The sequence below is a fragment of the Mytilus californianus genome, unplaced genomic scaffold (genome assembly GCF_021869535.1).
Source record: "Mytilus californianus isolate M0D057914Y unplaced genomic scaffold, xbMytCali1.0.p SCAF_9, whole genome shotgun sequence".
Taxonomy (NCBI): domain Eukaryota; kingdom Metazoa; phylum Mollusca; class Bivalvia; order Mytilida; family Mytilidae; genus Mytilus; species Mytilus californianus.
The window spans coordinates 14,390,473-14,448,887 of NW_026262745.1; the positions used below are offsets into that span (position 1 = coordinate 14,390,473).

General features: G+C 32.8%; 2 protein-coding genes and 1 long non-coding RNA gene across 3 annotated transcripts; 1 reads left to right on the top strand and 2 right to left on the bottom strand.

The window, feature by feature from the left end:
• Nucleotides 1-3,849: 3,849 nt before the first annotated feature.
• On the bottom strand, nt 3,850-49,989 carry LOC127715790 (aminopeptidase N-like). Its single transcript, XM_052221932.1, has 20 exons — nt 49,910-49,989; nt 49,264-49,431; nt 47,855-47,972; nt 46,463-46,583; nt 44,811-44,965; nt 34,853-34,966; nt 33,912-34,046; nt 33,462-33,527; nt 31,515-31,580; nt 30,041-30,201; nt 29,283-29,374; nt 25,674-25,816; nt 20,719-20,774; nt 19,199-19,346; nt 10,164-10,243; nt 9,830-9,940; nt 7,801-7,965; nt 6,728-6,874; nt 4,907-4,988; nt 3,850-4,461 (listed from the first exon to the last, which is right to left on the bottom strand). The coding sequence occupies exons 1-20, from the start codon at nt 49,987-49,989 to the stop codon at nt 4,312-4,314; spliced, it is 2,358 nt and encodes a 785-aa protein (XP_052077892.1). The 3' UTR covers nt 3,850-4,311.
• LOC127714644 (uncharacterized) lies at nt 13,095-15,153 on the bottom strand. The gene is made up of 2 exons (XR_007987841.1): nt 14,857-15,153; nt 13,095-14,275 (listed from the first exon to the last, which is right to left on the bottom strand). It is a non-coding gene; the product is annotated as an uncharacterized LOC127714644 (long non-coding RNA).
• Nucleotides 35,923-44,017, top strand: LOC127714642 (DNA topoisomerase 3-alpha-like). The gene is made up of 5 exons (XM_052220704.1): nt 35,923-36,223; nt 36,872-36,995; nt 38,188-38,305; nt 41,199-41,335; nt 43,433-44,017. The coding sequence occupies exons 1-5, from the start codon at nt 36,010-36,012 to the stop codon at nt 43,719-43,721; spliced, it is 882 nt and encodes a 293-aa protein (XP_052076664.1). The 5' UTR covers nt 35,923-36,009; the 3' UTR covers nt 43,722-44,017.
• Nucleotides 49,990-58,415: the final 8,426 nt, after the last annotated feature.

The window sequence follows — 58,415 nt, forward strand, 5'->3', positions numbered from 1 at the left end:
GTGGACTTTTATCATTATTTTCTTTTTATCTATGGTGTTGTATGTTTTTATTTATGGTTTTGGATTGTCCCCTCGGTATCTTCTCCCTCATTTAATGACTAAAACAACAATTTTACTGCTGTTTTAATATTAAAACCAAATGATAAAAACCATGGTGAACTCGTTTGATATATAAATTATGTTCGATTATGTTGTATACAACTCAGGTAGATCATTTGATAACCAATTTTTCAAGTATATTATTTAGGGATGAACATTTTGAGAGGACACAGATTAAACAAATATGTATTCCCCATAGGATAGGAAATCTTTATAACATAACATATTAAAGTCATATGAAACGAGTTTCTTGTAATTTTAATGTTATCGAAATTATTGAACCAATGCATGCATGCCTATATACTAAACTACGTCCTGTATGCACGTTTTTTTAATACTTATTACGAATCTATAACGTATTATCGACAAATAATATTTCATTCAGTGATTGTTGGTCGAAAGCTTATTAAATTTCGAGTTTGTTGCCAAAGTTTAACGGATCGTGACATTGATAAACAATCAACACAGAGCACTCGGAGCACGTGACATATAAGTGAATTGATAACCATGATATATATTTTTTTATGTTTTCCATGCGTTCCATTAGTTATTTAAACTTTTCCTTAACAGTTGTTAAATGATTTTTTGTATTAATTCTGTTCTTTAGGAATCAGTTATTAGTATTTACCTTCCAGTGCACTTTTCTTTACATTCATTCCTCACGGTTTTCCCTGTGCGGTGGCCGAAGTTCTAACTAGAGGTCGAAGTTAAGGTCAATGCATACGGGAACATATCGGCGAATTAGTGTACGGGAAGACAAAAATTCAAAAGCAGTACATTTATGAAGATTTTGATAATATAAAGGATTTTTTTTTACAAGAAAAATCACGTACACTTGTTTTATAGTAAAAGCCATCCAAGAATATAAAACATATTCAACTTTTTGTTATAATTTGAAGTTTCATATGACTCTAAGAAGGTTATAAGTATTATGTCATTTCGAAGAAATTCATTTCAATCTGATAAACGATTTACGTGGTATCTTTTTTTAGTTGTAAGTCGTCGAAATACTTATAACTTAGAAATAAGAATAGTAGCCATGACTATTAGTATTTCGGTAAATATTTGTCTTTCTAAAAAAAAGAAAACATGCGAGGAATGATTTTTCATAATTTCAAGGAATCAGGTCTCATTTTGAATTTGAGTTGAAGACCAACAAGAAAAATAATAAAACACACATTTCCTTTACGTGCTTTGACTAGATAAAGAGCTTCGAACACATTTAACATATCGATGATGTTCTTCTTTCCATTTGATTACATAGTGAAATGTCCATCTGTAGAAAATTGTAGTGTTCATAGAAATATTTTCATATACATCTATCATCAAATTAATCTTCAAAAGAGAACTTCACTATTTATCCTCCTTTCTATCAAATCCTTCTTAAATAAAAAAAAAAGAACGTTTGTTCTGCCTAGTGTCTAGTGTGACCTTTCTGACGAATTCTCGTACATCAATCATCACGCTAAAAAGCAATATATAAGAACTTTGATTGTATGACATATTCATTTGCAGTTTTAGTCGAGCAGAATTAAAAGAAATAAAATTTAAATATGAAATGATAATCGGTTTAATTTTTTTCTTCAATCAACAAAATCTTTTTCCTAATACAAAAACACTAGAATAAAGTCACCAATGTCAAACACTTTCAGTCATTCCTCCCCATGTTTGGAGGGTGCTATAAGAAACACATCTGGCAATAAGTTTTTGTTAGTACATTTCCTCTGATTCCTTGGCACCATGTATATGCATGGATATATTTGATGATTCGTTAAAAACTAAAGACATTTTCATACATGTGGTTAAATTTCCGGTACCATGTGGGATTAATTTCCCCGCTGTTAGCAAACAAAATGAAAACTTTGTAACATAAATATGGCTCATCCGAGTTAAACACATTTTTTCCATCATTATCTTATGACCCTCTGCACTTTAAAACAGCACGAATGTTAAATCGTAAATTCGTTGATATAGTACGAAATAAAATATCACTAAGTGATTTTTAGTCTACACATTATAACTGTTTTCATCATCTTTAGGCAAAGTTGGGATATTGACGAATGAAAATTTCTGTTCTTACCATAATACACACTTTTTAAGTGGCAGTCCCCTTCCCGTCCTTCATTTATTTAGAATCCTAGGCCGATACTACTGCTGGAGAACGTAGGCGAAGTAGTAAGCATTCCTTAGCTGACATTACATATTCCTGATGCGGTAATTTTTCTATACCTTTACAGATGATAGAATGGAAAATCACTCGAAGTACTTTTTCCCTCGGCAAAGATGACCTGAGCAACTTTTTACACATCCTTTTGGAATATTTTGTTTGAATACTCTTCAACTTAGTAGTTGAGTTAGTCTTAAAACTGTTTTGATTAAAGTGTCGCTTATAAGTTTTACAAGGATGAAAGGCCTGTCTGGCATACAACATGATAAGCCTAGTATCTTTGGTGACCCTTTTCGTCCAATATTTGCATGAACAATTTGCCCCAATTGAAAGTTAATTTTAATGAATTTAAATAAGAAGTAGAAAAATAAATTAAATTTCTCTGAATTGTCGATATATTATAATATTATTGTTCTTCTGTATAAGAATTTTGACGGAATTTAAATCAAATTAAGCCGCGTTGATAAGTAGACTATATATGATATATCATCGTTATCGATGACTTTCTGAAACTATGTAAATTAAAAATTCCCCTTTTTCATAATGGGTAATATAATCTATCTATCATAATAATTCATCAACGACTAATGTAAATATCATAATCAGCAGCTGTACTAACTGACCACCAGGACACTTTTACACTTTTACTTTGAAAAAAAATTCAGTTTATATAAATACATAAAAAGGAAAGGACATTTAATCGATGGAAAACTCCTTTTATTGAAATGTTCTTGGTTGATAAAAATCAAACGTTTCAATGAATTTTATTTGCCAAGTTTGATTAATATTGGCCATGTACTATTAGAATGAGGCGAAGGAGTTAAATAAAGGCAACAGTAGTATACCGCTGTTCGAAACTCATAAATCGATAGAGATAAAAACAAATCCGGGTTACAAACTAAAACTGAGGGAAACGCATCAAATATAAGAGGAGAACAACGACACAACAAAAACACAACATTAAAATGTAACACACACAGAAACGAACTATAATATAACAATGGCCAATTTCCTGGCTTGGTACAGGACATTTTAAGAAAAAAATGGTGGGTTGAACCTGGTTTTGTGGCAGGCCAAACCTCCCGCTTTTATGGCAAAGTCAAACACAACACCAAAACGACAACATCACATGACAGGACCACAATACAAATAAATGGGAGAACATATAGAACAAAGAAACACACGAATAATAGCTAATAAAAGGTACTGGGCTTAAAATTCAATACGCCAGACGTGCGTCTCGTCCACACAAGACCAACCAGTGACGCTCAGATGAAAAAAGTTTGAAAGCCAAAACAAGTACAAAGCTGAAGAGCACCGAGGATTAAAGCACTGTTATCATAGTAAAAGTTGAATATATAAAAAGGAATGTTATGATATTTTTTTTTTATATCATAGATAAAGGCAACAGTAGTATACCCTGTTCGAAATTCATAAATCGATTGAGAAAAAAAAATCCGGGTGACAAACTAAAAGTGAGGGAAACACATCAAATATAAGAGGAGAACTACGACACAACAGAAACACAACATTAAAATGTAACACACACAGAAACGAACTATAATATAACAATGGCCATTTTCCTGACTTGGTACAGGACATTTTAAGAAAAAAATGGTGGGTTGAACCTGGTTTTGTGGCTAGCCAAACCTCCCGCTTTTATGGAAATGTTAAATATAACATTAAAATGACAACATTGCATGACAGGACTACAATACAAATAAATGGGAGAACATATAGGACAGAGAAACATACGAATTATTGCTAACAAAAGGTTACATAACTTAGCCAATTTTAACATTAATACCTGGTAATGATTATTTTCAATGTTTAGCATAAGATATTAAGTAATTTACGCATGTAATCAAAGTAAAGTGTGTTTAAAAGATGTAATATGCTGACAAAATAAATTAGAAGCATCGAGAAAACAGGTACACAACAAATAATCTAAAAATATAGTATGAACAAATCCCAGAGTGAGTGCTTTCTTTTCTTACACAAAATGCACATTTTGATTCCATTTTCTAATAACACTGTCACAAGTTCTAATTAGGATAATTTGTCTTAAGCCAATTTGCCATATCGTTATAATTGTGATCGACCCAAGCTTTATTATTTATTATGGTTTCGATTCCTTGTTCAAATCCTGGTAATGAATTAGCTAACTTCAAGTGTTCTGTTTTCCACTTTTGTACCTATAAGAAGAGTTACTAATGTTAATGTCGCACATTTTCAGTTTTGGTATTACATGCATTATAAAAAAAAATTAAAGAGGTGTTTTAGAGAAGTGAAAAAAAAAATGCACAAAAAGACTAACTTTAACCTATATCGCTAATACTTGCAATTGTTTACCTAGAATGACCAAATTTGCGTTCTTTAAAATGGTATACACACTGTCAAATAATACTTTAACATAACCTATTAACGAAGATTAGTTAATTTTCTCATAGACGATCATTACCTGTCTCTTTTCATACCACAGCAAAATAAATGTTATAGGTAATCCAAATTTATTTATAACTAACACACATCTGAATCTGAATAAACAGCACAAATTAAGATACAACATTTCTACAGCTGTCAAACACAAAAGCAAACACGCTCAATTACTGTATTGTTAAATGCTATAACACAACATACCTCCTCTATATCATAATCTGTATACAATAACCTTGCCATTCCAAAAACAATTTGATTTAGTGCATAACTGTCGAGTCCAGAACTACAAGCAATACATATATCACATTACATACAATCATTTAAGTGAAGTCGTCTCGAATTGTGTTTTTATTATTGTAAAGAACTAGTAACTCTTGGTTTGGCATACATTATTTAGTTAAAAAAATGATACTTATAATGTATTGTGAGAAGAACATCGTTCTGACAAATTAATGCAACGGTCTTCAATTAACAGACAACTGATAGACAATTCACAATTTAAACAAGCTAAAATCAAAGCGACAAAATCTAAAGAAAAATACACGAATGCGACTAAATAATAGAAACGAAACACATATACATACAAGAGAAAAATACTTATATGGACAGCAACCATTGAACTGAAAGATTCGCAACAACAATTTACCTTTTAAACAATATCACAGGCTTCGACAGTCTAGAGATATCATCTTCAAATGTAAACCCTGTCTAGTTGTGCAGCGGTAACGATTAATAAATGTCTAATTTGATTGACCATCAAAAGACTATAAATCACTAAAACATTTATGCCTATTTTCCTTTTGGACCCACTCGCATGATAATCAATGTCAAATTCAAGAAGGCCAATTGAGAAGAATGAGATGTACATTGTCTTTAAATTCCTAACTGTTGAACTGTTGAAAGACGTTGAATCTTATATATTGCAGAAGGTAGAAGAATTTGTTTTATTAAAAGACTACTCGTACATTATTCTGAGAAAATTATTGAAATACTTAATTTCGCAAATTTTAAAGAGTGACATCAGGAAGTTGTCAATAATCACAATGTATCATTATCTCAACAATGCAGAGAAATGCATACACCGTCAAAGATCCAACGTGTCCATAATAGTCCAGTTTACATAATCATCGGTTAACTTATGGTTTTAATTTTTTTCTAGACATGACTGGTGGAATCTGACGGCAATGTATAAATTGGAAGATGTGTGAACTTTATTACTGCACATGTTTTAACTAGTTAGGAACTTACTATAATTCCGACAATATTTAACTGAAACTCTAGTGTTCCAACCAGCAGTGATAAATCAATACGGTGTCTGTTTTGTTAAATTATCTATTTTTCAAAAGTAACGAAATATGTACTACCAAAGTAAAAATAAAACAACATTATAATTATGTATTCTAAAATACTGGCTACTTATATTTAAGAGATGATCGAGTTTCATCTTGAACTATAACTTCTGGCAGTTTTGGTCGGAAAAGAACTAAAAACTTAAACGGGTTTTATTAATAGAACAGAACCTACACCACATACGGAGAAGTCCTGAGTTCACCCCTGGATTCTGGTTAGACTCATCTTGTTTAATTTTCTGTAAAGAGTTTTGTGAACGTCTGTTTTGTCTTTTTTTTTTTTTGTCAAAGTGTTATCTTACTTACTTCGGATAATGGTTTGAATACACCAATGGTATATAATTCTTATAAAGAAAAAAAACATGATTATCTTTATTTTGATTATCTACTAGTATATCATACAGTCATAGAATATTATAGATTTACCTGCATACATAACTTGTATATTCACAATCTTATTTATCATTATACCTCATCAAATACCAAACATAATTATTCAATTTGTATTTTCAATAGCATTGTTTATATAACACAATACTCAGATACACAACGCACTCTCAGTTTTATCTCATAAAGATATATTACTCGCGTTGCAATCGAGAACAATTTAATATACTTTTTTGTAGAAGCAATAAGAGATATTAAAAAAAAATAGAATTAGCGATCTACTTACTCTTCGACAATATATTTCCAATTTGAACGAACAAACCGCCAAGTCATTTGAAGACCTAGAGGGTTTGAAGCTACTGCCAATATTGCAAAACGAGCATCCTGTGATCGAATTGTTGTGTCGCCTTTTCCTATGCTATAATCAAGATACCTATCAAGTGAAAAAGGATTCGTTTATTGGAAGAAAAGCAGATTGTAAAATTAACTGTACAAGTAAACTGACCTTTTTGCATACAGTATTAACTTCAAACTATTTTTATTATCAGCTAATAATCTAGCTCTGATTTAAAGGACTGCGCTATTTTCCTTCATATGTTTAAGATATTGCATTACATAACACATTTTTCGGCAAAATTAAAATTGATAGATGTCTATTTGTACATTATGCCGCTTAAGTGGTTGCTTAACATTTGAATTGGTTTGTTAAAATTAGAAAACTGTTAAAAATGGGGTAAAATACCTATATCTCCATAGTTTTCTTTGCTTTGAATACCATCCTACGTTTATAGCTCAAACGTACTTAAGTCACAATTTTTTACATAGATCCTCGTAGGTACTAATAAATGTGTTTTTGCGGGGCACGCTTTGGGTGGTACATGGATGATTAAAATATGCCTTTTGACGATTTTTGTTTTTTGGCCAAATACCTCTAAATCATTTCATCTTTGTATCGTCAGAATAACAAATTTATGAGCAACACGATGGGAGCCACAAGTGCGTACCCTTCCGTAACACCTGAGATCGCCTCGTTTCGTGTTGCTCAGTCTTCAGTTTTCTATGTTGTGTTTTGCATACTGTTGTTAGTTTTTTAGTCATTTTCCTTTTTTTGCCATGGCATTACCAGTTCGGTTTCGACTTTAGAGTTTGAATATCCCTTTGGTATCTCTCGCCTCTCTTTTATGGTTACAATACTTTTTTCGTAAGAATTAACCTCTTGGAATAAATCAGATAACACTAGATATCTGTCTTATACAATTCATCGATGCTTTAATCTAAGAGAGTACCAGATAAAATCGTAAAGCCTCATATTAATGATTAAGTTGATTGTGTAATGCACAACAATTTGATGCAATTTACCTATGTAAAACCCAGTTGTCTCTTGAACAGCTCAATGCATCTAAATAAGTTCTTTGGTCATTAGAGGAACTATTAGCATATCTACTGAAGAGGAAATCCCAGTCCGCCGAACTTCCATGTCTCAGAGCTGTACATAATACAGTTCTTCGTACATCTGGTGGAATGCTGAAAAAGCATAAACAATAATGCTTTGCTTATCCATTACAAAATAATTGGTATAGAGAAGTTATTGTCATCAAATACAAAGATGAATAAACTAATTCATTTTCATACGATCTGGGATATAACCAGCGAAAGTCCAACCATAGTATATGAAAATTATTAAAAGTTAAAACAACACTTGCATCTCAATTTGTCCACTATTAATAGCCCTTAGCAAGGAAATAAAATATACAAACAACTGTCATACAAGTGGGAGGTTAGGCTAGCTATAAAACCGGGTTTTACCCACTATAACGCCTGTACCAAGTCAGGAATATGACAGTTGTTTTCACTCGTTGCGTTGGTTGATAACGTTTGATTTTGTCAGTTTTTATAGACTTCCTTTATTGAATTTATCTAGTAGTTCGGTATTTTTGTTTCTTTTAGAAATAACAATAATGATAATCAAAGAGACAGGAACATACGTCACTCATACAACTAATGCTTGAACATATGTGATGTTCGTTGCTGTTTGTTTTTGTTTGTGCGTCTTTTTATCAGATAAGTCGGGTGTTTGTAGTGGGTGTGGTCAATTTGTAACTCCTGTAACCCTTTTAACGTATTGTCGCTTAGGTAATTTTCTGTTTATATCATATAATTGATAGTCTCTTAAATCTATTCAGAAATTTTCTGAACTCGAGACGATGTACATATAAAAATAAGAAGATGTGGTATGATTGCCAATGAGACAACTATCCACAAGAGACCAAATCACACAGAATTTAAAAACTAAAGGTCACTTAACGACCTTCAACAATGAGCAAAACCCATACCGTATAGTCAGCTATAAAAGGCTCCGAAATGAAAATGTAAAACAATTCAAACGAGAAAACTATCGGCCTAATTTGTGTACAAAATAATGAACGGAAAACAAATATTATACACAGCAACAAACGACAACCACTGAATTACAGGCTGTGTATAGGCATTTTTTTTGTCGGGGATCATATTTTGACCTTTTGATATATTTTTATTTTCTGTTTTGTTGGATATATATATATATGTATCTGTCTCATTGACGTTTATTCCACAACACCTTTAATTCATAGATTACGTTTTCTGCTCAACACAGAAACATGCAGGGTGTTCATGTTCATATTTAAAGTATGTTGGCCCATCGCTTTATATTAAGAGTTTTTTTTTAGTTTCTGCGTTGTTAATCTACAGATGCGAAAATTTCAATTTCAGAATCACATAAAAACTATATTATTTTTGCTGTTTTTTTTTTTTTTATTAAATAACTAAGATTTACACTAATTATTTGCTAATCAATAATATATCTTAATGTTAGTTTCACGGAAATTCGATGTTAAAATTAATTTTATCCATTAGAAGAAATTCAATCTCCTTTGTAATTTGCCAATTTTTTCTTTTTTAAATTTCAATAATTCAAATACAAACAACGTATTATTAGCAAAGCATTGTGAAAATGTCTTTAAAAAATTCTAAAAAAATAAATGAACAATATAGTTACTGCGAGCAAATCTCACAAAATGATACAACCTCAAACCCACAAAAAGTAACTCAAAGTCCATAATTTGCTTAGGGAAACATAAAGGCTAAAATAATTGGACCATAAAACAAAGTAGAAGTTGCACAATGACATTATATGGTAAAAAATTCTAAGAGTAGAAAAAGCCAATGGTAAGCCCAAAAATCATTCGAACGACGAAATGATATAGGATGATCAAAAGTACTTCTTGTTTTGTTGAGGGACATCGATATTGAGCGTCAACTTCATGCTTCGTGAGTAGGTGTGCGTAAAGTTATAATTAACGAAAAAAATCACTTTCATTCTAATAGAAACCCGATATGATCATAAACTTACATGTAGTCTTCTATTTTGTCTTTCCATGCATTAAATATCCTCGTAGCTTCATCTGCGCATGTTTTGATACCATATTTACATGCACGACTGGCTACAGAACTCTGAAGTAATCTGTAAACAAACGTGAAAAAATAGTTAACTTACAATTCCTTATAAGTCTCTACTTAAAATGAGCAAATCAGAAAATATAAAAATCATTCAATATCTTTATAATTTTCCAAACAGTTGTCTGAAGAAAATAACACTTCCTTACAGGAATGAATAAATTTACTATATTTGTAAAATTTAATGTTGCATTGATATCCAAAATAGAATAGAAATACTGACAGCTTACATTTTCTGAACTGACTGGTCTATAGATATATTAAGCTGGTATTCCATAAAAGTCTTGTTAACTTTGTCAATCATGAAGCGCTTTAAAAACAGAAGAACATAAGTATCAATAAATTTACTAAATACGTACATAAAAAGTTGCATTAATATTACTGAAATTATTTGGATCTGACTGGCCTACAGATATGTTAACCTGTTGTTATTTATATAATCATATTTATTTATCTATCTACAAGAAAAGATGAAGTGAAATGAAAACAAACCACGCACAAATGTCGCCTATAAGCATATCAAGCTTTGCTACCTAAGTCCCGATTAAAAAAAATCCAAAATAGCTTTAGGATCGCAAACAGTGAGTTCCATTGGTACGATTTTCAAAGATCTTCTCCTTAGAACTACCGAACCAATGGAAACAAAACTTTCCAGTTATGTTTCTACGAGTTCCATGCCGATCGGACAATCATTTTCGCCGTTCTTTAAAGAACAGATGAAGTAACATGAAAACAAAACGCGCAGACTTCATGAGAATGTATAATCAAAGCGCGAAAGCGCTGTAAAGGCAGTTAATTACAGGTTGTGTGTATTTTTAGTCCAGTTATATCATTATCTTGCATAGTACATTGTATTTATCAGAGGTGGCTTTCAGTATTTAAGATTTAGAGTTCTCTAATGATATTGAACAAGTTTTATGAATGTCATATTCTGAGCACTATATGAGGGCGATTGTTCTCACTTGTTTATGAACTAGTGCATTATGTCCAGTTTGTACCTTTTTTATCTATGTTTATAGTCAAATACTGTTTAAAATAGTTTGGCATTTTCTTTTTAGTAATAAGTAAATGTTATCAACTGTATTTTATTCAACTTTGCAAATGTGGTTTGTTACTGGTAAGTACAATGTATGGATGATAGTTGTTTCATTGGCAATCATAACACATCTCCTTATTTATATAATGATTTATATTTAACGACCTCAGGTACAAAAAAAAAATGTATGTAACTAAACTATGGTGGGAAACCTTTGACTTCTTTCTTTTATATAAACTTTTGATTTGGTACCATAGATCTATGTAGAATAAATGTACATTGCAACATGTCAACTCTTTCAATGACAAGACTTTTTTTAGAAACTATAACTCCAAGCAAAATTATATTTCCAAGTATAAAGTAATTTATGAATGAAACAAGAGTGCACACGCTGAAATGTCTCGCCTTCTTTACTAATCATTGATATTATGTTGATAGTCCTAAATATAAAGCTTTATTACAACTGTCACATAAACTTAACATTAACCAAGTAAACTAAACATTGACCAATGAACTAAGAAAATGAGGTCAAGATCAGATGAACCATGCTAGGCAGGCATGCATAGCTAACAATTCTTCCATACGACAAATATAGTTGACCTATTGCTTATAGTTTAAGAAAAACAGACCAAAACACAAAAACTTAAAACTGAGCAATGAACCTTGAAAATGAGGTCAAGGTAAAAAAAAACCTGCGTGACTGACAAATAGATCATAAAATATTTCCATACACATAATATAGTTGAACTATTGTATATAGTATTAGAAAAAAAGACCAAAACTCAAAAACTTAACTTTGACCACTGAACCATGAAAATGAGGTCAAGGTCAGATGACACCTGCTAGCTAGACATGTACACCTTACAATCATTCCATACACCAAATATAGTAGACCTATTGCATACAGTATAAGAAAAACAGACCAAAACACAAAAACTTAACTATAACCACTGAACCATGAAAATGAGGTCAATGTCAGATGACACCTGCCAGTTGGACATGTACACCTTACAGTCCTTCCATACACCGAATATACTAGACCTATTGCTTATAGTATCTGAAATATGGACTTGACCACCAAAACTTAACCTTGTTCACTGATCCATGAAATGAGGTGGAGGTCAAGTGAAAACTGTCTGACGGGCATGAGGACCTTGCAAGGTACGCACATACCAAATATAGTAATTCTATTACTTATAATAAGAGAGAATTTAACATTACAAAAAATCTGAACTTTTTTTTCAAGTAGTCACTGAACCATGAAAATGAGGTCAAGGACATTGGACATGTGACTGACGGAAACTTCGTAACATGAGGCATCCATATACAGAGTATGAAGCATCCAGACCTTCCACCTTCTAAAATATAAAGCGTTTAAGAAGTTAGCTAACGCCACCGCCGGATCACTATCCCTATGTCGAGCTTTCTGCGAAAAAAGTCGCAGGCTCGACAAAAAGGAGTTCTTAATTAGGAAATAAACTGATTCGCTGAGTGCAGCTGGATACACCCACAGAGGTCCAACCCTGAACAGTTGGGGCAAAAATGGACACAATATTCAAGCTTGATACAGGTCTGAATTTGGATTGTAATTAAATATTTGGCATATTATAGTTTCTGAATAAATGTAGTCAAAGAACTTGAAATCGGTTTTGTTATTTTGTATATAAATCATACTAGTAGTTTTCTCGTTTGTATTGTTTTACATTTGTCATTTCGGGGCCTTTTATAGCTCACTGTGCAGTATGTGCTTTGCTCATTGTTGAAGGCCGTACTGTGACCTATAGCTGTTAATTTCTGTGTCATTTGGTCTCTTGTGGAGAGTTGTCTCATTGGCAATACCACATCTTCTTTTTTATATTTACATCAACAGATATAAACAATTCACCAAAGTCAAGGTGAGACAACAAAACTTAGTTGTAAGATCTCTGAAATTTTTTACACGGTACAAGTTTTTCTCATTGTTGGAGATTGTACGGTGACAGTAACACCTGTAACTGCTTAACCCATTTCTTATGCACTTTGGTTCGATAAACTCACTGAATATCATACCACATCTCCTTATTTTTATATGCATTACAATTTACATGTGCATGTAATTGTAAATATATATATATCAGAACAAACCTCAATGCGTCACTTTTATTTATGCATCCTTTGGCACAATACAAGTTCTAAAATTACACAACATAAAACAACTAAATGTTATTTCAGATGAAAGTTTTGTTCAGTTCCATTCATAGGATTTATTAGAATTTTGTATGTTTTGCCAAGTCCAATAATTAGCTCTATGTGCACGTGTTAATTGGAGACTTTTCTATCCCGTATAAGAGTTTTGGAACTAATTCTGTTTCTTTTCTTGAAAAAAAAGGGCAAACAAATCTTGCACATTTAAACCTTTGTCTGCCATCACACTGTCACCTGGATCACATAATTGAACTATTCTACATCTTTCAACTATTTCACAGTCACTGGTACAACCAACATATGCATTAGAGACATAGTTGACTAAACCACCAGGTGTCGAACATACAAGTATTTTCAGTGTTTCTGTTTTTATATGATGAAAAGGTTGCCTGAGCTCTAGGAGCTTTAGGTTTTATCACGGGATATTCTGTGCTGTCAATAATAATCCAAGTTGTAGGAAACTTTACTTTGAAGTTGGTGGCGAAAAATACCTGACTGAACCACTAAATGGCCAAGTGTTAATAGCCTCACGCCACTGTTTAGACATAAAAACAATCCATGTTTACACAATATTCTTAACACTAGTTTCAATCCAGAATCTAGACAGTTCAAAGTTGGTTGTATAATGCCTCAATTTCATCAAAGTCATAAAAAAACTGATTTTCAAATGACACCCTATCAATTTGAAAATATATGTATCTCAAACAATGTGCTGCTGGACCAAGTGTGGTCAAAACAAATAAAAATTTAGTATACAACTCTAAACCGGTGTAAAAATGCATGGCTGTGTCACATGTCTTCATTTCAAAATTTTCTGCTGAAAATATAGGCATTGATGGTGTTGCGTAATTCCATCTGTGAAGCTCAACATTAGCTCGGCAGTTGGTGGTGGACAGTCATAAATCCTGTCTGCAGTATGAATGACTTCTTCAGGAAAACCAACTTTACAATCAAAACTTTCCTCTACATTTCTACTACAATATTCTTCAAGTTTAGTTCTTTTGTTTTCACAGGAAACTGCCCTGATTTTTCTTTTTGCGGACGATTCAGTCTCTTGCTTGGTCCAAGAAAATAGGCTGGGAATGGCAGTAGACTTAAGTCTCTGTATGGTGGGTTTGCGCCCTGAAAAAGGTTATAAAACATTAGTTTTTGATAATTAAATGAACTTCCATTAGCAATGCATACTTTGTACTACCTGGCAAAATATTAACTAGATTTATTCATTACAATCTGGATAAAACTATGTTAGCCTGATTCAATGTACATCAAAATGTATGTTATGTAAATCCAAAGGACAAACATTAAGAGACTTGTGCAACAAACGTACATTGTTTGTACCTAATTAACTATAATATAGATGAGAGCATGTCATTGTTTTGTTCCTGTTAACATTGTCATTGATATTTTTCAAGAAAGTCTATGAGGCATAGCTTATGCATTCCTGTCATTACTACATTAGCATAATTACTGCTAAAATAATTCTCAGTATGATATACCTTTTGTAAGAAATCGTTATAATTGTAGCAAGCACCAACAAATCTCAAACAGATCACATTGAATCGTAATCCAAAAAATTATGACGTCTTGAATTAACCACCCCCTTTTATTCTAAAACGATAATTGCGGTTGTAAACAGACTTTGGTTTATTCGCATGACGATTACATATATAACTATATATTTTAAGAAGAAAATAGAGTTTTACCATGAATAGTTTCCTGCACGTAGTCTTTTTCAGTAAAATGTGCCTTGCAAACAACAGCTGATTGAGATGGACTCCACGATTTCATCGTGTTCTGAAATCGTGTTCTCGTCCAATCTGCGTATGGGCCATGGCGTTGATCCAACTTTTCCTTCTTTTTAAGTCATTTGGAAATGCATGTCCTCCTCTTAAATGACATCCAGGTACACAACAACAAGTACTTGGCATCGTTAATTAAAAATGCAACTGTAATAGTTGCACAGTGCAGAAACCGGAAGTTTAAGAACAGGATCGGCTACCACGGCGCTACATTATATAACTGCGAAATAACAATAACGTTAGACGGGTTCACGTGCATAAACAGAAATGCGCTTTAAATTGTATAATATAATTCATGTTCAGTCGACCTTTAATTATTATATCAACGACTGAAATGATTTATAAACATCTAGATTGCAGATAACACTCGAAATTAACCCGACCTCTTTCCACACGGATTTCAAGTAATTCTAGTTTGTCAATCGGTTGACGTCTTATAATGCAAAATACAAATATATCAACATTTTTAAAACTAACAAAACACAATGATCGTTTCTCTATTTCCCAATGTAAATGAAATGAAACAAAAAAAATTTTATATCACAATAAGAAGAGGAGAGAATCAACATTTTCCGGATCTACTTGGAGCCTAATGACCCCCCACGTAGATAAGTTGGATATCGCGGAAAGAAAGATTAACACGGCAACCAGAAAGGCATTACAGCACTGCCTTTAAAAACCAAGTGTTCTAACTCAGTCCTCATGAAAAGTGAAATATAGGTCCAAGGAATCAAAATTGGGTCTATTGATTGAATATTAAAGATTTTCTTCTAAAGAACCAATAAGCAAATTCAAAATAATTTTGAGAGAGATATGTTCCTTCGAAGGTCTGTACTGTATCAAGTTTTGTTTGGTCTGCTGAAAGATTCTTTTATGTCTTCGTCGATGTATCCCTTTTTTCCTTCTAAGCATTGATGGATAATGTATTAGTGAAGAGAAAGATTCCTAACACATAAGGCCATTTATGTATGTTATCTATGGCTGCTTCGGTAGTGATTGATTTATATTGCTGCTTATATGGTGGGAACTAGTTTGTCTATATTCAGGCTACTTCCAAGAAGTGTCTTGTTTTTATTTCGAACAGCGGTATACTACTGTTGCCTTTATTTAATAAAAAAGCTGCGTGTGAATGTCAACATTTATAGGTCAAGTTATTTTGCTTTGTGATATCATGACCTTTGGCCTTAAGGTCAGAATTGTAAATTGTGTTCATTATAAACCTGCACTTAAATGAAATAAGACATCGTTCACTTAATCTGAAGATGAATGTGTCATCTTTAGACAAACAATGTAATGTGATTCTTCAACCCTTCACTGAGTCTGATATTTGACTTTAATTGGTATAAACATATAGTAGTCAACTTGACAATATGTTTCAGGAATAATGTTGATTATAAATGTTTGCTACCAAGAGGTAGACATTTTAAATATTTGGGGTCGTGGCAATGAAAGCAGCACATAAACCACAAGTGTACGAAAACCTTTTTCCAGAAGTTTTTCCAGCACATTGATGCAATTTTGAGGCTAAATGCATTGAAATATTTTACCAAATTGTACGCAATGTGCATTATGAAAGGTACTTAATTCAAATTTTGAATAACAAGAAGGGAGTCTAAAGGACAAAATAAAAATTATGAAAACCGAAGGTTTTTAGAAATCATTAAACAATAGATAACGTATTCTTTTAACAATTGGTCGACTTTCTTGGCCTTTCGTATATATATTATTTATACCTTTCTCTTACTCTCGGTAAATGGGAAAGCGGATTGGTTTTGATCTACTGAATGACCTTGACAGATTTATGCCAAATATTGTATTTAAAGTATATGTAATAAGTTTGCGGGCATATTTGTGTGCATATATACATTTCCGTATACTTTTATTACTTCAAATTTGTAAATAGTGTAACATATTAATGTATGTTTTGGCATTTTTCTTTCCACCTTTAAACCATTAAAATACAGTCATTTTATTATGTTTTCCTAACCGTAGACGTCGTTCTTCCTAAACATGAAAAGGATAGTTTAATTTGTATGGATACAACTTATTTTTGCAAATAAGAAAACCGAGGTTCTTGGTATTTGGTTTATTTTTTTTAAGTACAAAAATATGTTTGTTTTTTTACCCTATGTTTGATCTTTTTTGTATGTATTGATATTGATTTACATAAATATCGATATTCCACTTCAATATCCTTCTGTCAAAAAAATTGTGATTAGGTGAGCTAAGCTAAAATTAGTATTTATATTATCATTATAGTATCATTGAACCGCCCGTGTGGTCTCATGATAGTGTGTTTGGCACTAGTGCAGGGCTCCAGGCTCATAGCCAGGAATTTCGGAGGGGGGATTACATCGACTCGCGACAAACAAAATGTCAACTTAAATAGTCACAATTCAAACAGAACGTCGATTTTAATAGTGCTTAATTGTTTAAAAAAGGAGTTCGTATGTACCCCTCGAACCCCCTGGCTACGGGCCTGGGCCCAGAGGATTCGATTTCCAGCAAGATCACTGAACAAAAGACTTTCAGATAAAATGTGCTGTTTTTTGCTACGCACGTACTTTTTATGCATAAGAGCGCAATCGGGTCGGTTGGAGTCAGAGTTACGTGTCAAGGAAGTGACTGTTACCTTGTATAGTTACCTTGTACATTGAACATTCAACTGCCAGATCAATGTTACACGACAGATGCGCGTTTCGTCTACATAAGACTAATTAATGGCATTTCAAAACAGCTGGAAGGCCAAACATATTACTAATTTGAAGAACATTGCAAGAAAATAATTCTGAAAAGTTGATCCTAATTTGAAGAGCATTTCAATAAAATAATTCAAAAAAGTTGATCCTTATCTGGCTGTTAAGGTCATCTCTGTCTTCAGGTTGAAAACGCTTGCTGTTTAATTTATCTAATTTAGAACGTTGCATTTACGGTAAATTTACAAAAAATGACATTATCAGTGTTATTTGATGTCAGTCTGGATTAAAAAAGTTTGAAGGCCAAAACAAATACAAAATTGAAAATCATTGAAAACAGAAGATTGTCAAATCCTGCTAAAGCTATGTTTGCCTGTGGATAGAAGGCAATGTTTATTCATATAACGTCTTGTACATCTGTCTCCATGATAATGGTGATAATCAATAAATGTAATGTTTGCGTATGGACGTTGAGAATCCATCCATCATATGACGATGATGATGAGTTTTACCGTCCGGCTATCCTTCTGGATATTGCGGACTAATGTACATAGTTACAGATTAGGATCTGTCCGTCTTTTAGCTTTCATCTTACTCCTACTGCGGTGTTGTGGCTGGTAAGGAGTTTTAGGCCGTTCTGCCAGGATGGTTACTTTTATTGCCTCTTGAGATTTTATGTTGAAGGGCGATGTATGCGGTGTTGTGGTCAGTAGGTCGGGGTCGTTGATATCAAACCCTTCATCGAAGTCGATCCTACTGCGCTTGCCTCTGTCTGTTGTGGAGGTATAGTATATGAGGCGATGACATGCCTTGTTTGGGTTGTAAGGACTGGTGACAATATCCCTGTTTATGACGACTCTAACTGGTTCCCCTCTGTACTTAGTTGGTGTAAGTAGTTGACCAACTATCGTGTCTCTATCTTCGGTCTGAGTGTTGTGGTCTGCGCTGGCCTCGGTGGTTTGTTGTTGTTCTGCAGCTGGTACAACGGCTGTTTTTGTGGCCATCCACTGGGCGTAACGGTTAGCGTTTCGTCTCCTGGTAGATGGTGGCTTGTTTTTGCTTTTCAGGGCCGGCTCAGGTTTCCTGGATGTGGTATCTGGTTCCTTGGCCTTGATTCAAGTAAGCTGAACTGAGACCTGGTCCGAGCTGGCGGTAAATTTCCAATCCGGCTCTTTTCCATCTAACTTCATTGTCATATTATTAACTATAACATTTTAATAGGAAAAATGAGGATTGTTCGCCAAAGGAGATCATTATCCACATGTTCAATCAAAGTTAAATGAACGGGAAACTAACCATTTACAGACTATTTTTGTTTGAGCTTGAGCAATAACAAAATATATATACAGTAACTAGGGTACATAAAAAAGGCAATAACGACAAGAATAAAAATGTAAAACTAGTAGTTCAAATGAGCTATTTAAAGGCTGACAATGAACAATAAAAACTAATAAATTTACTTCTTATTTCGTCTGTGAGAGTTACATCATTACACTTGTCAATGCTTTTCATGTAATTGTATTGTTGACATGTGCACACTTAACACTTACTTCAAAATTTCCATAAACTGGTGTGGAAACCAGCATTCTATCAAGATATACTAATTCTTTAATTGCTGCTCCCCAAGGGATATATTCTGTTTCGCTATTTAGATAATCCAACGTATGCAAAGCAGTCTCTATATCCAAAATACCTGCTCTAAAAAGTTTTTAAAAAAGTTCGTTAAACAAGTGCTCTTTGGTATGCATTAAGGTAGTTAGTAGTTAGTGCTTAAGGATTCACGCATGCAACATGCGTTATTTAAAGACTCACTCATAATGAACAGAGATCACCAAAATGAGACTAATTACCGAATATGTCCTTACCTTGAGAAACATGACAGGTTCCACTAGTGGAGCAGTATGATGAGTATCCACCACCTATCCGTAGTACTTGAGATAACTCCCAATTTGTGTTTGTGTTCGTGTTACTCAGTCTTTATATTTCTTAAGTTCTAAGTTTTAGGTTTTCTTGCGTTTCCTTTTGTCGTCTTTTGGTTTTTTTTCTCCATTGCTTTATCAGTTTCTCTTTGACTCAACTTATGAGTTTTGAATGTTCCTTTTGTATCTCCCGCCTCTTTTTATGCCCCACCTAGGGGCATTATGTTTTTTGGTCTGTGCGTCCGTTCGTTTGTCAGTTCGTCCGTCCGTCTGTCCCGCTTCAGGTTAAAATTTTTCAGGTTAAATTTTTTCAGGTTAAAGTTTTTGGTCAAGGTAGTTTTTGATGAAGTTGAAGTTTAATCAATTTGAAACTTAGTACACATGTTTCCTATGATATGATCTTTCTATTTTTAATGCCAAATTAGAGTTTTGACCCCAATTTCACGGTCCAATGAACATAGAAAATGATAGTGCGAGTTGGGCATCTGTGTACTATAGACACATTCTTGTTTTTAAACCTTATGTCCCCTTATTACAATATCACTTTGTTTTTCTCTTGATGTACATATTGTTTTTTGTGTTGTTGGATGATGTCTCGAAAATATATACCACTTTTATTAATATTTAAGGTGAATATAAATGTATAACAAGAACATGATAAAAATTTATTAAAATATTTGCAATAAACTCAACCTTGTAAAAAATACAATATCACGTACAGTAAGTAGTTGTATAATAGTGGAATATTTCAAGCGAAATAAGACTAGAAATTTGCATTCATTACGAGGTGTTTCAACAAATTTTCTCAACTAAATTTAGGGTTAACATACAACAGATTGAATTGAACACTTAGATATCCATTTCTAGTTGTTATAATCAGTTTGTTAGCTGCCTTTTGTACACTTTTCAGTGTTTATTTACAATTAAGGACAACTAGTTTGAACCTCAGCATCAAAACACTGATAGTATACGTTGGACGTTTGTCATCTCAAAATATTTTTAATGTAATATATTATCTCATCAAAAAGTCTTGACCAGTTAAGGTGTGAAAAATATATGTCTTTGGAGTCGACATGTAATTGAACTTTCGATATACAATCTTACTGTAGTTAAATTTTATATTTTTTCTGGTGGTTATTTACAATACTTACTTATTCAAGGCCCAGGCATCACTTATAAGAGCCGCTCTGTTTACGACGTGGATAACCTGCATTTGAAAATATACAGGGTTATGGTTTACCATTTTTATATATATTTTTGAAAAATCTATTGAGCAAGGAAATATGTATAACTGAGCATATTTATAGTGGCTACCAAATATTGCAGAACATCGTCAAGATTCTATACAATGTAATAGCATAAGAAAAAGCTGGAAAGCTCAAACAACATTTACATAAATAGCTTACATTGCGATTTTCCTACAGTTGTCGATTTATTTTATCCAAAAGTTTGTTATAATAATAAACTCATTAATGGTTATATTCCGAAATATATAGAATGCAATGGAGCAAGTAAAGTGTGAATATAGATGTTATTAGAGAAAATTTAATTGTCATTATATATGTTCGTCTGAAATTCATATCCGATGAGGTTGTCTATGGTCATATATAATTGTCAGTTAGTCATTTTCGTCTGACAATCATCTAACTTTCTTTCTCAATTTGTCGATAATCATTAGACAAAATTTTGCATGTGAATTTGTTGTGAAAAATATTTATTCGTGACATATGTTATATAACCTTGACCTATGGAACGCCACAGCTTTCTTATGAGGAACTCTGATATTACTTTATGTTGTTTTATTATTACTTGATGATATTTTGTCTTTACTTAATATGGTTTTGACATTACGTAATGATGTTTTGATATAACTCAATATGGAATAGTCATTACTTAATGATATTTCGATATTACACGATATGGTTTAGTATTGACTTGATATAGTTTTGTCATTACTCATTATGGTTTTGTCATTACTCGATGTGGTTTCACCATTATTTAATGTGGTTGTGTCATTCGTCAATGTGGTTTTAACATTACTTGATGTGAATGTGACTTAACGTTATGTAGTTGTTTCATTACATGATGTGGTTTTGTTATTTCGTAATGATGATTTGCCTAGTCTTTATATGGTTTTAACATTACGCAATGATGTTTCAAAATTTGACGATTTTACACCACATGATGTGTTTGTTTCATTATTTGATGTGGTCCTGTCATTCTTTGATGTGGTTATTCCATTACTTGATGAGGTAAAACCACGTGACCAATTCGGAAAAACCTGTTCTATTTTTAGATAGATTTCCATGTTGTATGTGCCTTGGATGAGTGTGGCCATCCATCGAATTAGAGTTCAAATTAAAGTTCGGGTTACTGTTTGAGTTCAACTTTGAGTTAGTCTTCGATTTCGAATTCAAGTCGTTATCATAATTAAAGTTTTAGTTAGCATTGAGTTTCGAGTTGGACTTCGAGTTTGAGTCACATTTAAAGGTAGAGTTCTAGTTACAACATTAAATTTGAGTCACTTTTTGAGGTAGAGTTTGAGTAAGATTCGAATTTAAGTCTCATTTAGATTAATTAAGATTTTGAGTTGAAATTCGAGCTATCTTTTATGAGTTCGTAATTAAATTTTCTATCGCGGAACAAGGACTTTTGCTCAGGCTTCAGAAAAGAGGGCTCCCGGGTATGCGTACAAAAGATAAACAATGTTACAGTATACAAAACGCAACATAGAAGTTGAAATAAAGTTAGATGTGGTGTGATTGACAATGAGACAACTATCCACCAGAGTTTAAATGCAGTGGATGTAAGAAATCATATATAGGCAACCGTACAGCCTTCAACACACCGTATAGTCAGCTACAAAAGGCCACCATGCACCATGTGAAAAAAATCAAACGAAAAAAACAAACGGTCTTATTTAATTACAAATAAACAATCTACAAAAAACAAGACACACATTTATACAACGACAACAATTGAACTTCATGCTCCTGACTTGGGGCAGGTACATAAAGAAAGTGCACGTGGCGGAGTTTAACATGTATGTGAGCGCTAATTCCTAACCTTACATCGGACTGTTACAGTTGTGTAACAGCACAACACGAGAAAAAATGTAAACTAGACAAAGTGATGCCCCGCACTCAACTCATTTAACCGCTTATACCCCAAATTGACAAAAAAAAGTTCGATTATCTCCCAAAAGAGCAAAAGATAATAAAAAAAACCCTGAACACATGCACACCTTCAATAAATGTACAAACAGACAGTAAAGAGAAAACTTCCTAGGATTCAAACTGTAGGAGGAGTTATGCGGAATAACTATATACCCATAATGGGACGGACGGACGGACGGACGGGCGGACAGGGGTAAAACAATATGCCCCCAACTTTCAGTTGCGGTGGCATACAAAACAGTTTCATTTGGCTGATTCAATAGATCGGTATGACTGGTAATATAAATCCATCGGGGTGATCTCGGATGCTCCAGAAAGGCACCCGTCGTGTTATTCGAGAAAGTACAAACCCAGTGATTTGGTTTTATTTTGTAGTTTACATTCAAGGAAAAGATGACGGTATTATGGTTACGACCACTGGAACATGTCCGTCGTCACATGTGAAACAGATATTCCAAAAGTTTATTTTTCAATTAGTGCGAGGTAGATCAGGGAATTTAATTGATTACAAATAAAAGATTGATATTCGTATAAGTTCAAATGATCATTTACGCTAAAAAAAATTCGGAGAATTCTTATTTTGTAGTATTGATGCTTTGTCGCTTAGTCCGAGCCCCCCTCCCCCCGTTTCCCTGTAACTTTAGTGTGAGTTGATTTGAAGTGTTTCATTTGTTAACAATACAGTTCAAGTCTTTTGATTTGTGTCGAGCCTGCGACATCAATGTAGCGGCAGTGAGACACAACAAACCTATATTTCGTCGTCGATAGTGGCATCGGCGTCTCCATCTCCATTTTTTTTAATTTCTGTTGAGTTTAACCTTTCATTATACATGTTACTAAACATGTATGCCATCATAATTTTGTACTTACAGAATATCATACTGTATTTGTTTACCTCGACTATTGTATCTGTATTTATTTTGTATGTTTCTCTGTAAACTTGTATTTAGTTTTTAGAGAATAAAGTATCTATCTATCTATCTATAGATCGTTAGGTTTCTAGTTTTTTACATTTTTCATTTCGGGACCTTTTATAGCTTACTATAGGGTATAGGTTTTGCTCATTGTTGAAAACCATACAGTTTTGTTTTAGTTAAATAAAACCGAATTAAACTGTTTTGACATTATAAATTTGTAAACCTCCATGAAGTGTTTTAAAACTTATATAGGAGTTATTCCTCAATTTCAAGAAAAAGCATCTACAGAAAAACATTTTTTTAAATTTTTTTTTTACCGATAAACGTACAGCCGATCAACATGACGCTTTTACACTTACAGCAGCAATATCAGGCGAGACATAGGGTTCCGTGGAATATTTTACAAATTTATTACAAAAATACTGCTTCCGTTTGAGAACTTAGGATAAAAACGACAGGACCAAGTGGTTTGGGGATATCCCAATTATGTCCGAAATACTGTAAACTTTTTAATATTTTTTTTTTTATTATTGTCTGCTGTTCCCCTTTTTCATACCAAATAACTCTGAACAACCACTCGAACTTTAATTTGAACTTTAACTCAATGGATAGCGATACCCATCAAAAGCACATTAAACAAACGATATATTGAAATCTGTTTAAAAATAGAACATATTTTTTTCCGAATTGGTCACGTGGTTTTACACCATCAAGTAATGGGATAACCACATCAAAGAATGACAGGACCACATCAAATAATGAAACAAACACATCATGTAGTGTAAAATCGACAAATTTTGAAACATCATTGCGTAATGTTAAAACCATATAAAGAATAGGCAAATCATCATTACGAAATAACAAAACCACATCATGTAATGAAACAACTACATAACGTTAAGTCACATTCACATCAAGTAATGTTAAAACCACATTGACTAATGACACAACCACATTAAATAATGGTGAAACCACATCCAGTAATGACAAAACCATATTGAGTAATGACAAAACTGTATCAAGTCAATACGAAACTATATCGTGTAATATCGAAATATCATTAAGTAATGACTATTCCATATTGAGTTATATCAAAACATCATTACGTAATGTCAAAACCATATTAAGTTAAGACAAAATATCATCAAGTAATAATAAAACAACATAAAGTAATATTAGAGTTCCACATAAGACAGCTGTGGCGTTCCATATTGACCCCTTTTTCACGCTTCAATTGTAAAATTTAGTTAATGGGATATTGTCTGTTCATGGGTAAGTAAATATACATGACACATCTTAACTAGTCAACACTATTTGACATGAACATGTAATCGCAATATATGTCCGTCTGATATGTCGTATGACATTGATCTTATTGAGTTTTTTGGTCTGTTACTCAGTATATTTGCATAATTTGCCGACTGTAAATATTTTGTTATATGAGAATTTATTGCAACAGTTTTTTATCCGTCTGGTATAAATCATTGAAACATGTCCTCACTTTTAAGCTCAAGTTGTAATTTTAAAATTTCAGGATAATTGATTATGCATGGCAGGTCAGCAAATAATTGTTGTACAAGTATATAATCAACAAGTACACTGCCTTGATCCCTTTTTATTGCTCATGTTATTTTATAGATAAGGTCATAAATGATTGGTAGAGAAATTATCAATATTTGGTATAAAGTTATATCATCGCATGATATATGTCATCGCCTTATTTCAATGAGTCAATGATCATTTTTGTTCGAAAATTCTTATAGAAGACACATGCAAGTATATACAATATTTGGTACGTAGTTTTGTTGTAAATGTGTATATTTGCCTGACAAATATTTATGGTGTTGATATTATTTTCAAATTTCTGTGATCACGTTATCATGGTTACGTTTTAGCAGAGATTTTCTAAAAAAAATTAATATTAGAAATGATACATGAACATTTCAGTAATTATGTAAAATCCTCTAGAATGAAGACGAAGAGCTCAAACAAAAAGTATCATAAATTGCTTACGCTATGGTTTCCAATGAGTTGTCCATTTATTCTATCCCAAATTGTTTTTTCGTAATTAACTCGGAAGTAACCATATTCCTGGATATTTAAAATAACCCAGAGGAAGTTTACATCTGTAATTTCGGGTACTGGAATGCTGATTTCTGGAAAATGAGGAAAACTATGTATACATTAGTACAAATACATTTACAGTATATAAATACAGAGATCTGGTATGATTGCCAATGAGACAACTATCCACCAGTCAAAATGACGCGTATGTAAGCAACTTTAGATCACCGGATTAAAAAATGAGCAAAACCCATACTGTATATTCAGTTATAAAAGGCCCCGACTTAACAAGACGAGAAACAATTCATACGTTAAATCAAACGGCTTGATTTATGACAAAACAATAAACGAAAAGCAGAAATAACAGACAGCAACCAACGACAACCACTGAAATACAGGTTCCTGAATTTGGACAGGCACATACAGAATGATGCGGGCTTAAACATGTTTGAGAGCGCTCAATCCTCCCTTTAACATGTGACAGTGGTATAACAGCACACTATAGGAACAAACTAAAATTCAACTGGAAAGGCTAATTTCAAACGGGATAGCACATCCTCATTTTTACGGAGATGTTGTTTACCGAGCCCGGAATTTAAGAAACGATCCGGGTAAACTTATCGATCCTCTAAATAAACTTATTCTAAAAGGTTACCAATTCAACACTGTAATTAGATCTCTGAATATTGTTTTTATTTGTATTAATATTGATTTTTTTTATCAGTAAATTAAAATCAAACTAAATATTATATTTATATACATATGCACATTCATGGCTCTACAATCTGTCGATACCTGTATCTTAGCATTGCACAAGGTCATGTTTTTCTCTGTCTGTTTATGACGTCTTTACACTAAATCCATTGGATGTTGGGTGTGTTCTGATTAATATTTTAATCTTAGATGCATGACTTTTTTATTGGTTGTTATTGGCTTTGAACTAGCTGTCAGTAATTACGAGTACTCTCAGATCTGCACCTAGTGTCTTTTTTGTTGTGGGTATGTATAAGTACCCATCCACGTCCACTCTGTGTTTTTGTTAGATGTATTTCTATGTGTATCCATCTGATGAATTAAGCCTTTTTCAACTGATTTTTATAGTTTGTTCTTATGTTGTACTGTTACACCACTGTCCCAGGTTAAGGGAGGGTTGGCGCCTTCAAACTAGTTTAACCCCGCCACATTCTATATGTGCCTGTCCCAAGTCAGGAGCCTGTAATTCAGTGGTTGTCGTTTGTTACTGTGTAACATATTTGTTTTTCGTTCATTATTTTGTACATAAATTAGGCCGTTAGTATTCTCGTTTGAATTGTTTTACATTTGTCATTTCGGGGCTCTTTATAGCTGACTATGGGGTATGGGCTTTGCTCATTGTTGAAGGCCGTATGGTGACCTATAGTTATTAATTTCTGTGTCATTTGGTCGCTTTTGGAGAGTTGTCTCATTGGCAATCTCACCACATCTTCTTTTTATATAAACTCAACAGATTGTACGAAGCACTTAAAACAACTAACATAAATTCAAAAGAAAGAAGGTTCCATTCTGAGAGTACTCACAGTAACAAAGCTACAAATTACAACTCATAAAAACAATATGTTCTCCCAAACTAAAGTATCATTCAGTGCACATTTAACGAATTTAGTGTTAAGACGTCATAAATTATTTGAGAAAAGCAAGGACTTCTTGATAACCTTTTTTTAAATTCTGTGTGCACTGTACTGGCATTAATAAGTACATTAAAAAAAAAAAATCAGTTATGGCTCTTATTGATTGATTGATTGATAATTGTTTGACGTTTAGTGGTAAATATTTCATGCATGTTCAAGACGAGAACAAATTAACAGTAAATGCAATAGGTAGGTCCTATAAAAGCGACCGTCCCGGACGAAGGTCGGGAAAATTTGGACTGCAACTGGAGAGTTATTGGATATGGGCAGAAATTTTGCCATACAACAGGTCACTTACGGACCCCTCAAAGAGTTGTTGCAAGGGTTCTTCACGTGCAGAGAGCGTGACACTCTCTTCACACGAGGAATCGGATTTAACGTCCCCATTTTGACTTGACGTAGCTGCGTACTTGTACATCCCGCACAGTCAAACAGGACGCCCCGCTTTGGCAAGGGTTTTACAGCTGGTAGGAAGAAGACAAGATTTCTATTCCCCAGTCACTATTGGGGGGTTCTTGCTTTAAAGTATAACTGGAATTTCAATAAACGAGTTAACATTCTATTTCACAATTATCTATTTACATGTGCCTCACTACTGCGTGTATGATGCCAGTTTTGTTAAATATTTCACTTTTAGATCTAACATTGTAGTATATCTTATTTGTCTTAGAACAATAAAATTGTACTAGGTGGAAATATTTCAGTTGACTGAAAGTGATGTATCGCCTTCATCTATAGAGGTAACTACAGTAAAATAAGGTATAACAAACATATTATAGTACTGGAAAGTTATTGTCACGGCAAATACAATATATAGTAAACAGATGGGAACTGTTATCAATTTGTATTAATCGAAATATTGTACGAGGACCTTCCTCCTCCAGGGTAAAACATATTTGCCATGACAAACGAAAACGTACATGGTTTTGTGGTTTTGTGATGTACATGAACAAATTTCAAAAATCAATTATTTGATATTCAGGTCAGAGGTCAAATATCAAATGTCAGAAGTCATCGTCCATGGACTTCTTAAGGTTGTGCACCGATGAACCACAAAATCAACTATTTTGACCATGAGATCGAAGGTCAAGCACATATAAAGGCTATGATGATAACCGACACGTCTTCTTATAGAAATAATATACCTTGATATACTAAAGATCATCTGTAAATGTTAAAAGAGAACCAGGAGAATCAATAGAACTGAGAAAAAGAAACAGAAACACTACTCTAACAGTATAAACAGTATATCTCATTGAATTCCTGTGTCAATCATGTAACTCTAGTGGATAGTTGTCTCATTGAATTCCTGTGTCAATCATGTAACTCTAGTGAATAGTTGTCTCATTGAATCCCTGTGTCAATCATGTAACTCTAGTGGATAGTTATCTCATTGAATCCCTGTGTCAATCATGTAACTCTAGTGGATAGTTGTCTCATTGAATTCCTGTGTCAATCATGTAACTCTAGTGGATAGTTGTCTCATTGAATTCCTGTGTCAATCATGTAACTCTAGTGGATAGTTGTCTCATTGAATTCCTGTGTCAATCATGTAACTCTAGTGGATAGTTGTCTCATTGAATTCCTGTGTCAATCATGTAACTCTAGTGGATAGTTGTCTCATTGAATTCCTGTGTCAATCATGTAACTCTAGTGGATAGTTGTCTCATTGAATTCCTGTGTCAATCATGTAACTCTAGTGGATAGTTGTCTCATTGGCACTCGTGCCATTTCTCCATATATTTATAAACTTTCACAATAACTATCCGATTAAATGGCAGACTGCATCTCCTTACAGGCAACATATTATTCAAACTACCTAAATGATATAATATATTAATGTACATGTAACACTGAGGACTTAAACAAATCATGTATGATACCAACTTACCACTCGTATTCATCCATGTAATATTCCTATAATCTTGTTCGAAATCTGGATGCGCATTGGTCGTGTAAGTAACTGGTATTTCCCATAAAAATCTGTAAACATTATAACCAATAATTAAACATTTTACAATTACATTTTGAAACACAAGATATGGCGAAACAATTGTTCAGATACTATGCCAACAAAACGATAAATGGAACTGATATCTTTAAAAGTTATCAGCTAGTTGTATCCTCGAAAATTGATTCTGAGACCTCTTCACATGTGTGGTTCACTTATCAATGTTTTTGTTTTGTCATAGGGAATTTTGAAGTATACTTATTATTCCCGAATAGATTGTACCCTTCATGGTTATCATATTATTATAATACTCAAGTTTTAAAGATTATGCTATTATTGGGATTTAAAACTGTGATACATTTCACCTGTTCCTTTTTCATTTATTGAAATAAATATGTTTTCCTTAACGGTTTATTCATATTTAAAACAAAGAGATACTATCCAGATATGCTATTACTTGATAACTTTAACCAGACTGGTCTTGATTTAACTAACAATGCAAGTAAGATACATGTCATTGATGCCTAGGAATTGGTAAGTATTGTCAGTATATTTGCTTATCAGATGTTTATAAATCCCTGTCGAAGGTTGTGTTTTTCGTGAATATATGTACTTTCATTACGTAACCAGTAAAGCAGTGCAAAATCAACTCATAGAAAAGTGATATGAGACCCGAATATATGGTACAAATGACTTACGTATGATCGTCTTGACTGCTTTCTCTTAGTAGGAAACGTTGCTGCGTTAACCTGATACCACTACTTGTAATTGAAACATTGACCAAAGGATAATTTTTCTGTTCTACCCATGTATCCATCACTCTTCTGACATCTATATTAGTACCATTAGCTTTCGATTCCTGAAAGACAATGTGTAAGGTTGTGATTGATTGTTGCTAGCTCAACGTCCAGTGTAAAACGTTTTTTAAAGAAATGAAATGCATACATCTATTTCTTTTCCATTTGAATTCAATGTGGTGAAAAACTTTTGTCCTTTAAGGACTTTGATGTTGATGACATTGTCTTTTGAATTTAGTGTCAGTTATTTAACCTGTCTATAGATAGAATCGGAACCATGTTGGCGAATGATATATATACGTGTCTATTGTTTTAGACCGTAAGTTGTCCTGTAGATGTCCTTTCTGGTTTTATAATGATTCATTTTGATTTTATTATTTTCTGTATTATCAAAGATTGTTTTTTTTTCTCATTTCAGTTACCGCATATTTCGTTTCTTCATATCAAAAACAATAGAATGGGAAATGTTTTCTTCATTTTTTAAATAGGTATATAATCTAGTTAAAAATCTTTATCGTTCCAAAGTTAGAATTGGATTTTATTATTTTCTGCATTATCAAAGATAAATTGAACAGAATTATTCCAAAAGACAGTTTGTCTGTCCAGTTTAAACTATTTTTGTTGTTTAATTAGACCGTTACCTTGGAAACAGTTCCTTAGATCTTGTAAGTAAACCCTTTTATTTGTATAAAGGCGATAAAAGACATTCGATGTCATGCACGAGGGGAATTTTATAATTTTCAGTTTTTTATTTGAAAATTTCAAATATTGAGTTCGTTTAATCATGACAATGTGGCTATGAAAGGCTTCCGAATGGAACTATTAGTCAGAACAATAAAGTAATGGGTGTACTGTTGTATACCGAGTCAAACTAAGTTCTAAAGTGCTATGCAACCAGTGAAAAAAATAAAATAATTCAAATATCTTAAAAATTCCAAATTCAGTTATAATATATCATAAAATTCTTCTGCTATCCTCATTTGATAATTGATTATTTTTATTGCTTTACAAAAATGCTGCACATTGAAGAAAATGTTCTAATATCTGGTATTTAAAGTGACATCTGACTTTTTTGTCATTCGATTTTACGTAAATGGTTTTGTTTGTTCTCTTGTTCACGCATGTGTCTGAATGAATACAGTATTTGTTTTGATTGGTATTCAGTTGTTTAGATTTTAATCATCTGATTTGAAGCACGTGCATCTTGCGATTATTGGTTTTCCATTTTTCCTGATTCTGCTCTTGTTACTTTAATAGAAGCCATACAAAGCCTTTTTTTAGGTAGGAACTTTTGAAATATTTATTCCTGACTTTCTTTTAAAGAAGTACCACTTATATGAGCCATATTAAACATAATGTAATTAATTGTTAATACATTTGATAATGCCATCCACAGATCGTCATGCTGTGCGCTACCATATTCTCTTCTTCTTATGTAATCCTACAATTAAAAAAAAAACAAAAAAAAAACTATAATTTAGTCCGATTCTGATATTAATGCACGAACAAACAAGGTGAATTGTAGAGGTGGAGCATACTTTACTTCTTTTATTTTGAAGTCGGTATTTTACTAAGCTACAAAAGAGGGACGAAAGATACCAGAGGGACAGTCAAACTCATAGATCGAAAACAAACTGACATCGCCATGGCCAAAAATAAAAAGACAAACAGACAAATAATAGTACAGATGACACAACATAGAAAACTAAAGACTAAGCAACACGAACCCCACCAAAAACTGGGGGTGATCTCAGGTGCTCCGGAAGGGTAAGCAGACCCTGCTCCACATGTGCCACCCGTCGTGTTGCTTATGTTATTACAAATCCGGTAAATAGTCTAATTCGGTAAGTCACATTCGTAAAAAGGGAAGGGTATTGTAGTTACGACATAAGGAACATATCCGATATCATCTGTGAAACGGTTATTCCATAACGGTCAACCAACTCGTGATGGCGTCCGTAAAATTTACGAAGGGATGATTTCAACTTCACCATTTGGAACTCTTGGCTTAATAGCTTCCTTGTGAGCAGCAATCCTCTATCAAGGAAATCATGATAGGAAACACAAGCCCGGGAATATCGTATCAATTGGGAGATATATACTCCGTATGCAGGCGCTGCTGGAATGTTGCTACATAGAAATGGAAAGTTCACAATTGGGAAGCTGATATCATCTCTTTTGTAGTAAAGTTTTGTTTTCAACCGACCCTCATTGTCAATTTCTAGATGTAAGTCAAGATATGAGGCAGACTTAACTGTATCTGTAGTATCCTTTATCTCTAGTTCAATGGGATAGATTCGTTCAACATAGTCACCAAATTTTGTATTATTTAGTGAGAGAACATCATCTATATAGCGGAACGTAGAGTTAAAGGATATTGCTAACTTCTTATGTTTCTTCCTAAGAAGTTCCTGTATGATGTCAGCCTCATAATAATAAAGAAACAAGTCGGCAAGAAGAGGGGCACAGTTGGTTCCCATTGGAATTCCGACAGTCTGTTGAAAAACACTTCCTCCAAACGTAACAAATATGTTGTCAATCAAGAAATCAAGCATCTTGATAATGTCAGTTTCAGAGAATTTTTTGTTTGAATCAGAGTGATTCATTACAAAGTAGGATTTATCCATCCCCAAGACAAGATACTTGTATCTACGTTCGCCATTCTTTTTAATGAAACAAAGTAATACCAACTCTTTCAATTTGTCTTTTAGTTTGGAATGGGGAATACTTGTGTAAAGTGTAGAAAAGTCAAATGTTTTGATACTATTGCAAGATGAGAGAGTCTTAGATTGTATGTACTCTAAAAGATCTGATTCACTCCACCTCTAGAATAGGCAGTTTCACAATAACTTTGGAGCCCGGCTTTGATTGCTGATAAAATAGATGTTAATAATTTAGAAAGAGGTTTCGTGGAGCACTTGGAAGACCCAGCAATACAAATGTACTGATATACTAGATTTAGTCTTGAAGATTATTTTGTTCGTTTATTGCTCAATTCAACAAAATTGTGTATGTTTTTCTTAGCAAGAAACATTGAAACAAATCCCATCCCTCCACCATTACCCCAAAAAATATACAGGTTAGAGTAAGATTTCGAGAAAAAACAGCAACAATATTATATACTTAGGTTCTTTCGATTAATTTGTCAGAATTTGATTATCACATGCTCAAACTAAATGAAATTATCATGACTTAACAAGCCTCAAAGTAAAACACATTTTATTTTTTTTACATTTTGTCCTATTCGTATGAATAAAAATTATGTCAAAATATTAAGCCATATTTCACAATATAAAAATTTTACTCATGGATTTATACTTACCCGAAGTCCTCGACGGAAGTTTTCTTTTCCAAGGAAAAACCACATCATTCGAATGACAGAGGCTCCCTTGAAAAAAATATATAAAAAAACAGGAAAAATGACTTTTGTTTTTTATGAAAAAATGTTGTTTTTTTTTTACCACAGATTACATTCATGAATTCATAATTCTGTCGTTCGATTAGTATTTCTACAAAGAGTATTTTTCTCTATTCTTACATTTTTGTTAACAATAATCGATTATAGATATTCTCGGTATATCAAAACGATTGAACTGTAAATAAAATTTGACTCTTATGAAAGCTTTCATCGAATGTAAGTCGTTTATGAACAAAGTTCTTATCTTTATAGTAAATTTAAACTTAAGATGGTTTTAGATATTTCTAATATCTTTTTCCTAGAAAAAGGCATTTCGTCTGTAAATGAGAATAATGAAACATAAAAAAAACTTACCTTATAGTATGTAATGACGTCAAAGATATTATTGATATCATTTGGTGTCCATACTTGTTGATATATAGGTCTAGAACTTTCAAGGCTGTCTGTATCAAAGGAATACTGTATGCAGTCTAATGCCATGTAGTTCATCTAGTTGGAGATATTATTTAAGGATTACAAGTAGTATGAATCCAATAAACATAATAATATAAGCAAACATTCTAAATGAAACAAATACATGAAGGTGTTTCTCTGTCAATAGATGACATCCTGAAAAAGTCAAATCATGATCAGCATTTCAAAATGCTTTGAAATTTTATAGTTTGTTACTAATAGGTAACAAAAAATTTCGTTCGAAAATTAAAAAAAAAAAGTGCTTTTTAATAATTTCAAAGATGAAACAAAATTGTTATAGAAAAAAAGATCCCTGACTCGGTTCGAACTATTTACTCGGTTGTTCTTTGTTCCTTGTAGTAACAGAAACAGAGTGGATGGATGAATATCATTATGAAAACTTCAAACGACAAAAGCCAGAATACTGTATGACTTAAATGGTAGAATACTTTGCACTATTTCATGACAGAAAGTCCTTGTACGCACCAAGCAACATCAAAAGCAAAATATTGTCGCTGTTATTGCTGTCCCTTGTCTCAAAGCCATAGTGAGGCCTTCAAGAAGAAGCAAAAGCTAACACGATTTTTAAGAGTAATAATTGATTAAATCATGCATGTCAAAATCTATTGCACAATATCTTGATATATGCTATTTTTATATAAATATCTGATACCGGCAAGTTAATAATGTATCAGTAATGTAGTCTGCAAAGTGCTTCGTGAGGGGTTTATTTTCGCATATTTCGCGAATATCAAGATAAACTCGCATTAATATACCTTCGTGTAATTTTAGCTTTAAATAAGAGCAATAGTTATATAAGATAATAAGAGTATATTCCTTACCATATCCCAGTCCGTTTCCACCAAATCTACACCAACATACTCAAAAAATGTCGCAAAGCCTTCGTTCAGCCATAAATCGTCCCACCATTTTGGGGATATTAGATTTCCAAACCACTGAAAGAATAGACAATACCACATGTACAAGATTTGTATTAGTTTGTGTGTCCTTGAATTACTGCCCTTTGATGTGGGGTAAAGCAAACACCAATCAATCACCGAATCAATGCATTGAGTTGCTGTCTAAATAACGTATATGTTGCATCTCCTTCCCTTCATATAGACTTTTATAACTGTACAAGTTCATTATAAATACAAAAGTCTGAACATACTGTAAAGTTTAATTTGGGTTTTTCTTCTTCAAAATTAATGACTAACGTTTATTTTAATCTTGCTGCTTGATATTATTCTCTTTCTGTGGCATGATAACAAACTATCTTAAATGCACTAATTTTAAAATGGATAAAATATAAGGTTGCTGAATCAGCCACATTATGAATGTGCCTGTCCCAAGTGAGGAGCCTGTAATTCAGTGGTTGTCGTTTGTTGCTGTATATCATATTTGTTTTCCTTCATCATTTTGTACATAAATCAGGCCGTTAGTTTTCTCGTTTGAATTGTTTTACATTTGTCATTTCGGGGCCTTTTAAAGCTGACTACTAGTATGTGGTAAGGGTTTTGCTCATTGTTGAATGCCGTACGGTGACCTATAGTTGTTAATTTCTATGTCATTTGGTCTCTTGTGGAGAGATGTCACATTGGCATATCTTCTTATATTTATATTAATCATCATTGAATTATCCGGACATTTAAACAAAATAAATATATATGCAATGATAAATAAACTTGTGTCAATGATGAAGCCGTTTTATAATTTTTGTTGTTGATTATTTTAATATGTGTATTGTCAAATGATTGAATAATATTGTATAACAGTTTACTAGGTATATACTGTAGTATGTACATGTATTATGATAGAAACTATGTCAAGTGTTGAGCTATTTGATATCCATTCACCCATATAAAGTTTGAAATCACAACTTTAGCCTAAGGTCAATTTAAACATCATTAAATTAGAATCAACAATAAAGATCAAGCAGTGACCAGGATATATTATTCGTTTCAAAATATAAATGTTACTGAAGTAAATTTAGAGTACTATGACGTTTATATACCTGTACATGTATAGGAGCATTGTTTCGTTTTATTTTGTGAAATCTGCAGTAACGTTGAATTGCATCCCGGATTCAACAAACAAAGCGAGCTGGAGTAAAGAGGACTTCCCGAACCCTCAAACGGACCCTGGAAGGTGTGGAAGAGATTGTAAAGCGTCGTGGATTTGTGATCCTGGGCATATACTATCAAGTCAAAGAGGTATTAAGTGTAATTTAATGTAGTGTTAATCGTATGTTTATTGTTTTAATTTAGACTCTAACCAAACGACAGTACTTGTGACAAGGAAGGATCGTTGTTGAATAAAAAAGCTGGTGAGAACGAACAAACAAAACGTTCAAATAAAACAAAAACTTAAAATTTAAAAAAAGTGTTGCAGAGTATCTTCATAGAATGTTCAATTACAAATCAATTTAAAAAAAAAGTTAAAAGTTTTGGGATATTTGTCCCTTTTTTTAAAGAATTATTTAACGAAGAACGCACAAACATTCTGAATTCTATATATTCTATTGTAAATGTTAAGGATACGCAGCTACATACAACAGTTCATTAAATCGTGAAGAGGACACGTTGTTAGTGTACATGTTGTTTTTTAAATATAGATGTCACTTTATATTTGTTTTTTTATAAATACTTGCTGTACAGATTATTGCATAACGGGAAATTATTCATGTTGAAAGGAAATATCTTGAATATAGAAGTTGTGAAGCAATTATGTTCGACCAGAGAAAAGGTTATAAAGAGACGAATGAAAGGAAATTTAATGATGATACAAGTAATAAGTATTACAATATCTCAATTGACAGCTTTGGCAAATGTTTTTGTATTAAATTAATATATATATTTCAGCGGACGAACTGGACTCCTTTATAAATGAGATTGCGAACTCAGGAAAATGCAAATGCTCACAGTGTTCCGATCAAGATGGTTTTAATATATCTGTGGCTTTGATTCCATCCATTAACAGTGCAGGGTATGTTTGGATTGACAGGATATGAACCAGTTCAACTAGTAACGAAATAGTCATTTATCAGTCACTTCCGCTAATTATACCTATAATACTGTAAACTTATTTGTATGACCTTAATATCATTTTCATTTAGTGAGCATTATAAAAAGTACAACAATTCTTTAAATGTAATATTTAGACTCGTTGCTATTATCAACTTTCAAGTACTTACTAGTACCCTTTGAGAGTTAAAATATTAATTGAAGTGGAAATTTACCTTACCATATTAATAAGAAAATTCCTTGTAAAAGTCATTTTTCAAAATTACGCAGACATGGTTTCTGATAAATGTAACATTTTCAATTATATTTTTATAATTGAATGTTAATGTATGGAACTCGTCTGATTAAAAACAAATCTTGAATCATTTCACATTTGAATCTGAACTGAAATACCCAGAATTGTTAAAAAAAAAACAATTAATTTCTTAAATGTATATAAAAGGAGATGTAGGGTATACATCAATGAGTCAGTAACCCAACGACACGATGAGACTTAAACACAGACATTTTGAAGTCAAAATGTGGTGTACATCAACAAACAAGTGTCTATACCATAGTATTAAAGACGACGTGAACTCAAGTCCAAATAAACCATTTAAACTAATAGTTGTGTCAAAAAGGAAAATAAGAAGATGTGATATAATTGCCAATGCGACAGCTATATAGCAACACCAAATGAAGTATATGTAACCAATTTAACTATAGGTATACTCCCATACCGTATAGTGTAGCTATAAAAGGCCCGACATGTCAAAATTTAAACGAGAAAACCAACGGCCTGATTTATATGCCAAGGAATAAACAAATAACAAACATGGTAGACAGCAACCAACACAACCACCGAATTACAGGCTCCTGATTTGGTATAGGCAAAAATAGAAGCGGCGGAATTTTACAAGTTCCCGACCATCCCCTAACCTTGAACAGTGGCAGTACAGGAGCACAGAAGACCAAACTGTAAAAAATAAAGAATGCTAAGAATTACTGAAAGCAAGCTTTAGGTACAAGTACTTAACCAGTCATGTTAGTTTCAGCCAAGAATACCAGTTTCGAAGGTTTATTATTCTTGTTAAAAACAACCATGGCGATAGTACCATTATCTTTATATTAGTTTTTATCTGGAATTGCTGTTCTACATTTTTGGACAATTGCAGATTGAGTGATAAGGAGACAAAAACAAGGGAATTTGCTGAATATTTAAGAAAAAAGTCGTGGAATTTTCAAATCTGTGGAAATAACATTGTTATATTGGTATCCAGAGATGATAGACAGGTACGTGTAATAAATGTGCCAAACTTTGTCCCAATTAGTTTGTAAGTTCGTTTGAGTGTACACTATTTGTAAAGCTCTCCAAGTATGCAATTGTTTTATTTTTATTATAGATATTGCTTAAAGGACAAGAAAACTAGTCTGTAAAATCTTAAACAAATTCCATACACATATTTAATATCTATTAATATCTATTTATCATCGATGACATTTTTATATTAGTATTAGTATACCTACATCTATACATTGTCGTTTGCTTCTGTGTGTCATATTTGTTTTTTTCATTCATTATTTTGTACATAAACTAGGCCGTTAGTTTTATCGTTTGAATTGTTTTACATTTGTCATTTCGGGGCATTTTATAGCTTACTATGCGGTATGGGTTTTGTTCATTGTTGAAGGCCGTACAATGACCTATAGTTGTTAATTTCTGTGTCATTTGGTCTCTTGTTAAGAGTTGTCTCGTTGGCAATTTTACCACATCTTCTTAGTTTTTTTGATATGTTACCAGTGGTTTAAATGCGCTTTACATACATGCAGAAACTTTTCACGAGGATTTATTTATCCTACATTTGGAGTTTACAGACTACCTATACATTTGACAAGAGTTTTCTACAAACTTTTGAAAAAAAAAACTCTCGTACGTTTCCTTCTTATATTCTAAGAGAACCTAGAAAACAATACAAAAATAAAAAAAAATTAGAAGATGTGGTATGATTGTCAATGAGACAATAGAAAATAAAAGGATATGGAGTAAATGTACATGGGACAAAATCGCACACAATAGATAGAAAACATAGAAAATTATTAATGAACAGGGATTGTATTCCTGTTCTTCATCTTGACAGTTGATGTAGGGTCTTCAACAATAAACGAATCATTCATACCCTACAACAAGGTCAAGACGGCCCCTAGCGTCGACTTAACTCTCCACAAGAGACCAAAAGACACAGAAATTAACAACTATAGGTCACCGTACGGCTTCAACAATGGGTAAAACCCATACCGCATAGTCAGCTATAAAAGGCCCCGAAATGATAAATGTAAGACATTTAAAACGAGAAAACTAACGGCCTGATTTATGAACAAAATAATGAACGAAAAATAAATATGATATACAGCAACAAACGACAACCACTGAATTACAGGTTCCTGACTTGGGACAGGCACATACAGAATGTAGCGGGGTTAAACTAGTTTGAAGGCGCCAACCCTCTCTCTAACCTGGGACAGTGGTGTTGTAGTACAACATAAGAACAATCTATAAAAATCTGTTGAAAGGGATTAACTCATCAGATGTATACAAAGCAGAAATACATCTAACAAAAACAGAGTGGACGTGGCGGGGTACTTATACATCCCCACAACAAAAAGACAATAAGTTTGTTTTTGTGTATTTGGGTCATGTGTACCAATTACGGTTGCCTTACGTTAAAAGTGTTGTGCACACTGAAATTTTATTAGGTTTTTTGGTTGGTACTCTGGCTATTGGATTATCAATCCTGAAGATATATCATCCGCCCAGTAGCTAGTTGCTTAGTATTTCTATGATTTAAATGACCGGTTGTCTGTAAATTTATAGCACATATAAACAGATAAATTGACTGAAGTTGCAACGTTGACCTAAGTTTTGTTGAGGATCCAAAGGGTGGGGGTCCTTTATTTCTGTATTCTTTAATTTTTTAGGCCATTTTCTCTATACTTTTTGGCCATTATTCTCTATTTTAGCACCTCATCGTTCTCTATTCTTTATATTTTTTGCCCATTATTCTCTATTCTGTAAATCCCCATTCACACCCTCGGGTATGTCTTGGGTATAGAAATACTATAATCCCATCACTCTCGTCTGGCATTAAAGCCCTTTTATATTTTCGGCTTTCCATACTTTTATCTCGAGCTTACTATTTGAAGGTTATTTAAGATTTACCTACAAGTTTGGTGTAAAGAATTTCTAACTACATTCCTTGTTAAATTATCAACTTTTCTACTGCTATATATCATTTGCTGGTTTAGTAGCCTCCAAAATAATGAATTAGATCCACCTTATTGGTAGGAAAAAGAATACCACGATAATAGAGTTCAAATAATTGAAGAAGAAAAAATGGAGTAGCGTACATGTATGTTTATATATACAGAAAGGAGAAACTTTTATTTCATTTCGAGATTTACACAACATATACACAAAAAGACACGTGTTGGTCGCTTACAGGATTCAACATCTCTACAATGAAATTGAAAAGAGTGCCTCACTATCAAAGGAGTTTACAGAGTAACCAATAGTACAATATCCAGGATCTAAATACAAAAAAGGTGTATAGAAAATCAAAGTACTTTTAAACTGTATACTCTAAAAAAGTCAGTCTATAAGACAATGCAGGACTAAATATTATAAATATTGTAAATAAATAAATTAAACCTGTGCTACATTACATCTTAATTATTTGAGTGTGTAGCTTTTACACACAAATAAAGTTTGCTTGTTTGTTATCTTTATCATTTATCAGCTATGGAAAATTTTGAACAAAAGAACCGGTTCCGTAAACATTGCTACCTTTTCCGTAATTTTAGTGCATGGCACTGCAAACTGTGACTAAAAAAAGATGATGTATGAAATAAAATATGTGTGCGAGACCTAAATGCGCGAACACGACAGAACCTAAAATCATTGTACCTTGGCACTATCAAATAGGAACGCTGTAACGCGGATGCAAGAATTAAAACATAACTTAACGTTAAAAAGAAAAAACGTAATAAAAAATCTATATATATATTTCCGAATCTTATTAATTCTAATAAACTTTCGTCCCAATTATATAGACGACTTAAATATAGATAAACATAAGTAAATAAGAATGTTAAGAACTTGCAAATTTAGTGCATTAATATATTTATATAGGTTTATACAGATGCTGGTCCGTTAGCATACCAATCACTAACTTTGGAATGCATAGAGGAAGTGTATGAAGCTGTTAGACCTAAATTTACTGACGGCCTTTATTATGAGGGACTGCGGGAAATGATAGAACACTACAGGTAATATAGAGATAGAGCCAATTTCCCTTGGATTATTTTAAACAAAGTCCATTTGCTAAATGAACTTCATTCTTAAGTTTACCCAATTCGCTGTATCATAGATTCATATAAGTACTTAGTCTGGTTCTCTAGGGTTTTAACAACACTATCGTATTTGACCAAATTATAAACGCCTACAGATGCTTCAAAGTAGCAATTTTGATAGAATTTATCAAAATTAATTTCGATAATTGTTCCAAAAATGAATGAGAAGGACAATGTAAACTAAAACCAAAAATAAAACAAAAACAAATTTGTAGAAAGTAATTTTATATATATATATTGTCTTTCCGATACACATTGTTTCCTGTATGTTAATTAGGTCCTTCTGTTCCAAATTTTACAAATAACATGAATTTCGTGTTGATTAGCAATATGTTATACTGAACATCATTTTGATAGTACATAAATATATAAAACTTTGGCATCTGTATTAAGTATAACACATAGATCCCTTTATATTCAAACTTCAGTAGGTATTGACAACTTTCTGATTTTGACCCTGCGAGTGAAACCATACAGAGTAAATGGATCCTACTCCTTTCGGCAGATTATCAATTTATCAAATAAAAATGAGAAAGGAAACGGGGAATGTGTCAAAGAGACAACAACCCGACCATAGAGGAGAAAACAACCCAAGGTCACCAATGGGTCTTCAACACGGCGAGAAAATCCCGCATCCGGAGGCGGGCTTAAGCTGTCCCCTTAACAAAAATGTAAAGTAGTTCCTCTTAAATTAACAAAGAACTACTTGCAGTTACTGACGTGCCAACGCCAGACCTCATAGAAAATTGACGTCACACTAAATTTCTAAACATATAAATGAATCGAAATTAAAACAAACATACAAGACTAACAATGGTCAGAGGTTTCTGACTTGGAACAGGCGCAAAAATGTGGTGGGGTTAAACATGTTTTGTGATATCTCAACCCTACCGCTATACCTCTACCCAATGTAGGATAAACAAACACACAGCAATACGCACAGTAAAACTAAGTTTAAAAGAAGTCCGAGTCCGATGTTAGAATAGGTAACAGAAGAAACTAAGCAAAATGACAATAATAACATTAATTAACAAAGGACTACTAGCAGTTACTGACATGCCAACTACAGACCTCAATTAAGCTGATTAAAAGATTATGTCTTCATCATCAGTCGTTCTGTTCTTTTGCGGGAAATTAAACGTCGTATTTGCATTTAGTTCAATAGTATTTTCTGGTCAAAAAAGCAAAAATTCATTGCGAGTTTTGTAGATGGTCATGTCTGTGAATCTAATGCAACCCGAACGAGGCCTTACATTGAAATGTCAAGATATTTTCAACCTTAATCTATAAATACATTACATCTTTTACTTAGAATGTCACACAAAAGAACTGTTTATATACTATTATCTTACCTCCTAAACATTTCTAGGAATATCATTGGTTAAAAGTGACCGCGTGTAGACCCTGTATATTTAATATGGAGTTAGTAGGAATGGTATATTTTAATACACGGTTAGTAGTGGTGTTACGTCCCTTTATAAAAAACAACACGGCGTTGTGGAAAATCTGAAACGTTTCACCCGGACAACAGATAAAGAAATTGATGATGAACGATTGAAATAAATACAGAAACACATTAACAGCTAACAAAATGTTATTGTTGGCATTTGTTTTTGTATAGACCAATGGAAGTAGGTTCTTTATATTGAAGACTTGATCACTTTGATAGGCAACTAGTCTAAATGCAACACGTTATGATAGTCCGTCACTAGCACACTGTATAATTAATAATATCTAGTTCGAGACTGTTGTGTTATTTCACTGATAAAAGATTGGTGCTCATGAAACAACCGTACACTATTGTAAGGATCTCAAGAACGAAACCTCACGATATACAACAGTATTCCTTTCCAAAATGGGTTTATTCGCGGTACATATTAGAATACGTATCATCAAATCCTTAAATTGCTAAAAACATGATTTAATAATACCATTGATTTTTATTGAAAGCTATTATATCCGGTATTATAGTAATTATAACTTAATGGTAAATATTTAAATTTTTCTTGACAGAACTACTCTAGAAAATGGTAATTGTAATCACATAGAAACAACAGAAGGTGTCGTTGGTGTAATAGTTGGAATTGGCTTTGGTGCATTTTTTGTCTCAATGGTGATAATTGGTATGTGCATTTGTCGGCGTGGAAGTGGTGGCTGTTACGCAGGTAGTACGGGTCATGGGCACTACGGAAATCATCATCATCATAACGGCGGAGGAGGAGGCGGCGGCGGCGGTGGTGGAGGCGGATTTTCAGGAGGTGGAGGAGGAGATGGGGGTGGCGGAGGAGGAGGTGGATTTTAGCCGGTTTGAAGAACAAAGCAACACGAACAATGACAGCTACTGTATTTGCTTTAATCATATTAGTGAATTATGAGAATGCCAAGCATTAATTACTAGATAGAAGGAAGAGTTCTAACAGTTGTACATCTTAGATATAACATTCCTAGAAATTGTCTTCCAATTCGTTCTGCATTTTTGTTTTAAATTTTAAATACATGACAGACCAGACACTTAATATATAATTAGTCTTTCGTATGCGTTTATTTTCATCATTTGTATTATATTTGTTTTATTTTCTTAATAAATTTAAGAAATAATTTATTTTTAAAATTATTTTTGAATTATATCTAAAAGCAGACGCTGGTCTCGCTCCAGCGAAAATAAGAAAAGAAGCAAATAAAAAAACCATTAGAAATGATTACTAACTTATTCATGTGCAATGAGAAGGTCTTGCATTGATGTAACTTTAAACACAGGAATATATATGAATTAGTAGATGTGTATAGAAACAAATGAGACAACTATCATCAGAGTCCAAATGACGTGGTTGTAAGAAACTATAGGCCACCGTATGGCCTTCAACAGTGAGCAAATAACATACCGTATAGTCAGTTATAAAAGGCCCCAACATGACAGAATGCGTAATGAAAAAGGGCTGATTTATGACAAAACAATAAAAAAACCATATCTGACTTAGAGTAGGAGATGCACAATTTTGAATTCATGTAATAATTAATTGCATTAAAGTAAAACACGGGCTAAATTCATTCCACTTAAACATACAATGATGGAGACACAAGTTTATGTTTAAATTTTTAAGTGGCACTTTTTTGAATTATTTGATTTTCATGGCCTAACATCCAGTGGCAATCATTTGACACAAATTCAAGACGAAACTATTTGAGCTGGTATTTAAGTTATTTCACTGTTGTGACTAGGTTTTCGTGTATTTCATGGCTCCCACCTCGTAGTAAATAATTCCACTCGGGCATATACTATAAACAAATAGATTAACAAATAATTCAAGAAATAATTTATCTAGAATAGTCACCAAATCAATAATGACAATATTTACATAACATGTTAAACTCGATTAAATATTTGACTTACCATGTGAGCTAATTCATGTGAGACAACAATTGCTGTAAAGATATGCTGACTGACTGTGGATATGTCAGGATGGTAAAACATTATACTTTCTCTGTACGTAACAAGACCCCAATTTTCCATAGCTCCAGCAGAGAAGTCAGGTATAGCGATCATATCTGCAAAATAATTTAGGTGCTGTCACAAATCCTTGGAAAAGGTACATGTGTAGCTGCTGTCGAGCGTCATTTTAAAAGTGGACCTTAGTTTCGTTGTTTAGAATGCAGCCGGTTGAAATGTAAAAATAGTTTTTCAAGATATCCTATACAAAAATAAAATTTGGTTAGCAGGAAATAATATTTCTTAATCTCGGAAACCTCAGATCAAGATATAGAAGATTATTAAAAGTAGTTACACAAAGTATACTTTTCTCAAATAGGAAGCCAATTCTAAAATCATGATGGTGACTGCCTTTAATGTTTATGACGGTGCTGTATAAAATAAGGGATGTCATACAACCACCAAATTAGAGTGCACGAAGGCATGATTTCATACCAGCAAGTTAAGAACTTTGAGCTTACTTTCAGTAAATGCAGACATTCTTTGATGAAGTATTGTTTTATCATTTTGCACTTCTGTTGTTTTTGTTATACCTATATCAACGATTTCAGTGTTGTTCCTCTTCTGGTTTCCATTTAAATTCATTCTTGTACCTTTTGTTAGTCCACTGAACGAGTTATAAAGGAGATGGGTGAGATAGAGAAAATGAAATTAACCCAGCCAAAGAACATCATCAGTGGTTGTCACAATTTATGTTTGAACGGTGTTTTAATAAATGTTGTTTTGATAGCAATTCTAAGACAGTTTATGGTCAACTATATCCACAGCGGCGCGTATCATAGATGTTTTGGGGCGGAAATATATGCCAGTCGACTGGTATGCGTTATACATTGTGTTAATAGCGGACTAACACAATGTATAACGCATACCAGTCGACTGACATATATTTCCGCTCCAAAACATCTATGATACGCGCCCCTGTGCTATATCACAATTTCTTTAGACTATTGGAGACTAAGAGCTTAACATTTTGTATAGACGGGTTTCTCGTAATATGTCTTTTTGGGTTTTTGTGTAGTTGGATAGCTGTATCATGGACGATTGCCATAATCTTGTTCTGTGTGTACATATGAAACTCAAACAACTATCCCTTCATTGCTGAAAGAAGTATAAACCTCAAATAAAACAAAGTCATATGTGGCCCCTTCAAATTCGTATCAAGTATGTAAAAGTTTAATTATACTTTATTCAAAATGTCTAGATTTGAATTGGTTTACTTTAAGCCGACCTTTATTGAATTATCATTGTCCCCTTATGGATATTTGACCATAATTATTTTGCATCATATCTACTTAAAAGTCACGAAGAGTAGGCTTACAATTACAATGTACCATACTTGAAAATATTTCAATTTACAATTTATTAACACTTTGTCAAATAGATAAGTAGCACTGAAATTAAAATTTGTTTTAGTACATCAACTCTGGGACATAATATATTGACTATAATAGTCCCAGATCGACTCCTGTCTTTAGTTCCGTTGGGTTCAAACATAATCGTAAAGTGTATATATATATAGCATATTCCCTTATTGCCATACAATGTGTTTGACATACCTAATTTTGGTAACGGATACTCAATTTCAAAATAGTCTTCGAATTCATCTAGAAGTCTGCTACCAACCCACAAGGAGTAGTTGGTATGTTCTATATACTCCTTCCTGGCAAATGTCCTGAACTATAAACGATAGGAAGTCAACAATCATAATATTAAACAGTCATATATCAGATTAGATTTACTATTTGCTAAATATGAAGTTCTGGTGATTTTGAGTATTCTACTTTTTATAGCTAGCTTTTATACAATCTTGTAATGTCTGTTATTAAAAATGGTGCAACAATATTGGGAAATAATGAACATACATGCATTAATGCTGTAAAACATATGACAGTGCGTTTTAATGGGTGTTCGATAATACTTTCCCTATTTAGGTCTCTTATAGTGACATCGGTTTGATGCCGTGGCATGTATTGTGACATATTAGAAATGTATTTTCATGACTTATGTGCAAAATAATATAAAATACCAGACTGTTAGTATGAAACATATTTGTAATATTGGTTTATGATAAAGATGGTATAAAAATTATTGAGAATATCTGTTTAGCGCTAAAAGCTAAAGCGCTATGGTATATTCTATTGATTTGATGTCAAACGATCGTAGCAAACTACGTACTTTTAGATTAATTAAAATAAATTTATCAAAGGAAATATTTGTTAAAAAATATACCTAGAAACTACTGAAGTGCGTTTGCAAAACTGAGACTTGAAGGTGTGAATATCTTCTAGTAGAAAATATAATTTGCTTTAACACCACTTGTAATGAAAATCGTTTTTTGGAGGATAAAAAAAACACGTCTTACACACACTGAATTGTCCAGTGTTTGAAGATTTGCGTTGTTAGCTTGTTTTACCAAGCATGTTTTTATGATTGTAATTTTATGTTTTTGTCTGATTACGAAAAAATTATATTTTATTTATATGATAATTTGTACTTTTGCACTGTCAGAATCGGCAATTAATGTGGACTCGTAAGAAGGCAACTAAATCAACCGTGTTGCTTGGACAAATCTTTAAAAGAGGGAAAAGAAAGTATAAAATGAGGTGGCAAAATTGAAGAAACAAGTATTGGGAACTGATTGCAATTTATACTTCTTGTATAAGCTTTATAAGAAAAATACAGAATACAATTCTATAAAAGTATATAATGATTTGCTACATTATACAAACTAAATCTTATAAAACTGATATGAATTTCGTTGTTTATGACGCCCTACGTAGTCTCCAATTTATTATTTACATTATCAATCCCGATAATAAAACCGTGGTGTTAAAGTTACACAATGCAATGTTTATTACAGTTGTAAATTGCATTATTACAATACCTGTTTAACAATCAAGTGAAAATGTTTAAAATGATTCATACAACAATTATGTATTATTGCTTACCGTGTGATTATATTTGGTAGTGTTAACTTTATGTGGAAAATCGCAAACTGCAAATGCCAAAAGATAAGTTGGCATAACAACGGTCTTCTCGAATATATCAGCTAAATATCCATCAGAACTATAAAATTAATAAGAAATATTTACGAAATATTGATAATTAATTACACAGAAATTTATCTATTAATATGAATTAAAGGAGATTTGGGATATACGTCAATGAGACACCAAAAGGGCAATATAATACTGCAGTATCTTAGACACGTATTCTTTTTCGATTTTTATAAAAAAAACTTGTAATCAGAGAATCTGTTTTTTTTTACTTCCGTGTGTTGTAAAGTTTATAAAAATGTCAGAAAAATGTCAGAATTTTTTTGTTAATTTGGAAAATGTTATGAAGATTGCAGCTATTTGGTAGTCTCTGATAAATTTAATCACAATTGACTTAACGCCAGGAACAAAAAACCTCTGTATCGTTGAATACTGTATGTTGACCCCTAGTTATCATTTGGTTATTTGTGTGGATGGATGACGATTTCATTGACTTATACCCTACATCGCCTTTAATTTATTAATATCTTACAATTTTACCATGCAAGATCACTTTGGAGGACTGTATCAAAGCGAGAGAGAGAGAGAGGGCAGGCTAATGTACAGGGAAGTAATAAGAACGAGAGAAAAACGTAAGTAAATGCAAGAAAGATAACCAGAGGGCTAATCTACAAGAACGTTAGGACAGGAGAGAACTGTAAGAATAATGGGAGAAGCTTATCGAGAGATTTGTAAAAAAACAGGAGAGGGGATAGTTTACAGGACTGTTAGAAGAACGGGAGAGAACTGTAAGAATAATGAGAGAAGCTTATCGAGAGGTTTGTAAATAAATAGGAGAGGGGCTAGTTTACAGGACTGTTAGAAGAACGGGAGAGAACTGTTAGAATAATGAGAGAAGCTTATCGAGAGGATTGTAAAACAGGAGAGGGGCTAGTTTACAGGACTGTTAGAAGAACAGGAAAGAACTGTAAGAATAATGAGAGAAGCTTATCGAGAGGTTTGTAAATAAATAGGAGAGGGGCTAGTTTACAGGACTGTTAGAAGAGCGGGGGAGAACTGTTAGAATAATGAGAGAAGCTTATCGAGAGGATTATTAATAAACAGGAGAGGGGATAGTTTACAGGACTGTTAGAAGAATGGGATAGAGGCTTATGTTCATGACTGTTCAAATAGAAAAGAGGCTGATATACAACAGGACTAAGAAGAAATAAAAAGGACTATGAAAAACCTGAGAGAGGAAAAACTACAGGGGTTTACAAAAAACGAGATGGAGGCTAATGATATTTGTGGGTACTCCACTTTCCCATTTATTTCATTTATAGTCATATTAAATGGCTCAAAAAATAGGAAATTGATCAAACCTTTGTACTGTATCAATCCTTGGCATATTTGATAACGTTATCATGTCTGACACGGCATCGTTTCGTCTCTCCAGGGTAATGTTAAATGTGGCTTTCAGAGCTGGTTCATCAAACGAAGGGAAAGCCTTCCTAGCATCTGTTGGTTGAAACTGGGTGATTGCCATATATCTGTAACGAACACAAAGTTGGGTATAGTACAATGTTATAAGAAAAAATAACTTTTAACTTGCAGACATGAATTTCTTCTAGACGTTCATCAAATGCAAATATACGTAATACAAATATAGGTATCAAATGTGTATACCAAAAAGAAATACAGGCATGTAATTAAAAATATGTATACTTAAAGGTTTATGTTAAAAAATAACTTGCATGTAAATTTAAATTTAACAGTAACATTTGAATTGCACCAATTAAACAAGGACTGGAGAATTACTACAATTTTATAGGGAATAACTATAAGGAGTGTACACAGAAAAGAGTTTGAGATTCATCGCGTCATCGGATTGCAAAGTAAAAGAAATAACATATGCATAGTAGACGTAATATTTAGCAGATAGCTTAAATAAGAATTGTATTTCTTTTAATGATAATTGGAAATGAGTTCGAATGAAAGTGAGTTATCAGAAGACTTTATATTTAATACCTTTCGTCACTACCCTCCATGTAACTACTATAATACAATCCAGATAAATCTTCATTTTGCAATGGTCCAGAAAACTCCATTTCGACGTAGTAGTTACTGCCAGCTTCTAGGTATTCAAACAACCAAATAATCAGGAAATGTCGTGCGGAATCGTCCCTTGTATGATTAAGCACAGGTATCTGTCGATTTGTCGTTTCGGTCACATTTATTGAACCACTTGTAACATTCAAGTTTTGAATGTGAATTGTAATATTATTCGTTCTTTCTTTGCATTCGAAATATATTCGGACATACCCATGTAAGGTAAAATCTTGGGGGTTTGTTTCATACAAATTTGGACGGAGAACGACATTGTAGTGAGAAGGTTCTAATGATGTAGGTAACCACACGTCGTCTGTGATTGCTGGAGCTTGTGGAGTTGTCGGTGCTTCTGTCGTTGTCATGTCCACTGGTGGCGCTTGTGTTACATTCGAACATGGTGTACCTAAGTAAGAAAAATGTTTGATATACATATATGTATATATAGAGAGAGGATTAATATATGAATACTGTTTTTGCAGAATCGCCAAAAGAACAACAGGTCACAACAACCACAAAGACCTGCACACAGGAAAGTAACGTTTTAAATTGAAGATTGTAGTCGACATATGCCATAATTTATCTGAAGACCTATCGAAAGTCGTTTTACTAATATGTTAAAATGTTTGATTATTTTATTGTTGTCTCTTTGGCAATCATACCACATCTCCTTATTTATATATTATTCAGTAAGAATGTTGTTTTTTTTTACTTTAAGAAAAGGAGAGCATAATTCAATTTGTTTTACAATAGACTAACTGAAATGTACGCTACATATTTATTTTAAGAATATCAAACATTTTAAAAGAACCTCTTAATTTTGTTTTGAGTTTTTTTTATTGTCTCGCCTTGACGGAGTCAAAAAGGGAGACATGGGTATGCTGTTTCCGGTATCGGCGTCGGCGGCGGCGGCGACGGCGTCAACAATGTATTAGTTTGTGATTAGGTCAGTTTATGGGGAACCACTAGTGGTAGGTCATTGATATTTGGTATGCAGTTGTATTAACTTTGGCACATCTCATTTCCATGGAGATTATTTGGCCCTGCCCCCTCATTCATGGTCTATTGACTTTGAAACTTTTGCTTAGTTTTCATGTATTAGTTTGTGATTAGGTTAGTTTAAGGGTAACTGTTAGTGGTAGGTCAATGATAATTGGTATGCAGTTGTATAAGCATTATCACATCTCATTTCCATGGAGAATATTTGGTCCTTAATCCTCAGTCATGGTCTATTGATTTTGAAACTTTAGCTTAGTTTACATGTATTGGTTTGTGATTAGGTCAGTTCAAGATGAACCACTTATGTTAAGTCAATGATATTCGGTATGCAAATGTATTGGCATTTGCAAGTTTCATTTCCATGGAGATTATATAACTCCACCCCCTAATTATGGTTCATTGACTTTGAAACTTTTACATAGTTTACAAGTTAATGTTTGTGTTAAGGTTTGTTTAAAGGGAACGACTTATGAAAAGTCAATGGTATTTGGTTTGCAGTTGTATTAGCATTGGGACATCTCATTTCCATGGAGATTGTTTAGCCCTGTACCATCAGTCATGGTTCATTGACTTTGAATATTTGCATAACTTACATGTTAAAGTATTGCTATTTTAATTTCAACATTTGCATTATCAAAATAACAAATAGGCGAGACATATCTCTGTGTTAACAGTTTATATATCACCAAAACATTTAACTACTTTACAAATTACGTAGACTACCATAGGAATAATTATATTGGTTTCAAAACAGTTATAATGCTTTATTCTCATATGTTTATTCATGTATATAACATCTGGCGATAAATTAACTGTCAGCGATTTACAGAACTTACAGAGTAAAACTGAGGTTAAATAAAAGCATATGATGTGAATGACAACTTACATGTATTCGGTAAAGTTGTTTGTTCCGGACAACCAATCTGACCACCTGTGCTGGAACCGTCTCCTGGACATGAACATTGGCATGTTACATTTTTATTTCCACCAGCAAAATGAACAATAAGTCCAACACACACGGAAATAGCTACCGCTAGCAATGTTAGTACAAACGCTGTTGAAATTTTAAGACTGAATTTGTCATTTTTATCATAGTCAGTCGCATAAGCATCACCGCGACTCGAACCCATATCAAATCGTTCAGACGACGAAAACATGGCTTCCTTCTGAAAACCAGTGAGAGTGGGAATTAAACCCAAAGTTCGCCAAAGTTGACATATAACAATTTAGTATTCACTGTTAAATAGGGGAAATAAATTTTATTACGGGTAGTTGAGACTGTTAAACTGACAGTCATAAACATTTTAGAACTATGCATAGCGTTTATGGCACCACTATAGTTATATATTATTTGGAATTCTTGATGGTTTAAGGAAATAGTAATGTTATGTTAAATATCCAACCAAAAACAATTATGAGTTTTTTTCACATGTCTTATTGAATTTTTCATTTGAATAGTGTATTTCATGGATTTTTATACCCTGTTACAAGATGTCGGAGATACATGTGATCAGTCTATAATCCGAAATTAACAAGAGAAAATGAGATGGACATTCAAAACAAGTTTTAATTATTAAAAAGTTTTTTTTATGAAAAAGTTATTTCTGAACCGTACATTAGATCACAAGAGGCAAGAAAAATGGAAGAATATATCTTAAATACAATTTAGTGAGCCTTTAATACATGTAGTTGTAGATGTATAGGATTTTGATAGTTATATAACTTGCAAATATTTCTTATTTATATTGCTTGGACTATAGTTATTTACCTCTGAGTTTTCATTTTATAGAACATAAAACGGTTAAATCTAGATATGCAAATCACGTTATCTATTAATAGAAAGTGTGGGGTTTATAACTTCACGGCAACACAAAGGGTAGCGAATTGTCGACATCTGAAATTATGAGCAAAATTAATGGTCACATTAAAAACTTTATATAGACCAACCTTTAAAAAAATAAAAAAAAAATAACAGAGATGTCCGAAAATCCAAACAGTTCTCATACTAAATCCCGAAATGGCGACGAAGAGCCTTTTTTATTTTACGTATTCCAACTTCTTAATTTATGTGTGCCACTGATTCATGTTTAAAGCATTACAAATTCTGGTTATGATTGTTGCATGTTGACCGAGAACGAGTGAATATATCTTAGATTAAAATAGTTTTATTTGAAACTTTACTTTTTTTCTAGTACTATATTGATTAGAGTGAACTCCGAGTCACTGTTATATTTATTCTATGTTTCTAGTTAGTATTTTTTGAAAATCTTCCCAAAAGTTCATTACGGTAAATTCACGTGTTCATCCCTGGGTTTCTCCCGTCCGGCAGTAGAATTCGGTGCCGAAGAGTAATGTTAGTTTTGATTGTGCGGGATGTATTGATATGCTCACACATCCTGTCAGAATGGTAAAATTAATTCCTATTCCTTGTGTAAGTAGATTTCTTTGGAAAAAATCCTTCTCCACTGTTTTTCCAGAAGGAAGCCATGTTTTCGTCGTGTGAACGATTTGAAATGGGTTCGAGTCGCGGTGATATTTATGCGACTAACTATGACAAAAATAAACCTAACAGTTCTCTGCGCGCCCAAGAACCTTCTTTGAGGAGTCCGCTAGTTGCCTGTTTGCAAGTCAAAATCTATCTTATATCCAACACATTACGTTCTTTGTGGATTTATTGTTAATGTGTTCTCGCCCTGGATATGCATGACATATTTGCAACTGACCCTAAAAAACAACAACCAATCAATTCATAAAGGAGTTAATCGTTATAATTTATTGAAGAGCTTTTTCTAGTGTTATTTTTTCAGAATGCTTTTTCAATATAAGGGAGTCTGGATTGAGTACTCAATAAATATGATTCCCCGCAGTGTCCAAATTCTTAATGTCCTATTTTTTGTTAATGTGTATGGCATTTTTTGTACCGAGTCCAAAAGTTTTCCCTCTCTGTTAGTGTAAACAAATATTTTATTGTGAACATAATAATATAAACATTATAAGTGTGACAGTTTTATTAAGGATTGGAAAACAAGTGGAGTTATGTTTAAAATCTTTTAATGGGAAAATAAAGAGCATGCTATTCAATATGAGCGATAAATTCTAGTGTGAATATACTAGAGAACAGTCGCAAAATTGCGGGTATGTGAATTGGATTATTGTGTTCATTTTCTTAATTCGCCTTGTCCATTGATAAAGTACATATGGGAATAACCAATGTTGAAAAAAGTAAGTGACTGTTTTTCGTTAAATTATTCCGTCTTTCGTGGACTCAATTTGAAAGACAATAAGTTTTATTTCCATTTAAGAACGTCTTACGTTGTTATATTTTATTTTTTTTAATGTTATTTTCATGAGATGCGTTGTATTTTTACAAAAGTTTGCATTGAACGACATATTTAACCAAAATGAATTAATCACTATCTGAAAGACAACTATTGCTTTATTTTAAATATCTCTTTTTGTTCGGAATATCCTTGTTCTTTTTTGCGACAAGTGTACTCACAATTTGTCAAAATCTACCAATATTGAGCCATCTTTAGGCATGCATATTAAATTTTGTTACATGACAGTTCAGAAACACACCTCATTGTTGTTTGAACATAGTACACATCTATCATACTGTGAAATTCATTAAATTTTGACGAAGTTTTGAAAATAAGCATGGTGTGAAATAATTTTCCATGAAATTGGCACTAACCATCGAGGAAGTACATACCGTAAAACATATAGCATACAGCATATCTAAATGCAATATTGTAATATCCCTGGAGTTGAAAAACAGTCCCTTAATTTAGTAGATAGATTTTTCAGGTATATGTATATTCATTTTTCATTTGATATTTTGATTTTCAGGTTATTTTTCAGGTACTTATATTTTTATTTTTCATTTGATATTTAAGTCAACTACACAGACTTTTGTTTAAAAATGATATGTTATTGCTATGAACATTCTTATTTTGATTATATGAAAATAGCAAATAATTTTTAAACAAAATTCTGTGAACGAGTTTTTGAGAAATCGCAATTTAAAGTAAAAATGTTCATTTTTATTTTTCACTCTATTCGGTCCTGCCTTTTTTTTTTTAGTTTATCCTGACTTTTTTTTACATAAATTGTCATCCTGCCTTTTTTTTTTTGCAAAGTGTCTCATCCTGCCTTTTTTTTTAATCAAAACTCCTGTCCTGCCTATTTTTCTCAAATTTCATCCTAGCCCCCCCATAAAAATCAAATGGTAGCTCCCTTACGTACATTCCATAGGAAGACCATAATGATCTTTCAATTGTTTAATTTGTTTCACGGTTGGTAAATACTTTACAGTTAAAAGTAGACAATTGTATCTCGAGCGGGAAGTTTCCTCGACTACTTTTTTATTTAAGCATTAGCCTGTCTTTTTGAAGCTTTAGCAGCACAACAAAGCAAGGAAATACAGCATTCACAAAAGAAAAAGATAAAGAGTCCAAGAATATCATATGTGCCATTGATCAACCAGAATGACAAGTTATATAATACCGGGTTACAATAATAATAATCTGCAGTATACTTGTTCGTAGAGAAGTTGTTTTATATATCCAGATGTTTCCTGTAAAACTGAAGTAAACAGTCATAAATACTAGGACGTTTCCTACAAAACACAAAACAACATAAACCGTAAATGATTAGACGTTTTCTGCAAAACTGAATTAACAAAAATCTTTCTTGCAAATAAATAAATCATCGAAAAAATCAACAAATATTTCACAATAATGCAGTTCTACAAATTCTCTTTCAAGGTTGTTTTGCCTTTCTAAAACGGTAATAGTTTTGAATGTCAACTTATGTAATTTAAACTAGTCAAGTAATTTTTTTTCTTTGTGCGAAAACTAAGGTTTCACTCACTCAGAAACGTTGGTTTTGTCCATTTTTCTCTATTCTTTATAAATTTTGCCCATTATTCTCTATTCTTTTTATTTTAGCACCCCATTATTCTCTATTCTGTATTCTATTGGCCCATTTTTCTCTATTCTTATTTTTTTGGCACATTTTTCTGTAGTATTAGACCATAATTCTCATTTCGGTGGCTGAGTGGTCTGAGTAGTCGAACTACTGTATCACTAGCCGGTCAACACTGAGGTTGTGAGTTCGAATCCCGCACTGGGCAGGTGCGCTCGACTCCAATATTAATTGTAAATGACTAGGATTGTCAGTTTTCCTATCGAAGGTCGGTGGTTCTCTCTGGGCACTCCGGCACAGTTATAGTGTTGAAAAAGGCGTTAAACACTAACCAATCAATCCAACTTAGTCAAATTTTCTGAATCATAAACATTCGCTTTGCAAATGAATAATTTTCATTGGATAAATGAACGGTTTTCTCTATCTAATATATTTTATGATAAAGTTGAATTCAAACTCGTGTATCGTTACTTTTGTTGAATAGTATATTTTTTCTTCTTTTCACAAAAGGTGGTCTTTACCTACAGGTACCTGAATGTCTAAAAGATCTTTATATATACTAGTATATAGATACCTATATATCGTATTGTGTTTTGAAATTTCTAAATTGTTAAAGCTTTGTCTAGTTTGGAAGACAATATCAGAATCAGACAAAATGATATGGACAGGAAGAAGAGCACAAACAATGGGGACCCGTCATGTAATCATTGGCTGTTTTATGTTTCCATACTTTATCGCAGGTAATCTAACAATTACCCACATTAATAAAATTGATTTACTTTAACAGCTGGTATGCCTCATGCTTAAAAGTTAAAAACACTGATAATGATGAGAAATTGATAAAACGTAAGCCAAAAAACATAACTAGACATTACAACCAAATCGAGGGTCTGGTTTAGGTTTACAGAAAATATTAATTGATTGATTGATTGGTGTTTACCGCCACTTTCAGCACTAATGTGCTATTTCGTGGCGGTCAGTTTTAATTGGTAGAAGAAGCCGGAGTGCCCGGACAGAACAACCGACCTCAGTGTTGACTGGCTAGTGATACAGTAGTTCGATTACTTAGACCACTCGGCCACCGAGGCGCCGACTAAGTTGAAAAGTGAAAATTACCGGATTTTGTTGAGCATAACGGTCAAATTCATAATTTGAGAAAAATGAAAACACAAATCGTCACTCAATTTCGAAGACATTTAAAATTTAAACAGACCTTCTTTTGTTTCAAGTTTTTGAAATTTTTGGTTAAATAAGGTGATTTTTTAAATCAATAAAGTTTCGAATAAAAATTTCGCGATTTTGCATTAAATCAATGGTTTCGAGGTTTCGATAAGATAATACCAAATTAAAGTGACTCTGCAAATATTAAACCAATTGAACATTTTATAGCTTGCTACCATGTTATAATTGCATCTAGTTTCCTGATATATATGGAAAATGCATTGTCTTGTATCGTTTATTTTGTTGACTAGTGCATGTATATATACAATTGACATAAAAACCCTTTCTTCCCATGAGGTTGTTTGAAATAAGAGACGTCATTCGTTTAGCTTTTGAAAAGTCATTCTTCTAACAAGTGAATGAACACTCAATTTGTCACGAAGCAGCTCGTGTAAAGATCTCGATGTCTATTTAAATGTAATGATGGGTGACACAATTTATCAATGCTTTTCATATTTTACCAGAAAGTAAATGTATCAAAGTTTTTTGTTTAACGTTTTTATATCATATTATATAAAGATGAATAGATGATCATAGTAAGTTAACAAAAAGTGTGGAAAATCAACGGCATATATATTTATGTAGGACGGCAATCTTTTCTTATCAGATGGTAATGTACTTTGAGCTAGCTCTCAGTATAGGTGCGAGCATTCTTCGATAAGTATAATTTGATGTATTTGTGTTTTTGTTACTACCAAACCGTTATAACATAATCTTTTAATCAGTTTAATTGAGGTCTGAAGCTGGCATATCAGTAACCGCTAGTAGTCCTTTGTTAATTTATGTATCATTGTCATTTTGCTTAGTTTCTTCTGTTACCTATTCTGACATCGGACTCGGACTTCTTTTAAACTGAGTTTTACTGTGCGTATTGCTGTGTGTTTGTTTATTCTACATTGGCTAGAGGTATAGGGGGAGGGTTGAGATCTCACAAAACATGTTTAACCCTCCGCATTTTTGCGCCTATCCCAAGTCAGGAGCCTCTGGCCTTTGTTAGTCTTGTATGTTTTTTTTTTAATTTTAGTTCATTTATATGTTTCAGAGTTTAGTGTATCGTTCATTTTCACTGAACTAGTACACATTTTTGTTTAGGGGCCAGCTAAAGCCCGCCTCCGGGTCCGGGATTCTCGCTGCGTTGAAGACCCATTGGTGGCCTTGGGGTGTTTTCTGCTCTTTGTTCGGGTTGTTGTCTCTTTGACACATTCCCCATTTCCATTCTCAATGTTATACGTTATTTTTCTATAATATCTTCATGACTTTTTGTATGTTATTTTTAAAAGAA

Excerpts from the sequence above, each read along its gene's own strand:
- LOC127714642 (XM_052220704.1), top strand. The coding sequence starts at position 36,010 with ATGACGTTTATATACCTGTACATGTATAGGAGCATTGTTTCGTTTTAT. Across the intron at positions 38,306-41,198 it reads TATCCAGAGATGATAGACAG|GTTTATACAGATGCTGGTCC; the intron begins GTACGTGTAATA and ends ATATTTATATAG. Across the intron at positions 41,336-43,432 it reads GAAATGATAGAACACTACAG|AACTACTCTAGAAAATGGTA; the intron begins GTAATATAGAGA and ends TTTTCTTGACAG.
- LOC127715790 (XM_052221932.1), bottom strand. The coding sequence starts at position 49,989 with ATGGAGTTTTCTGGACCATTGCAAAATGAAGATTTATCTGGATTGTAT. Across the intron at positions 49,432-49,909 it reads ATGGAGGGTAGTGACGAAAG|ATATATGGCAATCACCCAGT; the intron begins GTATTAAATATA and ends TGTTCGTTACAG. Across the intron at positions 6,875-7,800 it reads GACAACTGGGTTTTACATAG|GTATCTTGATTATAGCATAG; the intron begins GTAAATTGCATC and ends TTCACTTGATAG.